Source organism: Notolabrus celidotus, chromosome 21, assembly GCF_009762535.1.
Source record: "Notolabrus celidotus isolate fNotCel1 chromosome 21, fNotCel1.pri, whole genome shotgun sequence".
Taxonomy (NCBI): Eukaryota; Metazoa; Chordata; class Actinopteri; order Labriformes; family Labridae; genus Notolabrus; species Notolabrus celidotus.
The window spans coordinates 14,857,057-14,924,164 of NC_048292.1; the positions used below are offsets into that span (position 1 = coordinate 14,857,057).

The 67,108-nt window shown below is 40.1% G+C and overlaps 1 protein-coding gene across 1 annotated transcript; it reads right to left on the bottom strand.

Moving 5' to 3' along the window:
- Nucleotides 1-24,131: 24,131 nt before the first annotated feature.
- Nucleotides 24,132-47,154, bottom strand: mtpn (myotrophin). The gene is made up of 4 exons (XM_034673770.1): nt 46,754-47,154; nt 40,340-40,453; nt 38,356-38,439; nt 24,132-25,143 (listed from the first exon to the last, which is right to left on the bottom strand). Exons 1-4 carry the CDS (start codon nt 46,823-46,825, stop codon nt 25,054-25,056), a joined length of 360 nt encoding a protein of 119 aa, XP_034529661.1. The 5' UTR covers nt 46,826-47,154; the 3' UTR covers nt 24,132-25,053.
- Nucleotides 47,155-67,108: the final 19,954 nt, after the last annotated feature.

Sequence of the window (67,108 nt, forward strand, 5' to 3'; positions counted from 1 at the left end):
GCTCCTGGAAACTGTCTGTACCTCTAAAACAAACCAGTTTGAGGAGAAGACACTTGGTTTGAAATAGTTTAGAAACTTTGTTTAGAAAAACAGAACAAGAAACAATCAACCCCGACATAACACAAATATTTCACCCTCCTTGTGAGCACTCAGCCATGTTAGTCGTGAGCATTTTCATTAGAAAGTCGATTTGTTTATTGGCAGTTTTTGACAAGATATGATATTTGTTTGATTATGGAAATGCGCAGAAAGGCAATCTAGGGTGTAGTACAGCTCAGGAAATGAAAAGGAAAGCAGTGAGGCACGAATAAACGAAATGTTGTGTCAATGAAGTCTGTCGTGAGGTTTAATCAACCTTGCGTCGAGAAAGCGACTTTCTTGAGTTGTCAGTATCAAACACTGATTTCTGAACATCACGGAGGAGTGTCCAAACTTGTGCCGAATACAAACATTAGACTTGTTTTTGCCACAGGATCTAAGAGAGCAAATATATGCTCAATTTAAGATTGTTTTGTTGACTTCAAATTAAACTTTCCCTAATAAATTTCCCCGAGATCAACTTTGAAGACACATGGACTATCACAGATATTTTTCAGCCATCCCATGACTTCATCTGAAGAAATAGTCAAAAAGTAACGCTGAAAGAAGTCAGAGAAAAAGTTCAGTAAAAGATGCCCTGCTGCTTAACTCCAATAAAAAAAGTTAGCTCACTTCAAGATGTGCTTAGAAACACGGCGACCAATGACCTGCGCTGGGAGTTAATGGAATTCATCTGAGGTGAACGTGGTCATCTTAACAGAATACAAAGGATTAATTGAGAATGATGAAATGTCAAACAGAAACAGGAACATATACGTAATGGGATGAAAGGGCTCACTGCCTATGTAAAGTCTGACCTAGACTCAATTACCTCCCATCTCAGTTCACAGCTGCTTATGCTTCAGTTACTGTAGCTGCCAATAAACCATAAACCTGTCCTTTGTTTTAACCTTTATTTGTCCAGCCAAGGAACGCCCTGTTCACACACTCTTAAAGTTACACATTCACACAAAGAAACTCAAGAGTGATCCACTGAAGCATGTGAGGCAACTTTACAGTGACACTGACGTCCAATCTTTGAACCAATTACTCACTAATTATTCTGATAATTAGGTTCTATATTAGAGGTTGTTTCATGGCATTTGTACAACAGCGTATAAAGTTCCCAGCTAGAGGCGAAGAGTAATATTTTGAGATTAACTCAGAATAAATTAGAAATGTTGTGAGATTAGAAAGTTCAGAATTTATCTGAAAAAAAGACAAATTCCTGAAATTATAGTAGAAAATTTGTGATATTTTCAGTTTAGTTTTTTCCAAATATGCTACTTTTTTTTCCAAATTTTCTACTTTCTTCTAATACATTTTTCACCTTATAATCAATCTTATTTGCAACTTATTTCTTATAAATTTGCAACTTATTACTCATAAATTTGCAACTTTTTTTCTAAAATTAGCAATTTTTTTACTCTCAGATTTGTGAATTTCAATCATTCAATCAATCAATCAATCAATCAATCAATCAATCAATCAATCAATCAATCAATCAATCAATCAATCAATCAATCAATCAATCAATCAATCAATCAATCTTTATTCCTAAGTACCAAAGCACAACAAACTTTATCTCAAGACATTTTTACAAACGTAGCAAGTCTAGACCGGACTTTATGTTATATTATTAACAAGACAGGAGAAGATCCAGTCTGATCTAATCTTAATCCACTATGAGCAGAGCACTTTGCAGTATTTAGCAAGTTATAGAGCTCCTTTTAACAGGCAGCAACCTCGAGCAGAACCAGACTAATGATAGACAGGCATCTGCCTCGATGTGGGCAGACTTTTAACTCTTCTCTTCCCACTATGTTCCTTTTTCTTCTTTACAATGGCCCCAATACACTGTTATAACTTTTAATAACTTGAACAGGGAGATGTCAGTTATAAGGCAGAAGTTCAACAAAGTAGCTAACAGCCATTAAAAGCAAAAACAAATGTGTTGTATGTCTTATTACAAAAAAAGCATGATTAAGACCCTACAGCTAAGCTAACTGTTCCTTTAAACCTTGTTTAGGTATCGCAGTGTTCAGAGGCAAGGCAAGGCAGCTTTATTTGTATAGCGCATTTCATACACGAGGGCAACTCAATGTGCTTTACATTAAAACATTAAAAGCATTGGAAACATTCAGACAGGCATAAAAGAACACAATTAAAATGACAAATATAATAAAACAGAAAAGAAAAGGATAATTAGAAATATATCAAAAGTACATTTAAAATTTGCATTTAAATGGAGTTAAAATAATCTAAGATAGGAAGGCAACGACAAATAAAAATGTCTTAATCTTTGATTTAAAAGAGGTGAGAGTTGGAGCGGACCTACAGCTTTCAGGGAGTGTGTTCCAGATATGTGGAGCATAATGACTAAACGCTGCTGACTCTTGGGACTGAAAGCAGACCAGTACCTGATGACCTCAGAGGTCCAGATGGTTCATACAGTAGCAGCAGACCAGCAATGTATTTTGGGCCATAAACCATTCAGTGCTTTATAAACCATCAACAGGATTTTAAAGTCTATTCTCTGACAGACAGGAAGCCAGTGTAGAGATCTAAGAACTGGAGTGATGTGGTCTACTTTTTTGGTCCTTGTTAGGACTCGAGCAGCAGCATTCTGTATGAGCTTCAGCCGTCTGATGGACTTTTCAGGGAGACCTGTAAAGACACCGTTACAGTAGTCTAGTCTGCTAATGATAAATGCATAGACGAGTTTTTCTGCATCCTGCTGAGACATAAGTCCTTGTAAAGTCAGAGCATCAACAGCATCGGATTCATTCAACAGGATTCATCTTCTGGGGACAACAAATGTATTTGCCACATTTCACATCAATGTAACAGTTGAGATGCTACCATCAAGAGATCTGATGTAACGATATAAAGTCAGAGAATCACTAAAAAGTACTGAATTTATCAGGGTTCATCCTCTAGGAACAACAAATACCTGCACCAAACCTCACAGCAATACATTCAATAGTTGAGATGTAACTGAGAAACCAGAAATGTCCACCTCACAAATACCAGCCTCTTGGTGGTGACATATATAAAGTCAAATGAGGTAGGGTCCATCCTCTGAGGACCTTGAATATAATTTTTAAATTTCATGTCAAACCATCCAATAAATGTGGAAATATTTCAACACATGGCCCTGCAGCTTCAGCTCTCTACTTTTGCACCCTTGCTTTTACGTTTTCCATCTGAGTCATCAGCACCGTGCCACCTGTTCCCACTCCTGGTCCTACAGAGCTCTTCTGTCGGCACTTTACCCAGATTCCCTCTGTCCTCTGATAGTCTATGTCAAAGCACCAAATTGCTAAAATCTCACAAATTGCAGCGTGATTCAGGTCTGTCTTTCAAGTCTCTGAAGCAGGTCTGTGGACTGATACTGATTAGGGGTCTGCATGTAAAATGACTTCAATACAAGATGCCGATAAGTTTAGTTCTTAGTATGTGAACACCGAAGATTGCTTGCAATAAGCCTCTAGCTGAGCATTTACTTTTCAATTTATTCAAGCTAAAATTACCCGCTTGTTGGGAGCTGAAAGCAATTTAAACAAATACCCAGTAGAGATGAACATAATGACATATTGATTTGAAATTATATCTGCAGCTGTATCTGTCTTTTCTTGAAAATGTGCATAAATCATATGTCTTTCATATGAGAAAATCACACTGCTTATCGTTTTCAACAAGTAGTGTATTGTCACACAACTGTTAGCCCTCTCAGGAAATGCTATTTCTGCATTTTGTCATCTTAAATTCTATTTTAAAACAGACACCTCCTCCTACTTCTCTTTATGCAGACGCTTTTCTTTTCATAGCTTCCTCATGTTATCTCATCTGAAAGCACAGAGTGGTGATCAACCCTGACCCTAACCCCTTAACCCGAGAGATTGAAGTCACCATTTCTGCAGCAAGACGCAAGTGAAGAAGTGAAATGTATCTTTTTGACACCCGCTCCTCAAATTGAAAAGCAAATATTGGCATCTTCTGCCTCTTAAGGGGTCCTCAACAATCCATCTGTCCTGAGCTGCACGGTGGTTTCAGTGCAATTTGTTCACACTTGATCCTGGGGAACCGAAGCTGGAGAGGTGATTGTGAAGCTCAAGGGGCTTGTTGTTATGATAAATGTGGCACGTATAAGTCACAGTGTGAAGTGAAGTCTATGTGATGGTTTTATAGTCTTATACACACACTGCTGGTCTTAACACACGAGAGGGAAGGCTGACCGCGCATTAGCAGTAATAGCCTATTTACCATAATGACACCTGGTGATACATCATGTTCGCAGGAGTCTGCAATTATGCACAATACTGACACGCTCCCATCAATGTCATATGTCTATAATATACTCCATAATGGAGGTCAGGCGTGTAAGTAAGGTTGAATATGTTATTAAACTATCCTTCAAAAGGCTAATTTATTCGTGTTTCATTTCCTTAGACCCCCAGGATGATTTCCACACTATTAAAATGTGCCAAACAAAAGCAGAAAGATATAAAGCTACGCCTGCTGTTGAGTTTTTCCTTCCACTTGTAGAGATTACAGCCAGATGGCAGGGCCACAAGGAATAAATGTGAAGTTTGGTTTGGAAATATTAATCGTAAAAGAGAAGGATGGTTGGGAGAATGTTTTCTCGTGCCTTCTGTTGGAGTCAGTCTGGCTGGTAAGCAAGATTTAGTCCTTAATGGAGCCGTTGTGGAACTTTGGGTGTACCCAATTAGGGTAGCTGTCCAAGGTGCACCCTGCATTGCGCCCAATGCCAACCCCCTGCGACTCTGAATGGAATAAGCAGTACAGTGAATGAATGTATGGATATCATTACAGGGAATATTTCTGTGGTTCAATTATGACTAGCTTTTATAAGCTTTTAACATATTTCATCAGTCTTTAAAAAAACACAGTTAACTAATGAAATAAAAGATAAGCTCAGTATTTTAGTTCTCTTTGGTATAAGCTGGTTTTCTTTATTCCTTTATTTATTAGGATCCCCATTAGCTTCCACATTGTGGTTGCTAGTCTTCCTGGGGTCCACACAAAAAACAAAAACAGGAAAAACAATTATTTACAATCACACATTATCCATAAAACAAAAGATGCAATAGCAGCCAATTATAAAAATCAAGAATGAAAATGAAAAATAAACTAAGTATCTGAGCAAATAAACAACGAGTTGCATTAAACTACAAATAATGGAAACAAAAACAAAATTGTCACAAACACATGGCACCAAAAAAGAATAAAACAAAGACTTTCAAAACAGTGATTACATAACGTCTGAGGAATTCATCAGCATTTGTTTTAGTGACCTTTTAAAGAAAGTCTGTTTTGGATCATTCTCATGTTGGTGGGGAGTTGATTCCAGGCAGAGGAACCTCTAAAAACAACAGACTTCATCATACAGTTAGTTCTAGGACTTGGTGTTAGCAGATAACCAGTGCTCACATGACGTGTCTAATACCTATGATTAAAACCAGAACATTTTTGTTTTTTATTTTGGAGGTTCGTCATTGGGTGATTCCACGGAAAACCCTTCGGGCGATTGTACATCTTTACGTCATCAACGTGCCCATGTGATACAAAAAACATCATCATCCCATTCAACCAATGATGCTCCCTTAACCTAGGCGATCACACCGTGTAATCAAAAAGTCAGCATGCATTCTAAAATGTTAGCTGTTCGTTTTGGTGTTGCACCCTGGATTGCCTTCCTAGATTTTAAATAAAGTCATGGTGACAACATAATGGCTCCCTGGTTTTGTAGAGTAAATTAAGTACTGGAGACACAGGTAGGATGGTGGATGGATGAACAAAGTGCAACTAAGAGAGTCCAAAGAGGTTAATTTGGTCTGACACTGAATATTGTAGTTCAAGAGTTCTTTGAGTCTCATGATGATGCAATGACTTGTCTGTCAGCTGATCTATAGAGGTTTAGTCGATCTACTTGAAGTGGAAGGATGACCATGCCCCTGTTGTCTGACAGTCTTACACGGGACTTCCACCAGATCCGTGTCCGGTCCGTCTCCGCTCCGCTCTGTGCTCTTTTGTCCGTCAACATCCACCGGTTGCGTTTCTGGAAAGCAGCAGGACCGCCGGACAGCTGGAGTCATGTGACCAAGGTTTTCCCATGGCAATCACTGAATCAAGGATTCTCCTCCTCCTCTCCTCATCCATGTTATCTTTATCAGCCTCTGAAAACCTCTGACCTGTTGACTCCCGGCCTGCCTCCACTCTAAATTACATTTTTTTTGTCATAGTTAAGCTAAAAATGATGCAATGATAACACAGAGTGTTTTATTCTGAAAATTAACAGGGTTTTGATTTTATTTTGGTGCCTAACTTCCTGTCCCCCTCCATCCACTCTGTGGTGATTGATGCGTCGTGCTCCTGCATCTAGCAAAAATAGAAGTCTTGCGTATTTGATCCGTTGCGTTCCGACCTGCCGGATCAGAGACGCAGCTGGAATGCAACGGAGTGGATCCAGTGGGAGTTCACACATTGACTAGAATAGAAACCTATCAGATCTGGAGCCGTGACGGATCGTAGACGGACCGGACACGGACACGGATCTGGTGGAATTTGGCATTTAGGACAGCATCCCAGGTATGTGGCAGCATGGACCTGCTTCCTGATCTCTACTGCCTCCCTTAATGAAAAGAATGTGAGAAAGAAACATCTGATGCACACACATGTGCAATGAAGCAAAAAGGGGACAAAGAAAACTTAAAATCAGCCATCTTATATTGAACTATATATTGAACATATATACTGCAAAAGAGAAAATCACATCATGAACTCTGAAAGTACAATATACTCAGAATTTGGACTTTGAAAAAGCCCTAAAATAAAAAAAAGAACAGCTATTACAACCAACATGAAGGTAAAATTTCTCCATCACTTTGTAGTTTATATCATGCAGTCATGCCACTAACGTGCCATCTCTCAGTGCTGCCTCTGTGTTCTTTCAAACATCTACATAACACACACTGCAAGGACACTTTTTTTTTTTTTTGCCTTGAGCGCTGCGTTTAATTGCAAAGTAGTTCGACAGTTATTCCCAGAGAAAGTCAATTAATAAAACTTGATTATTCCAGCCAGGCCTGAACAATATTGCTGACAGAGAACACGCACATAGCTTAAGCTGCAGAATATGTGAAGAGAAGTAAACAAACCAGTTCAGAAATCCATTTCTGATTTGCATATTATCCATTAAAAAGTGATTAGCAGTTTTGTAATCCACCAGCCCATCACTAATAACACTCCTAAGTGATATTAACAATAGCACTATAAACTAATGTGATTAAAAATGAATTTTTTACATAGAATAAACAACAGCTCATACATTGATGATGAACTAAAACAATAGAGAGGTATTCCCAACCTACTTGACTGGCAACTCACCAAACTTGAGACAGCAGATGCATTATTGACTTTAAGCTGCCAAGCAAAACATAGCATTCGTACCCTGCAGAAAACCTCATTCCATCAACAGCTTGCAACAAAAGAAGCTTTGCATATCCAACTGTAGTTATTTTTCTATTGTTCCCAAACATCCAGAACTGTACGAGACTGCAAACACTCAGCTAGGGTGCAGAATTGATGGTCCTAAATTTATATTAAAAAGGAAAAGGTACTGAAAAGGTTAATTGAGTGCATGTTTTCTATTCTTCTCAGCAGATTGCAACTGAGTGACCCTACAACCCAGGAGGAGGCTCGACAAAAGGTCAAATTAAGACATACAGGTATTTGCATTGCTCTGACTTCGCAAAAAAGACAGCCACAGTTGTGCTTGACGTTATAATTTCAACCCAACATTTGGTAGCCTGCTATGCTATCCGTGATATGTGTGCATTGTGGTTCCCTCCAATTCCACGGGCAAGCAAAAGAAGACGAAGACAGATGCAAACAAGCGTAATCAGCCCCCCTGAGAGGCTTTCGCTGATGGGTTAAACTAGTGCCCCGGCTGCCAGCAGCCATTAGCCACTGCATCTAGTGCCAGCTCTGACAGAGCACAGGGATGCTTAGGACTCAGAGATAATTTGAAAAAGGCCCTATAATTGGCCGCGATCTGTCTGACAGCTTTGAGTGGAAGTCTCTAGGGTATCTATATCGATGAATCTTCCTGATTTGAGCCTGAAAATGCACTACCTTCAGCAATACGGGGGCCTGTTTCAGAAGTCTAATGGTCATTGCTGGAAGTTACTTTGTGCTCGAGTCCTTTAAAGAAAGGTATACTTTGTGAGAAGTTGGGGAATGATGGTGTGCAGAGACAATGCTTCCAAGCATAGTTGGGGCTAACCTCTACAGCTTCAAGAAGTTACTTTTCCTTTTATTTCTTGGATTGAACCCAGAAAATGGAGAATAGGGAGTTTACCAATCTGCATGCTTAACTATGCAAAGTTTGTTCTTTCACTTTGAGTCAATGTGCTGCTACCACTTTGACTCATTTTTCAAACATCTCCAAACCAAACGAATGCTTTGGAATTGTGTTCAAAAATGATCAAGTGAAAGAGTTCGCCAATCTAGCCAAGGCAGATGTCTTTCTAACACGAGTCTGGCTCTGCTCGAGGTTTCTGCCCGTTAAGGAAGTTTGTCCTTGCTACTGTAATTTCCTAAATGTAGCTCATTTAGATGCGATATGACCCATCTTACAGACATGACTGAGTCATGTCTGTAAGATGGGACTGGATCTTATCCGGTCTTGATGTTGGGTCTTTGTTAATATCATAACATAAATGGACTTGTACTTATATAGCACTTTTCTAGTCTTTCTGACCACTCAAAGCGCTTTTACACTGCTCGCCACATTCACCCATTCATACACATTCACTCACTGATGGTAGAGGCTGCTATGTAGTGAGGGACCATCAGTGTTAGCTGATCTCATTCGTACACATTCACGCACCTCTGAACAATAGAGGGAGCAATTCGGGGTTCAGTGCTTGCTCAAGGACACTTCGGCATGTGACTGCCAGAGCTGGGATCAAACCGCCAAACTTCCGATAGATAGATAGACGACAGACTGTCATTGCCAACAAAGGTTATGTTACAAAGTATTGAGTTGAACTTTTGTTATTGACCAAATACTTATTTTCCACCATAATTTACAAATAAATTCATTGAATGAAATTTAAATTCACTTGAATGACCATCAGTTGTTGAGTGAAGAGCTTTCTAGAGGAGTTGGTCACAGAACTTGTTTATGGTCATCCAATAACCCAAGAGCACAGCCACACTCCTCCTTCACTCTTACACTCGAGCGTAACAGGACCCTGTGCGAGTGACACCTCGGCTTGCCACACGATAAAAATGGTGTTCTTTATTTACGGAATAACCATGACAAACAACACTCCACTGACCGTTTAATGACTTCATCGATGCTGTGACGTACGGCCTGTCTGGAAGTGCCGGGCGGATTCACTCCTTCGTTTGTCTGCATAGAATAAATGGAAAAATTCTACACACACTTAGTGTTGTTGCGCACTAATCTTACTGAATTTTGGAAACATAACTCTCCTTTGTGGTGTCCATATGTTGATTTTTCACGAATAATCCAAAGCAGACGTTTTATTATGCTTGTTAGGGTTGGCCATTAAAAGACTCTGCAGCTGCTGAACGACTGTATTAAGGAGTGTATCAGTGTCTGAAGGACATTAATGTGCTGGTCTTAATGAGGCAGCACTCTGCCACGGAGGCCACAATGGTCCTTGATGATTAAGCTCCTGAAAGTTCTCTCTGTCATGTTGTTCTTGTCTCTAAGAGTGCTCTCTCTCAGCTGCTAAAAGCGACTCCGTTCTACAGCAGTGGCTTTCTTTTCCTCACAGTGAAGACCGCAAACTTCAGAAAGTCCCATTAAAGTAGGACAGTGTGTGTTTGTGTGTTAATTAAACACAACGGATAGCATAGCAGACCTCACTTGAATCTTCTAAGACATACGAGAGGACAGAGACTAACTGTCATCAAATGCCAAGAAGAGATATGATGATAATGCATGGCAGCTTTGTAGACGCCGACATTATTCAAAGGGAACGACACAAGTGAAGACATCAGGCCTGTCATGATGGACTTTGTCTTAGCCTCAAGTGCTACCTGTACTATTAGTCACTCAGTTCCCTCTATCACTCTGCCAGAGACAGACAAACAGCGCCTTGAGAAAATGAATGAATCAATAGGAAAAACAAAGATCTTTCACAGATTTCACTGCACCACAGGCTACAGAGCTACACACTCTATCAGAGCGCTCAGAGAGTGTGCTGTCCTCATTCATTTCGACTAAGAGGAATGGTAGAAAGAAGTCCTCTGTAAGTCTTTGTGGAAGGACAGGAGAGGCAAGAAAGTTTGAAATGCTGTAAAACAACTTAAGTATATTTTCTGCTAAAAAAGAGGGTTAAATAAAGAGGCCCACTAAGAGGCCCAACAGCAGTATAGTTTCATACTTTGTAGAAATGATCAGACAGCATCTTCAGACATTAATTATGAACCCTAAGAAAGTATGGGGCGTTTGTAAAGTTGTGCAAACTGAAAATAACAACAACAATTCTCTACATTTAGCTCCAAAACGTTATAACAATGTAGAGTGAATTTTTAAAAGTCGCTTTTTTAAAAATCACACTTAGAGGAATATTTGTGATCTTCTGCACATTTGATTTTGTGCTGAAAAATGTACTAAGTAAAAATGTTGTTAAATCCAGATGCTAAATGTTCAACGACAAATCTAAATGTTCAACGACAAATCTAAATGTTTAACGATAAATCTAAATGTTTAACGATAAATCTAAATGTTAAATATAAATATAAATGTTAAATATAAATGTTAAATGTTAAATATAAATGTTCAACGATAAATCTAAATGTTAAATCTAAATGTTAAATCTAAATCTAAATGTTAAATCTAAATCTAAATGTTAAATATAAATATAAATGTTAAATATAAATATAAATGTTAAATATAATTCTAAATGTTTAACGATAAATATAAATGTTAAATCTAAATCTAAATGTTAAATCTAAATGTTAAATATAAATGTTAAATATAAATGTTCAACGATAAATCTAAATGTTAAATCTAAATCTAAATGTTAAATCTAAATCTAAATGTTAAATATAAATATAAATGTTAAATCTAAATCTAAATGTTAAATATAATTCTAAATGTTTAACGATAAATCTAAATGTTAAATCTAAATCTAAATGTTAAATCTAAATGTTAAATGTTAAATATAAATGTTCAACGATGAATCTAAATGTTAAATATAAATATAAATGTTAAATATAAATATAAATGTTAAATATAAATATAAATCTAAATGTTAAATCTAAATCTAAATGTTAAATATAATTCTAAATGTTAAATATAAATGTTAAATGTTGCTCTGCGATCCTAAATATTTAGCTAATATGCAAATTCAAACTGCCACATATCAGCTAAATATTTAGGATCGCGGAGCAACATTTAACATTTAGACTTAACATTTAGATATATATTTAGCATTTGGATTCAACAATGATTTTAACTTAATATATTTTTCACAAGAAAACTAATTGTGAAACGATCACAAATATTCCTCTACATGTGATAAAAAAGTGACTTTTAAAAATTCACTCTACATTTTTATGTCGTTTTGGAGCTAAATGTGGAGAAATGTTGCTTTTATTTTCAGTGTGCACAATGTTACAAACGGCGCCCCATAGAAAAATACTTACAACAGTGGTCACTAACTTTTACGCTCCGGCCACAACGTTCCTTTTGACTTTTTGAAGATTCTGCACAAAGAATCTATTGAAGATTTTAGCTAATCTCTATAAACAAAAGGGTACTTGAACCAAGTGCCAAGTAGTCCCCACATCACAGACCCAGCCCATGTGAGCATATAGAGGAACATCAGCTATAGATTGATGGGTAAGTACATATCAATCCATACTGTTTCCACCATTATAGAATAAACCTTGCCTGAAATCAAATTAACAAACAAAGCATTTAATTGCGCTCTGCATCAACCTATTGATTGGAATATTAACCGGCGACATGAAACAGATTGCCCTTCTGCTGTTGAATTGATTACAGGATCTGAGTGGGTAGCACAAAGGTTGGAATGATGATTACCTGCACATTCTTTATGACTGCAGGGCATGAGCTTAATATGGAATCAGAGCATATAACTAAGGATTAGTTTGGTCAGGTATAAAGGCTCCGGGGGAGGTTTGTTTCATATCAACTACACATGTCTATCATGTTTATATTTAGACTCGGAATCCATATCAAATTAAAAATAAGTCACACTAAGACATATGAACTGTTCTGACAAGCAAAATAATGGAATTTTAAAAGTGATTAAAAATTTGATTGCATTTAATTTCCATGTCTTCATCTGTCTCACCTTTATGCACTATGACTGTCATTATAACATCATAATGAAACCAGCAACCTCCACTGTTAGAAAAAGGACGCCAATGCAGAAGTGCAAAAAAAAAAACTGCAGTTCCCAGAGTGTCCACCTGGGGCTGGTGCCAAAAATCAAGAGGACCAATTAGAACAGAGAGCATAACAGCTTCCCAAAAGTGGAGCCAACATTTACAGTGCCCGCTGGTGACTGGCTGCACTATGAGTCATATAAAACCTGCTTCCTGCATTATAACAGATGGGACATAGACCAAACTAGAAATTTAAAATACATGATAAATGTATGTTTCTTCACTTCACTTCCTGAGCTTTTGGAGACGGCCTCAAGTGGACACTGAAGGAACTGCAGGTCGAAACACTTCTGCACTGGCTTCATTTTTCAATATTGGAGGTTGCTGCTGGGGCTTCATTAGCCACATGGTTTCATTTTTTTCCCAATGAGTGGAGATAGAGGTGTGTCTTTCATTTTTATATACAGTCAGTGATTGGAACCCATATTACAGTGCCGACTTCTACAGCCAAAATAAACATGTTTACAACCTGGTACAAAAACAGTTGTGGTCTCTATTTTTTTTATTCCAAGAACTGTACTGTATTTATAGCTCATTAATTGTGTCTATATAAAGGCAAAGAGTAGCATATAATCAGGCATATATTGGGGACATGGCTAACTTTACTGTTAGGTGTGTACTCAGTACAATGTTAGTTGAAGAGGTGTCAAGTAACGAAGTACAAATAATTATTATACAGTAATTATTTTACAGACAACTTTTTGCTTCTACTCCTTACATTTTCACGCAATTATCTGTACTTTCTACTCCTTACATTTTAGAAATAGCCTCATTACTCCTATTTAATTCCGGCTTGTTTTAATTCCGGCTTGTCATTGTTCAAAAAAACAAAAACATATCCAGATAAATCGCGCCATGACTTTTTTGAACCATTACAATACTCATAGGCAACTAGTCATCAAATCTTCCATTCCATGAAACACGTTAATGCTCAGTAGTACATATATATGGTTTCGTTAATGTATTTGCATTGTACTAAATGCCTTCATTTTCAATGGGCATAAACATGGTTGAAACAGGTGCAACCCAAATATTTCAACATTAACATATTAATATAACATTATAGTCATTTTGGCCTTTAGAAACATGTTTTTTTGGGAGGGTTAGGGTTAGGGTTTATGGTTAGGGTTAGGGTTAGGGTTTATGGTTAGGGTTAGGGTTAGGGTTAGGGTTGGGTTAGGGTTAGGGTTAGGGTTGGGTTAGGGTTTATGGTTAGAGTTAGGGTTAGGGTTGGGTTAGGGTTTATGGTTAGGGTTAGGGTTGGGTTAGGGTTAGGGTTTAGGGTTAGGGTTGGGTTAGGGTTTATGGTTAGGGTTAGGGTTGGGTTAGGGTTTATGGTTAGGGTTAGGGTTGGGTTAGGGTTAGGGTTAGGGTTTATGGTTAGGGTTAGGGTTAGGGTTAGGGTTAGGGTTTATGGTTAGGGTTAGGGTTAGGGTTAGGGTTGGGTTAGGGTTAGGGTTTAGGGTTAGGGTTAGGGTTAGGGTTTATGGTTGGGTTAGGGTTAGGGTTAGGGTTGGGTTAGGGTTGGGTTAGGGTTTATGGTTAGAGTTAGGATTAGGGTTGGGTTAGGGTTTATGGTTAGGGTTAGGGTTAGGGTTTATGGTTAGGGTTAGGGTTAGGGTTGGGTTAGGGTTAGGGTTTATGGTTAGGGTTAGGGTTGGGTTAGGGTTTATGGTTATGGTTAGGGTTAGGGTTAGGGTTGGGTTAGGGTTAGGGTTAGGGTTTATGGTTAGGGTTAGGGTTTATGGTTGGGTTAGGGTTAGGGTTAGGGTTAGGTGGTAGTGCACTATAGGCCCCTGTGGCGCAGCCTAAGCTTTCGTCCTTAATGGCATTTTTTCCCTTACGTTACTTTTACTTTTATGCTTTAAGTTGTTTTGAAACCAGAACTTTTACACTTTTACTTTAGTAAAAAGCTTGAGTTGATACTTCTACAGAAGTCTTTTTAAACCCCAGCATCTATACTTTTTCTTGAGTAATGAATGTGAATACTTTTGACACCTCTGGTTAGTTGGAGTCAGTATTTCCAATCTGGCCAGTTGGACGCCTCTTTACAATCCAGTGGTTGACATCCCAAATACATTCATTTCATACAGTCTATGTATGGGAATAAAATAGCATCATGGTTTGCACCTGTTTATTAAATCTTAAATAATCTTAGAATTTAATTTGGGCAACAGAAATGTTTCAAAGTCACTGAAACAGAACGTCAGAGTGCAGCACAGTAGTCGTCCTCTGATAAATTACACAGGCTGTCTCTGAGTGCTCAGCAGCACACACCAACATGGCTGGCAGCCTCGCTACATTCCCTGTGCTTAGCCGTCATAACAGTAATAATGAATCCCCTTTAACATCCAATTAAAATGTTCCTAATAGCATTGTGGTTGCATCGATTTCCCCGCAAACAGCCGTTCGGCGGAGAACATTTGCACTGAGGCATCTAGAGGGATTTGGATGGGGCTCATCGCACATTGGCTCCGAGTACAAACAAAGAGGGATTGATAAGTAAATAGCCCGTCAGAGATTTATGCTTATACATGTGTTTATGAGCATGTCAGAGCACAACTGCCTGCTTTTAAATGTGTGCTGCTGCTGCCTTCTGTGGCTGCTCAATGGACTTTGGAGGAACTGATAATGATTCAGATTTCCAGCTCAGTGTACTCTCCATCTTTCTCCCTGTAGCTACAAAGACGAAGAAAAGACTGGTGGGGAGGAGGGAGAGGCCCAAACAACTTACTTGGTGCTGATGGAGCTGGTAGTGAAATTCAAAGTTCAGGAGTGATTTGTCTTAATCAGAAATTACAAAAACTAAACATGCATTTATACACACAAGTCTGGGAATAAATCAGTATACAGAAATCCATCTATTATTTTGAATGTACATACTTTTGACTGATATGACTGTGTGACGACAACATCAGAAGTGAGCATCCCGTTGAATAAGGATTATTTTGACTCATCTACCTCCAGTGTTGAAAGATGAGACCAGTGCTGAAGTGCAAAAAACTGCTGTTCCTTAAGTGTCCACTTGAGGCTGACCCCAAAAGCCAGTCTCCATTAGCCCCCATGCTAAAACGCCCATTTTGACAGCAACAAGCATGCTGAAAGCCCGAACAAAAAGTGTTTCAGTCAGGACAACTCTCACACTGCAAAAACTCAAAATCTTACCAAGTGAAATTGTCTAATTTTTTGTCAAAATGTCTTATCCCACTTTGATTTAAGTAAGTTTAATTAAGAAATAACATTTGAGCAAGATAGAGGGACTTGTTTTAAGACATCTTAAATATCTTGTTAAGTCAAACAATCATGAAATGATCTTGTTTTGAGTTGTAATTTAGAAGAAACAAGGTTTATTTTACATTTCATACATTTTTCAAGCTGAGATCTTATTTGTAGAAGACGGATAATCTTGATTTAAGACATACCCTATACTGGATTTAAGTAAATGCATTTTATTGGAGAATCTATCAGAAAACAGCTCCATTGATAAAAGAAAGAAAGAAAGAAAGAAAGGAAAGTTGTTTTTAAAGGGTGGGTTACAGTATTCAGGCACTGTTTCTTCTAAATCAGATAAAAAATATACATCCTCAAACTACATGCACACAATGAAACACCTACTTTTGAGCATAGCTGGCTTATCCTAAAAAACATCATGACTGAATATTAGTATATCAAGCTCACCATGAGAAGACATTATATCTCAAAATGCTCAAATTAAACTTTGTAATCTTATTTCAAGTACAAGATGTTTTTAAACCTAGAGAAGTGCTGCTATAATACAACTCAAATTAAGGTGAATATATCTCAAATGAAGAAGCTGACATGAAATAGTGCAAAAATCTTTTTTTTGAGTGAAAAAATACTAATTGTTATCATTCCTGGCTTATTCTGAGACACTAAGCTTTAAAATACTGGTGAAATATTGCTTAAAATAAGTTTTCCCTGCTAATTTTAAGATCATAGTTTTCTAAATATCACATCTTATTTTAAGAAATCTTACCAAGAAAAATTTCACTTGTTCTATTGGCAGATTTTTTTTGCTAATTTCAAGGTAAAAGTACCCTGAAATACGTTTTTCTTTCCTTGTTTTTGGAGGAGCATTTCTTCCAGTGCAATAAAAGAATCAATCATTTGCATGCAAGGAGTTAAATTTGGCAGTATGGCTGTGTTATGGGATCTCCTTGCCCTTCCATGTGCCTAAGTGAAATGCCAAAGCCTGAGGTGGAGAGAGCACCGCCATCTTTGGGCTTTAAACACTTCTTCAGAAAACTTTACTTACAGAGACTACGCACATGTTATATGCAGTCCAAGGCTCTCGCTGATTTAGTATGAGATCATCTCGTATGCGTCGCACGAATAACAACATGATCCATTTTAATGAGGTGGCTTGTAGCTCAACCTGTCCTTCCACCTCACTTAATTACATGACAGCTGGCTAATTTCCTTCCTGTTTTTAAAAAGAGAATTTGAACACACACATCTCCAGTGAGATGGCCATTCAGGCAGTCACATTAATGCACTTCATTCACAATGCAGTACAGTATAATACCCCCCGTGCAATCCAACACGCTAAGATATCAATACATTCAGGAGAAAGTCTGCTTTTCTCCCCCTCTGCTAATTTATTATTTAAACATCCCTCACTACAGCCCTGTGTCCTAAAGCTACACTATTAAATATAAAAACAAACTGTTGGCTCCTATAGCCTTGTAGCTTCACGGCCAATTTGTGCTCACTTACCACAGACTAGGAGCCATGGAGAGGCCATATCAAATCTTGAAGGATTGTGGGGGGCTTGCAGAGTCCATAATGCGCTGATGCTTATGTTCGGCAACTTCCCCTTAAAAAAAATCATGCTTTACATTGTAATAACTGGCTAATGGTTGACGACAGTTAAATCTGATTTATTGCCTTATTCTTTGAAATGCAAAGGGATTGTCAATCATTTTTATTGCTATAGAATGACTTTTAGAATAACGTGAATCTACATTATTTAAGGGATATTCCAGAGTGAGCACATGGGTTCTATGCAAAATAGAATCCCACCAGGTTTAGACATGACGCAATGTAAAGCAAAAGGGTCTTATCTTCTTTAATAGATGCAGAAAATAACAGCAGTAACTTCCATGTTGGCACTTTTCACCGGACCAGTCCTGTAACTCCACCGAAGCCTATACTGTGTTGCAATTTGTGTCTGCTTTGTTAACATCTCTTTCAGCCAACAACCAAAGTCTTAAGTTTTGTTTTCTCTAAATAAGTTGAGAGTAATGTTAAAAACATCCTCTGTTTTGACACATTGTCAACAGGAAGAGGTGACATCATGAACTAAATGCATAAATGTACCGGATTACTTTTCTAAGGGTTGATTTGATATGTGTGACAAGTGTTACCTGGTCACAATTACTTACTGTTGTTATGGGTTTTGACCAATCAGAGTCAAGAATCAAGGTAAATGGGGCGCCCGTGGCCTAGCAGTCTAACGGCCAAATTCCACCAGATCCATGTCCGATCCGTCTCTGATCCGTCACGGCACTGGATCTGATAGGTTTCTATTCTAGTCAATCTGTTAAATCCCACTGGATCCGCTCCGTTGCTTTCCGGCTGCGTCTCTGATCAGGCAGGTCAAAACGCAACGGATCAGATACGCAGGACTTCTATTTTTGCATCAATCAGCACAGAGCAGATGGAGCGGGACAGGAAGTCAGGCACCAAAACAAAATTAAAACATCTGGTTAATTTAACTTAACAATGACAACAAAATGTCATTTTGAGCAGAGGCAGGCCTAGAGTCATCAAGTCAGAGGTTTTCAGAGGCTGATAAAGACAACATGGATGAGGAGAGGAGGAGGAGAATCCTTAATTACTGTGGGAAAACTTCAGTCACATGACTCCAGCTGTCTGGTGGTCCTGCTCCGTGCTCCGTTCAAAAAATGCAACCGGTGGGTGTTGACGGACGAGAGAGCACAGAGCCGGACCGCAGCGGATTGGAGACGGACTGGACACGGATCTGGTGGAAGTCCTGTGTAAGTGTGCCCCATGTACAGAGGCTACAGTCCTTGTTGCAGAGGTCGCAGGTTCCAACCCCCAGCCTCATCCATTCGCTGCATGTATTCCCCCTCTCTCTCTGCTCCCCATGTTTCCTGTCTCTGTTTGGCTGTCCTATGAATAAAAGGCAAAAATGTCAAAAAAATAAAATAAATCAAGGAAATTTAGAAAAAGGACTTATTGTTATTGGTCAATATAATCGATGTGTGTAAATGAAATTCGCAAACATTGACTGAACTGTTGGGTTCACTGACCTTTAAAACAACATGAAGTATTGTTGCTTGAAGTAAAAAAATGAGCACCCCTTTTAATTTTTTCATCAAAGACATGACTTTGTTTTTTTTCTGCAGCAATTTTCAGTCCTATTCCCCCAAACTATACAACGCCAGCAGAATAAAAAGACAAAAAATAATCCTAATTCGAATGATCAATCTAAATTTGTCCAGCACATTTATAATTTCTTGGACTTCTCGTATTTAATTTGTGATTTCACGGTTGACAGCCCTTCAGGTCACATTACTGCTGAACTCCAGCTGTGGAAATAAGTTATAGATTTGTTGGAAATCAGTCATAAGCTCAACTAATGCACAAAACAAGGAGTCAATGATAGATTAGAGAGAGAGAGGGAGAGATACCCAAAAGGCAATCAGGAGTCCATATTAATTATGCTAATGACTTGGATTTGCTACTTCATTAACCACCATTTTGAGCTGGTTGATCACCAGGGTAGCAACTGTGAGGAAAAAAAAAACTGATGAGAAACAAAGAAAGATTGTGTGTTTGGGTGTGTGCATATATCTCTGTGCATGCATGCGTGTAGACACATGTGCTAATTACTGCATCTGGTAATTACTGTAGAGACACTTAGCAATCAATTAGGCTCTGTTCCCAGTCTCTGCGAGTAGATAGTACTGTATGTAACTGACTCTAATCAATGATTTTAATATTTTTGAAGCGTTACTTTTTGTTGGGGAGAAAAACTGCGGTTATACAGTGCTTTGGGTGGAGGTAATTTATTTGATTCAATAGATAACTTCCCGCAGTTTTCTTTGGAAAACAGCAGGTGGGAGCAGAGTTCAGTTCAAGTTCGACCTGTTAATACACTTGTCTTTTCCTGTCAGAAGACTGATGCTGATACAGTGCTGATCCAAATTTTAAGACCAGTTGAAAAATTGCAAGAATTTACATTTTGCACTGTTGGATCTTAAGAAGGTTCTAAGTAGAACTTCAAAATGCAAAAAGAAGAAATGGGAGGGAGACAAAAAAAAAAATTGAGTAAGCAATTTATTGCAAACAACAATATAAGTGAAATAGGCTGTTCATCAGCTAATCAAAAGACTATGACCACAGCCTTTAAAAGCCAAAATCTGCGCACAAATGTGGATTCAATGTAATTTTCTGTCAGATATTCACACTGTCATGACCTCCTGATGGCAAAGGCAAAAAAGCTTTCTCTCATTGAACGTGGTCGGATTGTTGAGCTGCATAAGCAAGGCCTCTCGCAACGTGCCATTACTGCTCAGGGGGGCGCCATCATGATCTGGGGTGCTTTTTCCTTCAATGGAACAATGGAGCTTCAGGTGGAGATGTCGCAAGGGGCATCCCTCATGACTGAGGACCTTCGTCTGTGTGGTGATGACTGGGTTTTTCAACAGGACAACGCTGCAGTTCAATGCCCAACTGACAAAGGACTTCTTCCAGAGGAATAACGTCACTCTTTTGGACCATCCTGCATTTTCCCCTGATCTAAATCCAATTGAGAACATTTGGGGATGGATGGCAAGGGAAGTTTACACAAATGGACATCATTTCCAGACAGTGGATGCCCTCCGTGAAGCCATCTTCACCACATGGAGCAACGTTCCCACTAGCCTCCTGGAAACACTCGCATCAAGCAAGCCAAAACAAATTTTTGAAGTGATCAACAAGAAGGGTTGAGCAACTCCTTACTGAGTCCTTTTTTGAAACTTTTATTTCAGTTCAATTGCTCTTTGTAATAAATTGCTCACTCAAATTTTTTTGTCTCACTCACATTTCTTCTCTTTGCATTTTGAAACTGTACTTAGAACCTTTTTAAGATCCAACAGTGCTAAATGTAAATTCTTGCAATTTTTCAACTGGTCTTAAAACTATGATCAGCACTGTATTAGTATGACATCTGAAATATTCTTACATTTATGTGTTTTTTGTTGATGTTTGAAGACATTTTTTTTTTTTTGAGACAGCAGCAATTTTCAATTTGACGTAGAGCTTTAGCTGCTTAATTTATATTTTGGAACAACATTTTTGACTCAAGCTAATAGCGATATAGGATCAATGAAGCACTAAAAGAAGTCAATACAGGCGAGTCATGTTACTTATGAAACAGTTACCATCATGTGTATGTAAAACTCAATCTTATTGCTTTTATGTCTGACCCACTCAAGTCAGGTCTTCAGTAAAACCTCAATAATTGGTGTTGTGATTTGGGCCGTGAAAGCTAACAAGCTAAGGAGTTAGCAAGCAGAAAATAGTAATTTGGAATAAAGACTATTAAACATACAGTCATAAAGTTGTGACTAAAACTATAACAGGAAAATAATAAAATCAAGGATTATTAGATTTCATGGAGAGGGACGTTTTCCCATTTGCGTAAATAGTCCCCATTACAACAATAAACCAGAACACACGCACACACAAACACACACACACACACACACACACACACACACACACACAGAGTCTTATTTTCTTAACCCTTAAACTATATTATTAAGGCATAGTTTATAAGGGCATTTCATCTCCTGTGATGTTTCAAAGGTTATACATCAGACATGAAATGGTCCACCACTATCCAAGATTAGTGCCTTCAGGAAAGCCCTGGAATTGCCCAGGGACCCTGAACAGCAGTCTAAAATGAAAAGCAATTCAAAGTCCAAATGAAAATGTATTGCCAGCGATTCATTTCAAATTTATTATCAGCAAGAATCACAGATTGTCTTCTGCCTGCGTCGAGATTATTTGCTGGCTCGACAAAGACAACGGGAAAAAATTGGGTCTTTTATATTCCAAGAATGTCACTGTCAGCCAAGAGCAGACATCAGTTTCTGTGGTTGTTCACTTTGAAAGCAATTTACATGAGCAGGAATCAGATGGGTTTGGGTGAGGGGGGTGGGGATGGGAGGCGGGAAGGGATTGGAAGACGAGACACAAGGCTGTCAAATTGTGGTGGAATCATTTTTATCAAGATGTTTGCCCACGTTGCAATAATTGATTTGTCTTTGTTCTCCGGCGCGAGTGTACAAACATGGCAAGTGGTCTAGAGAGCTGTGTCTGTCTGATTAACAAAGCACTGCAGCTCACTCAGACACTTCACTGACCTCTCTCACTGTCTCAGTCTCAGACTTCATTTGACAAGACCTGATGGAGCTCCACAAAACTGAGAGGCATGCCACCGCTCAGTTTTGGGCATCTAATGGTTATTGTCACTTTTTTTTGTAAGGTCTGTCGTTACTGACTTATATGGACAAGTTACGTTCAAGACTAAAAAACTGAACTTTGAACTCAAGTTGAAATCTGGGGGTTTCCAAAGGTCCCAAATGTGTCTCTGTAAAGCATTTAAATTCCACTATGTGTGAATGTTCCTTGATTAATAAACTTGCCTGGCCTGTCTAAACCAAGCGGGCAACCTCCAGTCTAAAAAATATGAGTCCAATGCGGTAGTGCTAAAAACTGCAGTTCATTGAGGATCCGCTTGAGGCTGGCTCCAAAAGTACCGGATACCACATACACACCAATTCAAAAAAGCCGATCTTTACAGCAGAAATAAACATGTTTACAGCCTGGTTCAAAAAACGAGTGTAGTCTGGATAGCTCATTTCTCGATCGGCACACACTGTACGGGGGGTGAATTTTTCATAATGAAGTAATTTCGAAGATATTGAGATTACGAGTCTCCAATGAGAGGCACAGCTGTCTTGACTGACAGGTGGGAACACTGTAGCTGTTGGCTAGGAGGCTAAAAGCCTACCTCTTTACGTCACACTAGTTAGGTTGAGTTCAGCATTTCCAATATGGCTCCCACCGATGATTGTCCTCAAAACAGAGCTTCAGAAACGTGTGACGACACGGATACTACTATGGACAGAATTTAGGTCCTTCATCAACTTTTTCAAGGTATAGAATAATGGTAATTCATAGCTAATTAAAACAGACAAAAAGCAGAGTTGCGCTAACTGCATTCATATCAAACGTGATGCTAAATTCTTCAGAGGGCTCCTGTACTCCTGCTAAGTCCCTGAAAATGATTTAATGTGGCTTCTTTCAGCTGGTCTGCAGAAAATTTGCCTACCTTTATGAGCATGTGTCTGTGTTTCCTGTGCCGTTATGAATTAACCTACTGCTACTGATGCTTTTTACAATTAACTGTTCACTAACCCTAAAGTTAGGTGTCATGTGGCAAAAAGAAAGGCAGAAAAGTAATTACATTTTCTATTTTCAAGGTTTTATTGCAAGGTTTGCTGCTGTTTTTAGGGCCTGAGCACTGACACGCAGTGGCGGTGAGGCCCTATTGTATCCCTAAGGATCGCTATGATTTTTCCGCCCCCTAAAAACCACACTTTGCCCACAATTCAGTCATGGCATAAAATGTATGAATTCATAGCTTTCGTGCCAATACCTGCTCCATAGCGCCCCCTAATGACTTAAAAGGCCAGCCCCTCATGCTACTTTCACCTACATGCATGACATTTTTTTTTTGCATATCTACCATCCCAAGACCTACAAAAAAGTCCACAGGCATCATGGTATACCTCCCACGCCCACAAAATGTTGTGGACTGCACGAGTATGCTCACAGTTTCAGCCTCGGCCACATAAAGTGCAGATAAGCAACACCTGCTGCACATCAGGCGATGCTTGTGCAAGGGCCCGCTAATATCCGCTTTTACACATTTCTTACTTTAATGTGTAAAATGTTCTATTTTTAGATAATTAAAAAAAAAAAAAAAAAAAAAACATTCTGGAAGACATTTCACCCCCCCCCCCCCATTTGTGTATTAAGACTCCCCAAGGGGTCTGGACTTCCACTTTGGGAACCCCTGCGCTAAATGATACAAAAAAACGTATGTAGCATTCATTTGACCTATCAATTTTGAGGTAGTTCCAAAAAAAGAGAAGTTGACATGATCACTATTTTTACAGATATTTTTATTTCTGTTTTTACAGACTTTTTGTCACAACAAAGTCAGCAAGAGCGTCTTTTTTTGTCAATTACATTGTTCATTTTAAAGCAACCAAGAGGACCAGCAACCATGTCATAGCAAAAAAAAAAAAAGCAGAGGCAATTTTGACATGCAGCAAAAAACAGGCAGGGCTTCCAACAGCATCCAAGGCAAGGGGAATGCTAACAGCCCCCAGCATTGATTTCCAACTCTGACCCCCCATTTCCCCGTCACACTGACCCCCCAGAGCCCATCAATTACAAAACACACACAGAAGGGAAGCAACAAAAAGGGATTCTTAAAATCTCACTCCAGGGATGACAAATGAACGCATTTTTAAAATTCTTTATTCTTTCGTGTGATGTTAACATTGCTTCAAAAATGGATTCAGTAACAGATTTTTTAAAATTGCAACATTCAAGTCTTCCTAGTTAGCCAGCATGGTGATTGGTCTACAGAGTATTTGTAATGCTTTACCAAGGTAACATTTTCAAAAAACACTTGATATGTAGGTGATATGCCAAGTAGAAAATTAAATCCTAACCTCTGGACCCCTCTCAACACACTTCCACCAAAATTTCATGATTGGATTGGAAAGACAGTTTGGTCTGTTAGAAGAAAAAAAAAAATCAAGGTACGAGGAAGAGGCCACACGTAATGAAAGGTGTATATAATGAAACTTCACAACCTTTCTCCTCAACTATCTAGCATAGTACAGTGCAATTACTGTTCATGTGATTGAGCCCTGGCAGAACAATACTTATAATAATGGATTTGTAAAAAAAATGTCAACACACTACTATCTACTGTCATTGTTTCTTTACAGTTTAAAGAGGAGACGGCAAACGTCAAATGTGTAAATAAGTGCGAGCTTTGCATTTCATTACAGAGTGATTTTTCTAGTCTGAGCTGTGGTCTAGGATCCAGGTGCGAGAACACTCCCTCGGTGTTTGGTCCCTAAGGGAGATATAACTGACAAGTCTGTTGAATGGCTACAGACGAGAGGCCAAGAGGAAGGGGGGGAGGGGGGAATCCTATCCCAAAACTTGGGAAAGAAAAGAAAATACAAACAGGGCAAAGGAAAATCACCAGACAGACAACATGACCTCCAACAAACAGACAAAAGCAGTGTTAAGACAGAGGTTGATTGAGTTAAAAAGGGGGGGGCAAGTCCATCTCCTGTCAGGGGACCACTGCATCCATCTGTCCGTCCGTTCACCCACCTGTCCGGCCACCTCCCACACCGCTGTCTCTCACTTGAGCAGAGCCTTTATGGCATCGCTCTCAGCTGCGGCTTCAAAGGCACTGGCGCCATCCGGTGCTCTTAGGTCTTTGTCAGCTCCCTGCGGAGGAGAGGGGGGGGGGGAGACATGAATATTAAATATGATTAGAGGGTGCGTTAAGTCTGTTTCGCAGCGTGATGCCAGCTCCACTTCATCGAGTGAGGGTGAAGGTGAGGAGCAGCGACCTGGATCTATAGCCTCTCTCTTCAAATAAAGCGTCCAATCCCCACTTTGCAGCTAAATGGAGCCGGGCGTGCACAGAGAGGGTGATTGGAATCTTGAAGTTTAGTTCAGAGGGCGAAAGTTCAAGTTCAGACGAAAGTGCTGGCGTGGTGCTTTTTTCATTCTGCTTATTTATGTGCTCCAGATGAACGCAGACACAACAGAGGAGCAGCTGTGCATATTGATGGACGTTTCATGAAGTGAATAGATGCTAAGATTGGATAAGGATGTACAACAGTGATCGACATTTGGTATCAGTACAATCATGCCGATTCATGATCCTCCTGTCTGATACGTCAGTTTTTTTTGGGGTCCCAAAAATGGCCTTTTTTATATAGCTACAGACCCTTAGCTAGCTTAGTATCAGCGTTTTTTTTGACCAGAGGAACTTTACCTGGGAACTATGTGCCTTTCAACCGACAGACCCAGGGCAAAAAAGTAGTTCAGGGGTAGATAATCTCCCCCCTAAAAAGCCCCTGCTAGGGGGGTAGTACTTTTCAAAAGGTCCCGGGGCTTTGGGGGGCGGGGCCTGCAATGCTGAACGTGTCTGAATGGTAGATAAACCGCAGTGTTTTTATTACGCCTGTCGTCCACAAAAACATCACACATCTCTGATTCACTTGATTTCTCTTTCTTTCATTTGTTTTTATTTGTTCTATCTGTTTTGTAAAAAAAGAAGCTGCGATTCACTTGATTTAGAAGCTTGTAACAGTAGTCTTCTCTCAGCCCAGCACAAATACGACTCTCCCGGTGTTACGGTTTTAAAAGTGACCCTATAAACTGGAGACCTTCAGCTGAACATGTCATTGTTTGTGGAGTTTACACAGCTGTTGAAACACAGAGGGAGTTTTAAGATTCAATAGCCTCATCAGATAAGTATTTAATGATCGTCTAAAAACATTTATGAGGGACGCATCCGGCTGAAAGTCGGCAGTTAACAGGGTCGCTGTTTAAACCAAAACACCGGCCGATCTCTGCCCGGCCTTAAAAAGGATTTTAAAGCCGTGTTGAAACATCTTTGCTACTCGCGCTTATCTCCTCTCTCGTGTTGATCCAGTGAATCCATCTGTGGTGAAATATAGCACCATCTAAAACAGCACAAGCTGAGTCTCTTCCATGCTAACAGGCTAAATGTTGTGATACCTGCAGGTCCGTCTTCTTCTGTGGTGTCATCTGTGATGAATGGCATTCGTCTTTGTCATACTGCCCTCTACTGGTCTGGTGATGTAGTGCATTTTATTTCCTCCATACGTCACTGGCCTGATTTGCACAATCTACCTGAGGCTTCGGCCCCGCGGTTGAAACGCAGACAACAATGGGGCGCACGGGAACCTTTTGGTTCAGGGTAGAGTAGTTCTGGGGGCTAAAAGACCCCGGAACTCTTGGTCGAAATGCACCTTATGCTACAAAAACATTAATGACAAAACTTCTGTCACTTACTTTTCTCCAACCCTGAAACTAATAACTCGCCTGTCAGCCTGTCTTTATTCCAGACAGGACATGCAAAACAAAGCCCCAGACACCGAGGCACAAATCAATTTGAGCTTAGAGGGATAAAAGAATGAATGTGACAAAGATAGGAGTGGACGCAAGCCTGTGGATTACTCAAGACTAAAAACAAACACAGCAAAGCAAGACAGTTAGACGGACAGCTTGTTGAATGCATATATAGTGACAACAGCTTTAATGGGCAACAGAGGAGTGGGGGAAAGTATAGAGAGACTGTTCTTTGTTTGGCCTGCCAACTTTAGCCTCTTAGCAAAGGGCTTACAAAACCCAGGCAGAAAGAGTCTATTGTTGCGTGGAGAAGCAGGGCATCAAAAACAATGTGCCCTACTTCGAGTGCCCAGCAGTGTGAGGAGGTTTGTCTGGGTGCAGATTCCGTGCCACAGGAGCAGCGGAGCACGTCCAGAGCGAGAGATTTACCAGAGCTGAGCTGGTAACCTGTCAGATCTGCATCTCTAATTGGTAAAAAGATGGAAAACTACAACTTCATGTTTCAGGGAAGAGTGCACCTGTCAACACTTTGGTTGTGTAACATCTGAACTGGTGACCCAAGATCCATCAGAGGAAGTAAAAGTGATTTTAAAAGAAGGGGCATGTTTTATAGGATCATACAGGTGCATTTCAACAAGTAAGAATACTGAGGAAGAGCTCTTTTTGACTTGTAATTCAACTTCAACTTTCAATTTAACTCCTATATATTCTATATTTCACCTTTAAATCTTGAGTTTTGGGGTCAGGTCAGGTGCTTGGCGATAAAACGAAAATTATCGTGATGTAATGTTCATCAATATAAATTAGGGCTGGGCGATAATTCGTATCAATAATTATGGTGATATAATTTTTCTTGATATAAATATAAAAAATGTACGATTAAAAATTTAATATTAATAAACATGTAATTACACCCCCCAGCCACTTAAAACGGAGGGGGCGCTAATAAGATTTAAACGCTAGACAGAAGATTAGACAACATTAGACAGGAGAAGAATACATAATAGAACAGCCAATCATGTCGCAGGGTGAGATGTAGGCGGGGCTCAAAGACGTTCTGAGCGGATTGAGCGGGAAAAAAATCTGCCTTCAAAATGATATGAAAGAATGATTTGATATTTATCGTGAAAATGATCGATATGTCAGCAGGGGGCTTTGATATCTCCTGATAAGACGGCTATGTTGACTTTGGACTAAAATGAATATAGGGAGATGAAGTCAAGGGCTTCCTTGCTGAATGCTCCATTAAAGGTGCAGTTTGTAGAAATGGGAATATTTAGCTAAATCTAGCAGTTAGATTCCAGATTGAAACGCTCTCTTGCTCAACCCCACCGCAGTGAAACAATGGTTTTGAGGACAAGAAGCTCACTGGACGTTTTTTAATCATCAAAAACTACTTTCAATACAAATTCTTAAGAACACAACAACAACTTTTCTCTTTTCTCTTCTTCAACTCGACTTCCAGCCAGTGCATTATTAGGCACGGCCACTCTCTAAATAAAAAAATGCAGTTGTTACTAGTTTGTCCTTTCCGTTTTACCGCAGGAACATGGCAGGACAAGATGGCAGCCTCCATGGAAGGGGAACTGCTTCTATGTAGATATATTAAACTAATTCTAAGTTTAATATCTTTATATTCAGGTGATAATACACTATGTTATACACAAGAGTATAATGTTCCATTGTTACAAAATGTGTTGGTTAATTACTGCACACTTCACCTTTGAATGAAGTAGACTGAAAGCTGCTACCAGCCCCCAGTTAGCCAACTTTAAAAGACTAGCCTGTCCCTGTCTAAAGGTGACACCATCTGACTTCAAGCATCTCTAAATAACACAACTCATTTCCCTTTTTCTTGCTTGTATGATCCATAAATAGTTACTAAGAATTGCCACTTGACAAGAGGCTTTATGAGAGGAACTATTTCTTGCTGGAGAGCTGTTAATTCTGAGCCTGCTGTAAAACAGGTCAAGTATTCTCTGAGATGTAGGACAGGTTGGGTTCGTGGGTGAAAAACAGAATCCTTCAACTCAGTTATTTCTTTCTTCATACTGCTGAACCAGAAGAAAAAAAATGAGATCAAGGATTTGTTACGTCCCTTTACATTTTCAAAGAACTTTGGACTCAATCATATCAAGTACCTTGCAACCAATCATTCTGCTCTCCACTCTTGTGCAGTCAGGGGACAAATTGGGGGAGGACAGGAAGTAGGGAGGCAGCTTTATTTCCCCCCTCCCTTGTTTCTTCAGCTCCGGGGAAGTCATTAGTAGCTTGTTCAGGACCAAACCCAGTAACTGACTCTACAGACCTAATTTAGATGACAGGAAACAGCATCCCAACGTGCCAACAACACTGTTCTTATCTTGCTACAAGGCATCTTAGCTGACTAACAATTATCTCTTCAAGTATGCCTCTACATTTGAAGTGGAGGGATATTCTAATGACCATTTGTTTCTCAACATGACACCTGTTTCTTATTCTTAAGGGTTTGCCAAAGACTGGAGCACTAATGACTTCACTGGTACAGTTACAATAATAGTTCTGGCCTATATAGTTAAGATCTCTTAGGACGCTCGCCATACCATCCCCATTGGCTTCATGGCATAGCCATGGCACGACTCTATTAATAGCTTTCCCGAGCTTGAATAATGACCCATCATGAACACCATATGGTGTAGTTCAAGAGAAGCGAGACACAGCCTAATGGTTACGGATACAGACTCATGGGATGGCACTGGATAAACTCATCTGGGGCTATGGGGCAACGAGGCAGCACTGGACTGTAATGTGATGTAACCAGCATGCCAAAGCGGGAATCATGTGTTCATTACACAACAAGCGTCAGGAACTGATCGGTCTTCTTTGCATGTTTTGTCAAATATTGGGTCAAAGACTGATTACAATTTTTGAAAATGCAATGCTTACTTAAGACATTTGATCTATTGGTAGCAGTCAAATATTAACGATTTGGTAAGAGGAAAACTAAATCTATTCAGTCTGGCTTTTGTGTAGTGTTCCATAATTGTATTTTAATGTTTTATATTGATTTTAATTACTTTTATTGTATTATTTATTTTAACTACATGTTTTTTTTAGTATTTGCCTACTCAATTGTATTCATATTTTTAGTGACTGTACTTGTCTTCAAATTTTAACCTTACCCTTTATTTGTTTTTATTTTAACATTTTATATTCTTTGTTATTTTGATGATTTAACTCCATTTTAATTACATATATTTTAATTCTGTTGGTGTTCATTATTCTCTTCTCCAAAATCCATGTTTGTTTTGAAATATGTAGTATGTTTTGCCTTGTTTTTTCAATGACTGTAAAGCACTCTGAATTGTATCTGATTTGTCTGCTATATAAAAATACCTTCATTTATTGAACCAGTGGGACAACAACATTTGATTAATTCAATATAAGTCCAATACTAGCAACAAAAGCTAGAAAAGTTGAAAATAAAGGAAGTTATTCAAAGATAAGTAAAAAGATGAGATGTAGATTAAGAATTGCTAATTGGCAGGATTTACGTTTGTATCACGTGATATTGGCAGATTGAGATATAATCGGCCAAAATGTCTGGTGAGAGAAATATTGGAGATTATTACGATGTTGGTCGGAATATAAGACTTTTTTTATTCTATTTTTTTCTTGAAACAAGTGAAAATACTACTTCAATAGCATTGTTTGCGGCCTACAGTTTGTAAATGCAAATAATGCTATTGAAGTAACGGAACGACGAAGCAGCAGAGTAAAAAACAGTAAGACCTGAATGCTGTCAGGCTGTCAAGTCTGCTCAACAAAAACAGCAAGAAAACACTTCTCTATTGATTTTAAATGAATGAGAGGACATAAAGCCCGGCTTCAACTTCTATCAAGGGCTATGGAGTGCATTTTATGCCAGAGCGTAAAATGAGAAAGTGAGTCAGCAGTGCCTTTGTACAACATCAATCGCAATTAAAGTCACAAGATATCAGCTCCATTTTTACTGGTTTTTTTTGTGTGTTTTCTTCAATTGTAATTTCAATTTCTGTTTAAACAATCAGGAAAATTAGCTGCTTTGGAACTTCCCTAGTCTACCATAACTTTTTGGTAGGTGACCTTCAACAGTGTGGTTTTTTAAAGAAGTTTCGAACAATTATAATCACTTTTTTGAAGGTTCAAATTCATTAGATGTCTACTTTCTTGCTTCAATGATGTAAAATGTACAGTTGTGCTCATAAGTTTACATACCCTGGCAGAATTCATGATTCATTGGGTAGTTTCTGTTGTCATTATGATATAAAAAGAGTAAACACAGTTGTTGACAATAAATTGCTTCACCAAGCCACTAACCATGAGTGAAACGTTTTTCTCTTATCATTCACATTCTCTGAAAAATGGCCCAAAAAATCACAAATTCTGCCAGGGTATGTAAACTTATGAGCACAACTGTACATATTCTGTATATTTCTAGTGGTCATAGCTTGATTACTATCCTGAAGGTTCTGTGTTTAAAAGCTTATAGTGTGACCTGTTCCTAGATTTAAGTGGGGGGTTTGTTAAATCAATGATGTTGGTAAAAAGACCATTAACATAATATCTATCCGGCAGTTTTCAGACTTACTTGTGGCATACTTTGAGAATAGATGGAAAATCTCTAGTTGGTGTTAAGGTCACATTCACAGTAATAAAGGGAACCTGAGGGGGTAAAGTTTAGAACCTGACTTGACATTAAAATTCGGCAGTTCTTCCAACTCAATGGTCACGTACACAGTTCCTCATAGAATAAAAGGACGTGTGTATTCATGTGTGTGTGCCACCATGTGCCCTTTTATTGTTGACTTGAAATTAACTAGCCGGTCTCTGCTGAGTCTAGTCAGCACTCTCAGCCAGGATCTTACAGCTGGATCACCCATACGGGCTGAAACGGTCCTTCATAATTCATTTCCAACAACAGCACAGCATGCAGTCCCAGGGCAAGAGTCAGCTCCCATGATGCATTCGGGGACCGGAGCTATTTTATCTGCAAACACAAGAATGCCTGACGGACGAATAGTCACAATACAATATTCTCATCTGGATCCTTTTATCCACTGCAGTGTGGCGACTGTGGAGCTACAGGTGCTGCCAGACAGAGTGGATATGCGGCTGCACAGTCAGCGGTGTGGCTTTGGGACGATCCATTCATGGCGTGTTAAGACGCGGGGTGAGGTTTTTTCACAGCCGCACAGGGTGGATGTATTGAGAGCCGGCCCCTGTGGTGACTGACGACCTTTCGGCTGCATCTAGGCGTTAATCCTTGATGGTGCTTACGGAGGATAAGTGCGGAGCCATGAGAGGAGCGAACCCGTGGGTTCCCTCATATCTTCGCCTTCCACTGTAATCCCTGTTCAGATGAGCTATGGCTGCCTGCCTTGTCTCGTACGATACCACAGACAAAGGCTTTTTTTAAAGGTCTACCCAGGGGCCTTTAATATCCAATGCAGAGGTGGTGCTTGCAGAGCTGCCTATTTCAGATGCAGAAGAGCTCGTGGCTTTGAGGAGGAAGTACTGCGGCTGTGGTTTTGTGACTGGTGGCAGGGGAAATAAAGGGAGATGGCTGCAGTCAATAATGAAGACTTAATAAAGGGATAGTATGCGAGCTTGAAATCTAATTTCTAGTTCTTTTTGGCAGATGTGTTATTAAGTACACCTTCCCATACAAAGTTAACTTCCTCCTCATTTCAAGTAGACATACTGTATCTTCATTTGAAGGCAGAGATAAAAACCAAAATGAGACCCTCACCCAAACTAAGAAATCCTTGTTTGTACCATCTCGTTATCGAATTTGAATGTTACTGAAAGTTAAAGCTTGTTTAAGGGGTGTTATGCTTTTTTCAGTCTGTATACTGTCCTTTTAGTAACTCTATTGTAGTGTTACATCATTTACTGCTCAAAAAAGTCCCTATTTTTCTCACACTGGTGTTTTAGAGAGCCCTAATTTCAGCCTCTGTTTTGGCTGCTGTCCCTTTTACCCCTTTTTGACCGAGGCAGTTCCAGGGCCGGTTCGGAGCCGGCGCTCAATTGAGAACTGGTTTTTCGTGTTTCGTCTGTAAGTGAACAGGCTCCCAGCCGGGAAAACCAGTTCCAGAGCGGCTCCAACTCTTTGCTGGTCTAGAACCGCTTATGTCAGGGGTGAGGGCCGGGGGGCAGTGTTGCCATGAATCTACACAAACCACACATGTTTCTGCCATTGTCCTGCAGCGAAAAAATAAAAGAGACTAATGGATTCCAAGGCAAAGCCCTGGTCAGCCGAGGAGACAAGCTGCCATTGTCCGCCATCGTTGTTGTTGTGAGGGAAAGTTCACACTGCTAGAGCTACTGGGAAAAGCGGTCATATAAATCTGACGTCACAACGTGCCTTTTCCACGGGCTTGAGCAGGTGGAAAAACAAACGGGTACTGTGTTGATTCACTAGTTCAACCAGCTCCAAACCAGCGCGAGCACCAGCCAGGAAATACAATCCGGTTCACGTTGGTCGAAAAGAGGTATTTAAGGCCCCTCCCGCTCCACAAACCCCCTTCACTCTGATTGGCTAGCCCTCTGAAGGCCTGTTGGGGGCGGAGCTTTAGGCAAACTGTTTCCTTACCAAGTGGCAACCTCCGGTCTCAAACTATGAAGCCCATGCAGAAGTGTTATAAACTGCAATACATCGAGAATCCGCTTGAGGCTGGCTGCAGAAACACCGGAAACCACATAGACATGAATGGGAAAAAGACGAAGAAGAAGCTAATCTCTCCATCGGCACAAACTGTACAGGGGGTGAATTTTTTCTAACGTGACGGTTCACAAGATATTAAGATTCCAAGTTTTTGCCCAAATAAAGACATGACTAGGAGGCTCAAACTCCGTCCCTTTACGTCACACTCTGCCTGGTTGAGTTCCGCATTTCCAATATGGCTGCCCCCGTCGATTGGCTTCAAAACAGCGCTCAGGAACAGATGGGTGACGTTACGGATACTACGTCAATATTTTATACAGTCTATGTTCCTCACATATTGCCAGGGGCTGTGCTGTTCTACTGTCCCCGTAGGAATAAGGCTCTGCAAGTTAGGAGATCCTTACGCAATGACCTCATCATTTCAGCAAGTCTCGTTAAGATCCCATTAAGGTCTCGTGAAGATCTTGCGGTATTTGAAGAACACGTCAACATATACATATCTAGCGAAAATTTTCACACGTTTAGTATGGACTTCCAACTTTGTTACTTTATATTTATGTCTGAAATATATGACACCACAATATTAATATATATATAAATTAATATTTAAGTCTATAAGGTTAAGAGCTTGTCTATTATTTTTTTTTGTCCTTGATCTCACGACACAAAAGCTTCCGGCAACCAAACAACACTTTGGTGTAAAATAGAAGTTACAGTTATGTGCCTGTCATGCCTGCCAAAAATGACGTCTGAGAGAGGGGGAACTTACAGAATATTAAACTGCCATCTTCTTCCTGTTGGCATCAGCTGCTTCTTTCCGTGTATCTCCGAGCCAACAGATCTGACGGCCAGCTGACAGCAGTAGCCAGCTGCCGGCCAGCTGCTGGCCAATTGCTTACGAGACTCTGTTGGCTTCTGGATGCGAGGGCCGAGGCGTGCTGTTGTGTTGATGAAAGTGGCGGATTAATACAGCTGATGCCAACAGGAATAAGTAAACAGTGGAGTACTGTGTTAAGTGTCTCTCTAACTGAAAAACCGGTGTTTCCCGTACGTCGATTACAGCTTCCTCTTTTCAAATGTCTACTTCAAAGTGATGTTCAAACTGTAAACTAACTGGAAAGTCTGCTTGAATAGAACATATGTGATGAAAAAAAGATGTCCCTAATGATTAGTGTGACTTAGCTCGTCAATGCCTCCTCCCCTCCTCTCGTTGCTTTTGTTGAGTCAAGATGCTGCCATCGTCAAACGACTCTGTATGTAGGGGAGCTATCACTTAGCCTGCCTCATTTAGCTTGGCTGGGGACAGACAGCTGCTCACTCACTGTCAGCTCCTGAATGTATCCCTCTTTATCTCACATACATACAGATTGTGTATTGGTTTGCAGGAGACTTGGACTGTTGGGGATCCCGGATCTAAAAGAGTCTCTTAAAGAGTTAAGGCTGGTTTATACTTCTGCATCTCCCCTACGCAGCAGGGGCTGATGCGGACATGAGCCCCACATACTTGTGCGCTGATGGGTCCGTGTCATGCAGCAATTCTCCACCGAAACCCTTGAGGGCAGTGCGGTCTCTCTGATAGCTGGTCGCCTGCTTCCGGCCCCGCTACGATCTCTGTTTACTTTTCCAACGAGATTCAGAGCGTGTTATGTTAATCTACAGCTGATACATGTTGCTGTTTATCATACAGACATGATTACATGAAGAATAGAGAGGAGGAGATGAAATACACAGCCGATGTGCGGCCGATGTCCGGGATCCCGGAAGTGCTGTGAATGCAGGAAAGACAAAGCCGCCGAGCGGACCAATCACAGGGCTTGCGGTCCGAGTCGATTCTACTTGTAGTTACATTTTGGAGGAGGTGCACGTCAGTTACGTGCGTAGGCCTCGGCGTAGGAACGGGAGCTACGCGGACCCCAGCGTAGGGTACGCCGTAGATTCAACGCAGAAGTATAAATCAGCCTTTAGGTGTCTTTCCTGTACTTGTTGAAGTTGTTCCATGTAGATGGCATAATTGACATTCTTTGACTTAGTACAGCTATGGATTTTGAACTACAAGCTTTTCTTCTACTCAAATTTTAGCAACAGAGATAGTAGTAAGTAGAAGTAGTAACTCTAAAATCGCTGCAGCGTGGCATGTGTGTTTACATTTTACAGCTAATGTTTTCTTTTTATTTGGCTAGTTAATGCAGTTAGCATTCTTCCTCTCCTGTTACTTAATGTGGCTAGCAAGCAGCTTTAACCCTCCTATTATCCTTGGGGTCAATTGGACCCCATTCATTGTTTAATGTCTCTAAATTAAGGACTAACATCATTTTTTTGGCTTCATATTTCATGAATTTTCCAAATTGAATGAGGACAACTGGGAAAACATAAAATGAAAATGTTGATATGTTATAATTTCCTGTAAAAAAAAAAAATTACGCATCGGTATTCCTTGGGGTCAATTTGACCCCAGGCTGTATTAGCTGTTTTATATAACATAAGAAATATCAACATTTTACACATTTGTTTTGGTTGTTTTGGATGATATTGGAGGTCACTATAACCAAGGACACTTCCTCATGTGACTGCAGGAGCTGGGATTGAACCGCCAACCTTTACTATATGACATAATATTTCCAGCCACCATGTCTCTAAAGACATTCAGTGATGTGTCCTGTGTCATACGATTTGATAACATAGAAACAAGGCAGGGCCAACGAGAGCATGACAAACTCGCAGCAGTTTGATGTTCTGTTTTAAAAATAAAGTCTTTCTAAATGCTTTAAATTGTGTTTATGGTTTAAGTATATTTTATTTAAAGGCTATTTAGGTAGTCAACAAAGAAACAAAGCACCTGACACATAAACCTGGGTAACAATCAGTTTCTGGAGGAATAAATTGCTGGGGTCAAATTGACCCCAAGGGTAAAAGATGTTAGGAAATTTGAGGGTGACAGGAGGGTTGAGACGGTCTATAGCCACCGTCTGGTTGGAATACCTTATGACAACCAGACACCGGCGTTAACAATGAAAAACTTTACTTTTAAAATAAGAAACTATTTGCAGTAACTCTTGGGTTTTTACTAAGCAAACGGATATCAGAACATTCGTAAATCGTGTCCCATCCCTAGCTTAGCCAACACTAACTTTAATTGTTTTGAGGTGTAGACCCATAGCCCACAAACTAGCCCAGACTCACACCACCCACCACTTCCTCTTCTTTAAAAATGAGAAGAATGTTCGACCGAACCATCATTCATTGAATTTACTTACTCCAGGGGTTCCCAATGTGTGGGTCGGGACCTCCTGGGGGGGTCGCAAGACACTAATGAGATGTCTTCCATTTTTTTTGTTTGTTTTTAGTAATGTAAAATTAAATATTTTACCCATTATTTAAAAAAAAAATGACAAAGTTAAATTTGAAATAAAACCTTGCAAATAAAAAAAATAATTTTGCCTTTCTTTGTTGCCAGATGGCTCCTTATGTTAGGGTTAGTTAACAGTTAATTAACAAACGCATATGAAAATGGAGCCACATGGTTAATTTTCTGCAGACCAGTTAAATGCAGTCTGAAGCAACATTCGAGGGACAGTGGGGGTCGTGAGTCTTTGGCACCTTTATTTTGGGGGTCGTGTGCTGGATGGTTAGAGGACCCCTGATTAACTGTAAGTATAGATTGTGCGTTTTTCTTTAAATGCATGATTATAACCTTATAAAAGTGGTGGTGCTAGACTGGCCAGCCTCTCTGTGTATCTAGGGCAGCAAAGTTGTGGCTTGCTTGAGGGACGTTTTCAGGGTTGAAAAACTGTAACACAGTAAGATACCTCTCTGCATTTCATTCTGGTGTATTTGCCGCACCGCTGTAAAAGATGCAGGTCATATTTAGTTGATGGAAAAAGGTATTAAAAGTGTGTCTTATGGGGCGCAGGTGTAGCTCAGTTGGTAGAGCAAGCGCTCCATGTACAGAGGCTACAGTCCTCATCACATAGATGTGCGGTCCTGACAGTATCTCTCTCTCTCCACATCTTACGGGGTATAAACTCACATTAAATCAGGAAGCTGGGGGTGCACTCTCTTGTTTTAGTCTAACAATACTCCAGAAGGAGTCAGTCTTTGTCTTCCAGAGACAAAGACTGAAGAGACTCTGGAAGACAAGTTACCATTGTGGCCCATATTGGTGTGACATTCATTAATCACATGGGCATACATTCCTCTGCAGTCTGGCATACTTGTCCAGAGGTGAAACACCCCCAGCAGTCAAGATGAGATCTGTCAGATACTCGTATATGACTGGTGTGCATCTACATCAGGAGAGACGTGCGAGAAAAGGCACGCCGAAGCTTTCCAAAAATACGCTCCACCACTAACAAATGAGGCTTTCTATTTAAATATGATGGAGTTGAAAAACTCTGTATTCTCCTGCTGCATGACATGGGTAAGATTGGGCATTCATTATAGAATGCTTGTTATTCACTTACATTCCTACCAGCTGTGCCTGGCGCGGTGTCGTCTGCCTCCTCTCAGCTGTGACTGTGTGTGCAGACGTCCGCATCTATCTGTCTGACTGAGGAAGCATTTAGGATGCTTCTGGAGCAAAAACAACTGTGAGAGGACAGGGGGGGCGAAGGATGGCGAGATGTATACACACATTGAGGAAAGGCCTGGGCACCTTTTGAATGAACAACAGCACAGACACAAAACAAGTGAAGAGCTGCAATACCGTGTGATGCTGTATGAACATTCCAGCACGGCCTCCACGTGGATGCGTTAAAGGGTCTTTTGTCCGGCGAGTTACCTCATCAGCACAGTCTCACACTGCAACATGCACTAGTGGGTGAAGGACAAGAGGCCACTTCTGCGTGCAGATGTAGATGCAGAGTACTAACCTTTTCTAGCAGGACCTTGACGCAGGCGACGTTACTCTCGTAACAGGCGCAGATCAGCGGAGTGAACCCGTGCTTGTCTGTGGCCTGTGAGGGGAGTCAGGGAAGCATGGTTAGTTGATGAGAGGATCAGAAACGTATTTACCTTTCTCATGTCCTCCCCACATTTTATAATAAAGCAAACTTCTCTTTAACAACACTTTTTATCCTCATGATCCAATACCCAAGCCACTTACTTAGAGAAATTGAACAATGGGCAAACATTTGGGGGATTAGGGACCAGCCAAGGACTTGTTGGTGGTCAAACTTTTAACACTTGAGCATGAAGCCCAGATCAGAAGATCCTATGACATAATGTCAGCGTGAGCAAATTCAAGCAAGGGGTAAGATGAACCTTGCTAACGTGATGCAACATCTTCAAATAGAAACCAGCAATCTACGCCTTGTCATCTGTTCTGTTCATTATCTATCCAGCTCAGTTTTGACAGAGATACGGATCAATCTAGTACAACAACATCAGAGGAGACCGTCGAGGCTCAGGGGGGCGAGTCAGGCTTAATGTGCGGTCTGGAAAGCTGAGACGTTGGTTGAATGAGAGAGTGGACAATGGATGAAACAGCACATCATGAACCTGATTTAACAGCCATGGTGCTTCAGTTTAAACAGTGACATTAATGCCTAATGTAGGGGTCAAAGGAAACATGGAGGACATACGAAATTAAAGGAATGATCTGTGTTTTCTGGAATATTGTGGAGTAACTGGGCCGAAATGTGAAAGCAAAATAACCTGTAGTTAGGGCTGGGCGATAATTCCATGACGCTATTTTTTTTTTTTCAGTGGTAGCTCCTAAATTGTGGAATGAGCTCCCCACCCAAGTTAAAATTTTACTATTATTTATTTCTACTGTTTGTATTTGTTGTGCAGCACTTTGGTAACCTTGTTGTTTTTAAAATGTGCAATATAAAGAAAATGGATTGGATTGGATAATTATTGTGATATACTTTTTTTCTCAATATAAATATTACAAATGTTCGATAAAAAAATTATATAAATAAACATGTAATTACACAACCCATCCACTGGAAAGGAGGGGGGCGCTAACATCACTCCAACTGTAACCCTTAAGGCTGATTTGATCTGCGTCAAATCGACAACGTACCCTACGCCGGATGTCCGTGTAGTTCCCGTACCTTTGCAGAGGCCTACGCAAGTACCTGACATGAACCTCCTCCAAAATGTAACTACGCCTAGAATCATCGGCTATCAGGGAGACCACACTGCCCCTGCTGTGTACGCAGAAGTATAAATCAGCCTTTACTAATCTTGAAGGGGAGTGCACTATTCAAAACAATACTCTATAAACTGATACACAGTATGCAATTTGATATATCTTTGTTGTAAATTTAAATCAAGTTATGCAAATTACCTCAATCTGAGAAAATAAAAATCGATAATCTAAAACGGCCTTTAAATTCAAATGAAATAATGATTTGATATTTATGGTGATAATTATAGGTATAAACCGATATACAACTTTTTATTATGATAACATCTTTTTTAATATTGCCCAGCTTTACCTGTAGTTTATCTGATCAGCGCATACAAATAGTGGTGTGCTAAAATTGTAAAACCATGGGGCCCTGGTGGCCTAGCGGTTCAAGCGCCCCACATTCGGAGGCTACAGTCCTTGGAGAGGTCGCATTTGCTGCATGTCCTCCCCCTCTCTCTGCTCCCCACATTCCCTGTCTCTCTTCAGCTGTCCCATCAATAAATGCAAAAAAGCCCAAAAAATATAACTTAAAAAAAAATTGTAAAACCATGAATCTGGACATCCATCAAGCAGGTTACAGTGCAACATCAAGACTGTAACAATAGACCTGCTCTATGACAATAAGCCCACACATGCACTGTTATCACTGTGGTCATTTAAAGCCTCGACAGTATACAAATGAATGCAAAGAGACAGCGATATGTTGTAGCTCTTACGTTGATATCTGCTCCCTTAGAGAGGAGGTACAACGCCACGTCCGACTGGTTGTAGTCTGCGGCGTAGTGCAGGGGCTTCCTCCCTCCGTCCAGGGTCCGGTTCACATCTTCAGCCTGGAAGAGGAGGAGGAGACAACACATCAACAGGGCAGGAGTTAATAAACACAGAGCTATCGCAAATCTAGAGACGGAAATGGGAGGAGTGGGGGGTCGTGAAAGTGGAAACTTGTAATGTCACTATGACTCAGTGACTGAAACTTTGCAGCCAAGAATATCAAACACACAGGCCACTTTTTATTTCGTTACCTTGCCACAAAAACCAAAGGCACACACACACACACACATACACACTCATGTCTGCGCTGAATTTCCCTCAAGTTAAACACCTACACAGAGAAATAAAAAAAACACAACTGAGGCTTTTCTAAGTACTGGTCTGAATACATATTGAGACAAAAAACATTTATTCACTTCAAAAACTGGCAGCCAACACTGGATATTAGAATAGTGCTCTGTCACATATAAAGTTGAATCTTCGTACTTTAAACCCCCGTATGAAAACATCTGATGTAGCGATGATGGGGTCAGTTTATCCACTTCCCCTGAGGCAACTAGAGCAAATACAAAAAGCCTGAGATGCAAATCTATGGAGGGAAATCATCACAACTGCAGCACCTTTCACACATGTAGAGTTCACACGTGCACCTCACAGCAGGACATCATCTCTATTAGACGCACTCTCACATCTCTAAATAGTCTGTTTGACGTAGGGGCGGAGGGGTGGCTGGGTAAAGGTGTGAAGGAGGAGGACTTAAACATTTTTTAAATCAAGCTCAAGACCTGCCTTTTTAGTCTTGTTTTCAACTGAGTTTTATCTCTATAACTAGAGCTGGGCGATATTGAAAAATATGTAATAAAGATAACATTTTTACTAAAGAAAATTGATTAAAGAAACCAGATGGTTTGTTAGCTTGTATCTGGGATTTAGTAGTCGAGTAAATAGCCAAGCTGTCTTCTCCTTTCTTGACCAGCATGTTTACACTCTGCTTTGAGCTGGTAGGTTTCACGGTTTCTTCAGTGTCGCTGTCGCTCGCTTCAGCTGTTTTCATTCCACTCAAAACGTCTTTAAGCCCCGCCTACCTCTCACCCTGCAACATGATTGGCTGTTCCATGCTGAATTCTTCTTCTCTCTAATGTTGTGTGGAACTAGCGTCTAAGACAGGGATGTCAAACATGCGGCCCGTGGGCCAAAACCGGCCCGCCAGAGGTTCCAATCCGGCCCGTGGAAAAAATTACAGAGAAGACATTAACTGCAATTTTTCAATAAATGAAACTACTATTTCAAATTTGTCCTCTGGGGGTCGCATAAAATCATAGTGCTGACGGAGCGCACCTTAACGGCGTTTTTTTTCAGGGACTTTTTTTTAAGAGCACTAAAAAATGATCCACTAACTTCTAACACTAGCTCTACACCCCTGCATACAACACTGTGCAGCAAGCAAACTGTTCATGCTGGAGCTGAGTGGTCCAAAATAATCAACTTTACCTTCTTCATTATTATAATCTCTGTTCTTTTGCAGAAAACATTACACTCTGTGTCAGGTGAATGGGTAACCTGTGTGTTTGATGTGTTTGCAGCAGGTTTAAGGGCTTAAAGAGTCAAATATTTGGCCCACTATGAGACTCATCATGGTGAAAAATACTGTTTTTGTAAAAAGTTCCTTAAATGTGACGATTTCAGAATGCACTTGTACTCTTTTGCACTAAAGCAAAGGGAAACATTTAGAGTTGTTGTTATTTATAGGTTATTATGTTATGATTTTACTGGCCCGGCCCACTTCAGATCAACTACGGCTGTATGTGGCCCCTGAACTGAAATGAGTTTGACGCCCCTGATCTAAGACATACTAGTGCCCCCACCCTTTCCAATGGTTGGGGGTTGTAATTGCAGGTTTAAATATATTAACGTTTTATTGTACATTTGTTATATTTATATTGAGAAAATATTTATCACGATAATTATCGTTACCGTTTTATCGCCCAGCCCTACTTATAGAAGTTTACTTCAACTTACTTTATTTATATATTTTTTAGTTAAAATTGTGGTCACTTTTTTATGTAAAGCATCCTAGTTTATTTTACTGGATTAATATTTTAGTGTTTTAATATCTTAGTAACTTATTTTATTTTGGTGAGGTTAATTACCTGTGTTGTTTAAACATCTTATTTGATCTCCAGTGTTTACTCATTAAGATATCATAGCACGTTTTCTGAGTTCGCTCAGCAACTTCTTTTTTATTTTCATTAATTGATTTATTTCATTTTTTGCATATTTCATGTTCCTAAGCTTAGGATTGTGGGATGGGTTTTGGGTCGGGCTGGGGTTCTTGGCCGAAAACTGAAAACGCTTTTTGCATCTTTTTTCATCACAAAATTCTGTTTCGGCCGTGTTGTTTCGGTGATAAAAGTATTTCGCCGAAAACTGAAAATGCACTTTTGGGCCATTTTCGGTGGCCGAATTTTTGAAACATCCCTACAAATGAAGTCTGATTAATTGATTGATTGATTGATTGACAGGATGACAGACTCAGCAGTTTGCGGAACTTTCCAGGGGGGGTTGTGCATGTGTGAAAGGGGTTTAGGAGATGCTATTTATTCTTCAGTGTGTAGAGCAGAGATTATATCTAATCTGTAATTCTGGTGTTTGTAACATGACACTCCAAAAAGACCCCACCCTTCCTTGTCTGGATTTCTACATTCACATTCAAACTTGCCTCTTTTCAGAGTGTGAAACTATCACTTGAATTGAATCCCTCCATCCTGATTCCTACAGCAGACTTTGGAACCTGTGCCAGCAGGAGAAGCGAAAGGCGCAGCTTCTATAATTTATCATGGCTGGATTCCAGTAATATGTGCAAGCTCAAGAGAAGTTCACTTTCCTGTTGCTTTCTTGCGCCTTCATTCCACCCTTTTTTTCCCCCCAGAGGACATTACTCTGTGCACTGGCAGGTTGGCCCATGCGTTGCAGTAGTAGGAAGTGGGCGTGTACTACCAGTGTACATTATGTGCATGGAAAAACCTGCACACTGAGTGACTTTATAGCTACTTCTGCTGTGTGATAGGCTGTTTCATCTAATGGTATCCAAAGTCTAACATCAACATGGACAACATTATCACAATCATTTATCATATTAGGTTTATAGTAGAGTCTTATCCATACTTCAGATACAGCCAATGGAAAGTTACAGGGAAGAGGACCTTAAAGCCTCTGGAAACATGAAAAGAATATTTGAAATTAATATAAAATATCAAATTTTCAGTTTGACACTCCCAATGGTTGGGGGTGTAATTACATACTGTTATATTTACATTGAGAAAATTATATCACAATAATTTTCGTTGGCGTTAATCGCCTAGCCCTATTCTTAACTAATCATGTTTTATCTTTTATTTACTAATTCTTAACTATTTCCCTTTGTGGTTTATTTATATACATTGTGTTGCAATGGGTGTGCATTATTCTCTACTTCTATATCAACTTCTGCTTTATGTTTAGGGTTGCAAAATTCCGGGAATTTTCAAAGTTGGAAACTTTCCATGGGAATTAACGGGAATTTATGGGGAATATACAAGGAATTTACTAAATTGAAAGTTGGCTCTTCATAGGGAACTTAAATATAGTTGGGAAAAATATATTGTAGCATAATCCTGACTAAAACAACAAGTTTTCATGCAAGAAGATGCTTTTTTATTTGCATGTTGAATGGGACATTTTTGGAGGGAGAGCGGCTGTTTTCATTTGATATTTTGAATTGGACTTTGTTGGTATTGCATTTTTGTTCATTTTGGAACGGGTTGGGTCGAGGGGATGAGTAATATTTAACTCAACATTCATGTTTTTGTTCTTCAATGAAAGAATTGGACGTCATTAAAATATTTAACACTTGATAAAGTTTTACTTACTGATAAATCTGTGTTAATTGTTTTATTTTGGATGGATGTCTGCTTATAACAAAATAAATATTTCTTTATGCTTGGATATGATACCTCTCCAGTAAATTACCCTCAATTCCTAGTTAATTCCCATGGAAAGTTTCCAATTTGGAATATTTCCAAAATTCCCAGCTTAACTTCCCATGGAATCTAACCAGAAATGTTCCACCCCTTTGCAACGCTATTTATGTTTAGTCATGATATTAGATTTTTATTTGGATTATTTTTCTGAATCACTTTGAATTGCATTTGATTTGTATGAAAGGTGCTATATCAATAAAGCTTGATTGACATATTGATGTATAATCAATGTGGACCTTCCTTTCTACCCATTGTAGACGTGAAGCCAACAACACCACATTCAAAGGTGCTGACATATTGCTCTGGTAGTCAAAGCATGCACAGAAGTGACCTGGCTGGTAGAGCAGCAGGACTGATGTCACAGTCTTTCTGCTAAACAAAACAGACACGTTTGACAGACTGCTACAATCTCAAAGATCCTTCAGACCAGTCCAGTCCACAGCAGGGCAGATTCTCCTTTTCTAAGCATATGCTTATGGCTATGGACAGTTCAATGACTCGTGTTACCCCGAGAGTCTCTGTCTGAGGGCACGCGCCCTGGTCCACAGGACGCGTGTTGGGAGCGTAGCGCCAGCTCAGAGCAGCCAGGATCATCTGGGTGCAGTATAGAGAGAACCACGTACAAACAACAGGACACAGAGCCTTTCTGTGGTTGAATTTCTGCTCATTGGAGGGTGCTCCATTACTTCCTTGCTTTAATCATCGCTGAGTATGCTGCATAACTGTAAAGTTTCATTTTTGCAGGTTTAGATGAGTTTATTATGAGTAATTCGGCTCTATTTTGTTGTCCTGTTACCTTCTGACACAGTTATCATCTTAAAGTCCTGTTGTAGTCGACATGGGTCACCGATATGTGGCTGTTTGTAGCTTTCATCCATAATCGATGGGAATTTCTGATCTAAACAAACTTTAAAAAGTAGGGAGTCCGTATATGATGATTTATTTTAAAATTGGCGGATGTTGCATGTGATCCTCTTGCCTGACTTCCTGTCCAGGTCGTTCTTTTCTGTGCATATTGACGCATGCTGGGTGCAGGCTCCGTCCTAAATAGACTTGAACCATATCTCTGGTGGAGCGGTGTGGGGGCACGCTCCCGAGACACAGCTTTAACACAACGCGATGCATCCTGTGGACCCTGGGCTTTAGTGTTTGTGACATTTTGTGTCGTCGTTCCCCCTCTGCTCTGCTAATCCGGCACATTGTGCTGCATGAGCCACATCTGTCAACAGAGCTGTCAATGGATCATCTTCTTAAAATCATAAACTTCTTCAAAGATACCTTGGATAGTTATCAGGGTGAAACGGACTTACTGTAATGACAGAAACACATTTGACATGTTTTATAGTTCTATACTTTGACCACTGCTCTATTTGTTTACATCAGGGTGGCAGCGTTTGTGACCTATACTGCAGCCAGTCAGAAAGAGAAGCTTTTCACTTTTTGTCTTCACAGGCAGGGAGCACTTGTGGCATTCATCTCTGATCAGTTCTAAAAGAAAACCTCAATATGGTGCTGTCCTTACAACCTAGGTATGAACACAAACTTCTAGTTCTTTCTACACGAGCAGGGGAACTTCAAGCTACGTTGTGAAATCAGTATGGCATAATAAGCACTTACACACATTTCTAACGTCTTCCTAGAAAGATTATGCTGGCTAGCTTCGGGGGGATTTGCTGTAACCGGGCCTCCAGCTCCTCCACTGAGACCCCCGCCCACCAATGTTAGCTGGAGGCCTGGCAGGTGTGGTTGTAAGCTCCCTAACTGGCAAAACTCGCCCCAAAGCAGGTCAACAGAATTCATATTACACAGATATAAGGACAAATTCACCAAACGAGCATGTATGTGAACAATACATGTTGCAATGCACATGACGTTAGCTGTGTACTCTCAGTGTCCCACCTAGCTAGCTTACCAACAGGTTGTTCCTTGAGGAAAGTGACGCTTGCTACTCTATTTAGACATAGACATAAGCTAAAACCAGACCCACCAGGGAAATCCTGACTGTGCTAAAGGGTAGAACAAAGACAAAACTCACTACCTGTTCTATGTGGAGTATGCTAGCACTGTATGACGGCAGCTAACATGGCGTTCAGACGTGTGTTAAGTCTCCAAAAATTGTGTTACACCACCCATTCTCTTGTTCACACAGCTGAGGCTCCGTGCATTAAAGCTGACACCAGGCTGCAGGTCAAAATGCCCCAATAACTGCCAACATTTCGCCATTTATTAAGTATTTCCCCAATTCCAGGGAGCGTTAGCTGCTAGCTACCCCGACTAGTACCCGTCTGTGTAAGCTATGCAGCCACTTGTTCAGTTACAGTACAATCACAGTTATCTTACCGTCACCATCTTGGCTTTGACCTCCTCCAGGTCCCCAGTCTTCAATGCCCATATCAAGTCAGTATCGGCCATCTTCCTGTGTTAGCTCAGGTGCTGCAGCTGCTGCTTCCCTGTTACTGCAGGGCGGGTTTGAAGTTAGATGCTAGTGCGTTAAAAGTTAGCGAGCTAACCGCAGAGCCGGAAAATCCTCCCTGTCGTGGCAGTAAGTACGCTCCCGGGTCTCCACTGGATACGTTGCTGTTTTAAAGATGTTTTCGTTGGATTTGGACTAAGACTAGGAGGCAGAAACAGCCCCAGAAGAAGTTCAGAGAGCCAAAGTAGCCGAGAGGGATCCGCCTTTCCAGAAGCCAGAAGTGTTTCCGCTCTTCTTCTTCTTCTACGGAGGCTTTTACTGCAGTTTGCATCAGGGATGTTGCATTACTGCCACCCTCAGGTTATTTTCTCCACCATACAGGCTCCATTCAGTTTAAAGCAGGGATGTCAAACTCATTTCAGTTCAGGGGCCACATACAGTCCTATTTGATCTCAAGTGGGCCAGACAAGAAAAATCATAACATAACCTATAAATAACAAAAACTCAAATTTTTCCCCTTTGTTTTAGTGCAAAGTAAAGTAAATTCTGAAAATGTTCACATTTAATGAACCATCTTTTTACAAGAACAGCTGTTGTATTTTTCGCCATAATGAGTCTCTAAGTGTGGCTAAATATGACATTCTTTAAGCCCTGAAACCTGCTGCGAACACACCAAGCATACAGGTTACCCATTCACCTGACAATGGCCAACTCCATTCGATCTGCAGAGTCCCTCTCTACTTTCAGAAGACAGCTCAAGACCCAGCTCTTTAGGAACCACTATGCACTTAGCTAGACTGTTCTCCATTGTTGTCCCCAGTGGCAGATCATGTCTTCCAGCTACAGTTGACTCACACTGTCCTGCTCTACTCTGGGAATCTGTGTTCAGCTCTGGAGTGACCCATCACTTGGTACTTTGGTCATTATTGTGGAGATGTTAATTGTTGATGATGATAATGGAAGGTCTTAAATGGTTTGGTTGCTTCATTGTAGATGTTCCTTATTTTATTAAAAAAAAGAAGAAAATAAATTCCTTACTTACTTTTGTGCATTGCCTTCACACTGCTTGGCAGAACCTGCATCCAAATTGACTTAAAGCACTTTGTTACTCTTACTGATCTTGTTTCCTCTTGTCTAGATCTTTGCTTGTGTTGTTCTTGTTCTCGTATGTACGTCGCTTTGGATAAAAGCATCTGCTAAATGACATTGTAACATTGTAACATTGTAACACTCAGAGTGTAATGTTTACAGCACAATAGCAGATAGATTATAATAATGAAGAAGGTAAAGTTGACTATTATGGACCCCCTAGCTTCAGCATGAACAAAAAATTATTACACCCCATAACTCAACATCCCTGCACTTGCTTTTAAGTTGCTTTTAAGTTGTTCACTCCTGTCATATTTTTGTAATGTATTGTTCTGTTTCTAAGTTTCTCTGTATGTCCTCTCTGTTTTTTGTTTTGTTTTTATTTATTGTCATGCCACCTGTGTTGCCTTTTCGCCCAGGTCATTATTGTAAATGAGAATTGGTTCTCAATTGACTTACCTGGTTAAATAAAGGTTCAATAAATAAAATAAATGAACAGTTTGCTTAGTGGACAGTGTTGTATGTAGGGGTCCTTGCATATTTTACTCATTGTTGTAAATATTGTATATCGACAAAAGCATAAGTAGCAGCCGGTTAATTGATAACAGCACAGGAAACAGCCACAGGTGCATGTAGCTAGGCTAATTTTCTGCAGACCAGCTAAATGAATTATTAAGCAACATTTTATTACATCGAGGCACAATGGGGGTCGCAAGTTTTTGGCACCTATATTTTGGGGGTCACGACCTGAAAAGATTGGGAAACCCTGTCCTAGATACTTGTCAGGGATGAGATCCAAAATGTCCTAAAAAGTATTGTGAAGTACTGCAAACATACCATTGCAAAAAATTTATTCAGGTTTGGATACAGTGTCAGTCAGGGTACTTATGTCTTAAGAAATATGAAACAAATTCACACAGACAAGAAATGAAGATATTGTCACTTTAATTGTACAAATTTGTAAATTAGTTTTGTCAACAAATACCACAGTTTTTGGTTAAAATCGTAAGGCCTCATTTTAATTTTAATTTCAGTTCATAAAAAAGAGAGAGCCTAGCTCCCATTATGTCACTAGTTTTCATTAATCATTTAGTCCAGTTGTCCTTTTAAACAGTCACTATCAATTTCCCTCCTTCAGCACTCTCTCCATATTTCCATATGATGTGCAGTTGTCCTCTACTTGCCCTATTTTCTGATTTTCCGTCTTACTTGCTTGCCTTTCATATGTAAATTTGACTGATATAAGCACATGCTCAAGTGTTTCAGCCTTACAATACTTAAAGACCCGTTGGATATTTTTATATAATGAAAGGTGAACTGCTGAAGTGAACAACTTACAGCCTGTTTCTATTTCTGTTCATTCCCTTTTCCTCCATAATATGCTTTCCTTGTCTCAGTTAGATAATTAAATTTCAATTCCTACAATTGTAGTATTGATTCCCTTTCTCGCTGATTTGTATGCTTTCTTTAAAAATGTATGTACTCTTATTATATTCATGATCTCCTCTAAATAACTGGCTCTCTGGATAAATCTGTATTCTGACTGCTGTGCTTAATCGTAAACAATTCAAGAGCTACACACAGGTGAAACATGTTATACCACTTTTTCATGTTACTTCTTCCTTTTCCAACTCGCCTGCTGTGTTTTTCTGTCGGATGGCTATCTCCACTTCCCCATAGCTGACCTAGTAATTGGCCCCAATCTGTTTTAGATGGAACCACACTGGCATTTCCTCTGCTTCAACATGGAGAGCAAACAGAATGAGTGATAGCGGAATCAAAAAATGGCTGATGCCACATTACAGTCTATGCCAGTAGTTTAGGTGAGTGTTATCTTTGCTACCATAGCCAGTCATCAATCATAGTAATCAACAGATGACAGAAGTAATCCCACATTACTACATAACTTCACCTTGAGTGAATACTTTCAATGGATAACCTGTTGCCGTCAATGCTGAATTAGCCATCATATTTGCAACTAACATATATATGGCTGCATGTGATAATGATCTTAAAGGTGACATATCATGCAAAATTGACTTTTTAATGGTTCTTTACCTGAAATATGTTTCCCTGGCATGTCTACAAACCCCCCGAGAATGAAAAAAATCCATTCTGCCCCTGTTTTGATTTCTACACCTTTCTGTAAATGTGTGTGAAACGAGCCGTTTCAGACTTCCGTGTTTTTGTTACGTAACAACAATATCCGGTCTGTCACGGAGTCAGAGCTCGGAGCTTGTTCAGCCCATAGACTGTATAAAATAATACTGAATCCCTCCCCCGTTTTTCATTACCTGCACAAATGTGTGCTAACAAGGAGCTTAGGAGGGAGGCATGCTAGTTGTAGGCTGTCTTAATAAACACAAAGGTTGGTTTTACTCCCCACGTCTGCAGATTTGAAGATCTAGTGGATTTTTATTTGTCATGGAAAAGTGCTAGCGCTAGTTAGCATAGCTACATAGCTACATGTCGTAGCTTAAGCTGTAGCTGTGTACCAAGACACACGTCGACATACTGACAAATAAAACAACAAGAAACACTAAATCTGTGACAAATCGTTAAGAAAGGTCCTGCTGCCTTTCTGGCAGAGGTCGGTTTTACTCCCCACGTCTGCAGATTTGAAGATCTAGTGGATGATTTTTATTTTTCATGGATAAGTGCTAGCGCTAGTTAGCATAGCCACATAGCTACATGTCATAGCTGTAGCTGTGTATCAAGACACACGTCGACATACTGACAAATAAAACAACAAGAAACACTAAATCTGTGACATATCCTTCAGAAAGCTCCTGCTACAGGCGCCTCTCCGTCAGGATCAGATTCAGAGGGTTGAAGTAGCATGGTCTGCTAGCAGCCGTGTATATTCAGCCAACATGTAAACATTAGATCAACGTGCTGGAGAGCCGAGGGCACATCCACTTCCAGAGGGGGCGTGGTCAGAGAGAAAACAGAGTGTTCTGAGGAGGACTGAAGAAGAGGGGTTTACAGGCAGACCAAAATCTGATTTCAAAGTGTTTTTTTGAGCATAAACTTTAAAGACATGTTTTGGGGACCTCTTAGACCAATATATATTGATGAAAAAAGCGTGATATGTCACCTTTAATAATCACCTTGTTAGCTGACATCAGCTTTGCTACAACTTTACTGGTCGAGGCAGATGGCTGTCTAACATGAGTCTGGTCCTGCTGGAGGTTTCTGCCTGTTTAAAGAAAGTTTGTCCTTGTCGCTGTAACTTGCTAAATGCTGCTTGCTAAGTGCAATGCTCCTGTCTGTAAGGTGGGACTGGATCTTATCCTGTCTTGAAGTTAGGTCTTGGGTCTAGACCTGCTTTGTTTGTAAAAGCATCTGATAACGTTTGTTGTGATTTGGCCCTATTTAAATAAAGATTGATTGATTGATTTAAATTACTTTCCTGTCATGGTGGAGATACCAAACAATCATATTAATTTCAAGCTGCATGATAGATAGGAAAGAGAAATGCGTACATTCGTTTCTGTACATTACTATGTTGTACATTGTCAATCAAAAGGCAAGATAAATTTGGGATGAAGTGTCTTGCTCAAGGAGACTTCAGCATGTAGACAGCAGGACCTAGAATTGAACCTTGAACCTTCGGATTAAGAGATGACTGGCCAACCGCTGAGCCACAGCCACCCCATCCACAGCCAATCCAAATGTATACATTTAGATCATGTTGGTGTTGTAGCAAGAGCACTGGCCTCACATATGGGAATGTAGACAACAAGATTGAAAAGTTGCCAATGGCCACGCCACATGGCAGTAAGTAGCAGCATGCCGCTAAGGCGGGCAGTGGTATGTTGCCGTAACTCATCCAATGTGCTGGGTGCTGCCCATAGTATGTCACTGCATCATGCCGTTGATCTCAAAAGACTAGCAGTTCACTCCAGGAATGCAAAATCAAGTCCCAACTCCAATCCTGCAAGACATTCAATTACATTTATCATTTATTTATATGTATGAACTACATATCTAACAAAGCCCTCTAATCTCAAAATGTATTGTTAATATAATCACAAATTGATGGACTAACTCATCTCGTCTCAATCATTTAATTTACTACAGCATAGACTCATTTATAATATCTTACTTATATGTGCATAACACTTCTTACTCTCCTCAACCAGCTTCATTATGTAGCCACCATCCCTCTATTTTCCAAGAGGTACATTAACCTCACATTAATCATATATTTCCATTATTTGACTGACGTGGGTCACAAAGAAATCAGTCAGTCATTTCTAGGTCTGCTTTGCTTGGTTTTCTTTTCCAGGTTTCCTTATTGTAAAGTTATTATCACCTTTACCCAGCTTTCCAGTTTCCTGTCACTCCTCCTCCAGTAGCAATAATTTCTCCAGACCTCCTACACTTTGATGTTTCACATGCTATGGACTTTTTTTTTTAATATTGCCAGGTGCAGTCTTTCTCATTCAGTGGCTTTTTATATTCCTCCCATGCAGAAATGGACATATAGTGCCCTGCCATTATTACCTTATCCTCATTAAGTCTTCATATTGTCATGTTTGTTCGCAAGAAGGTTTCTTGTTCAAGTCCCAAGCCGGGCAGGTGTATGTATGGTTGTTTTCAGGTACTCTGGCTTCCTCCAACAGTCCAAACACATGATTGTAATCTTGACTGGTGTCTGCCGGTGTTAGTGTCTGTGACTCGTTGTTTGTCTTTACATGTTAGCCTTGTGATGGACTGGTGACCTGTCCAGGGTGTACCATCTCTCTCGCCTCTGCCTCCATGTGCTGCTTCAGGATAAGCACTACATTGATATTGTCTGTTGTTCTTTAAGCAAATTACTGGAGCCATTTATCTTCTTCATCTTTATCATCATCCCCAAACTCTATCCCCTCACCCTTTCTATAGCGAGTACTTGCTTGTATCAGGTAACACTGTATTAATCATGATTGTAAATTAAGACTTCATGTGATTTCTCACTACTTTTTTGCACAATCTTGGAAAAATATTCTCCAAATGGCTTTCCTGGAAGCTAACATTAAAGAGAATTCTTCATGTTGCATTCAGGTGCTAATGTTAAAATGAAGTGATTAGCACTCCTGCCAACCAGTAGATTAGAGTTCAAATCCAGGCTGCGTCCCTTTCATGTGGAAAAAAAGCTACCTGGCGTCTCCTACTTGAATGTAATCCAACATTTTGATCTACCAGAATATATTAGAAAGCCAATTGACCTAAACTAATGATCTCTGCTTGATGAAGCATTGGCGAATTGGTTAACACTGCTGCCTCACAGTCAGCTATAGGTCAGAGTTCAAATCAAAGCTGGTGCTTTTCAGTGTAAAACTGTAGTGGTCCAGCTTTCTCCACACTGTAGTGTGGGCCATAATTTTGAACGACCAGGATTCTGGGAAAGGAGTCTGTTTACATGTTGATTAGATGTATTTTAATGGTGATCCAAATGGGGAAAATAAAAGATGTAAAAAATAAAAGAACTACCAGGAAGCCCTGTGGTGTAGCAGACAGGGTTGCAGCATGAAAGGGTAATGAAAGGATTCTGGGTTTGAATGTCAAACATGGGCTTCCAATGTGAGATGGGAATCGAACATTTTAGTTATAGCTTAATTTTTTTTAGGGTATTTTTGCCTTTATGAATAGGACAGCTGAAGAAAGACAGGAAATGTGGGGAGCAGAGAGAGGGGGAGGACATGCAGTAAATGGTCAAGGCTGGAATCGATCCTACAACCTCTGCGACGAGGACTATAGCCTCTGTATGTGGGGCGCTTGGACCGCTAGGCCACCAGCGCCCCATAGCTGAGCTTTTAAACTACAATATCAACATTTTTAAATCAAAAGACCTATGAAAGCAACTGTTACCAATTGACTCTGTGGTGTGGTGGACAGAGCTGCTGCCTTTCAATCTAATGGTTCCAGGTTAAAATCCCAGACACATACTTTCAGCAAGTATCTTGGGTTCAGTATGGTCAATAAAATCCAAACTGGAAACGAAACACTTTCCTCATGCTGTAGTTTGAACTGTGCTTTTGAAGTTTAACATCCAAATGGTGGAAATAAAAAGACCTATAGAAGTATGCTCTTTCAAGCGGTGCTGGGGTGTCGAGGATAGTCCTGCTACCTTTCAATCTGATAGTTTGGGGTTTGAATTCAAATATGGCCATCCAATGTGAGATGGGAATAAAGTACTTTACTCAAAGTGTGTTTGAGCTGGTGCGGTGGATATGACTGCTGCCTTTCCATGCAACAACCTGGGTTCAAATGCAACACATGGACTGTCCATGGGAGATGGAAACACTTTACTTTTAAAGTAGAATATCCAAATGGAAGAACTAAACGATCCATAGAAGTATGCTCTTTCAAGCAGCACTGCGGTGTTAAGGATAGGCCTGCTACCTTTCAAGCTGATGGTTCTGAGTTCAAATCCCACTAAGAGCTTCCAATGTGTGCTTTTAAACTACAACAGCAAATTCGTGGAATGAAAAGACAAAGCAAGCACTGGCAAGCAGCTCTGTGGTGTGATGGACAGGGCTGAGTTGAGCTGAATTTGACCTTTTCATCAGTTGGCCTGGGTTTAATTCCTGTGACAGCCTTTGATTTTCTACAATTTACCTGAACAAGACCCTGAATAAGTTCATCAGCTGCAGCTTGAAACCTGCACTCTGACCTTTAGACACAGATCAATGAAGTACCTGAGTCCATGTATATGTATGACATAGACTGATAGGGCCTCAATGAGCTACTGGTCCTTGTGACTGATGATGTCTTACCTGCCTGAGCATCATTATTTTGAAGGCACACCCACTGGCCAGAATCTGCACAGCTAGGACAGTCTTCATTGTCATACAGGACTGAAGGAACATATGCAATCAGTGGCAGATAAATGGAGCTGCCATAAGATGAAATGTCAAGAGGGAGGAGGAAGAAATCATCATTGCTTCACCTTGATCTGTGAAGGATCGAGGGCAGTGCAACAAGTTAAAAGCCTTATTTTTAAATGGCTTCTTGGGTCCCCTAAACATCATCCTCCAAAATGAAGCCGACTGTGTACATCCACTCTTTGGCCTCTTATTATGAAATATAGGTGATGACAAAAGGGGATGCACTATCATTAGGCTACACGCAATCAGCAGCCTCTTGGAGAAAACAGTCTGTGTAGAAGATGAAGGGCACAATAAAAGACATCATCTCCAGAAGATTCAATATGGCAGTATGATGAGAATAAAAATGCCACTAATGAGATTCAACTACATCTCCCTCCTCCTCCTCCTGCTGCTTGTATTTTCCCTTTTACTACATCCCTCCCCCAAGACACCTTTCACCCTTTCTCTGTCTAACACTTACACGCACACACACCAGCTAAAAAACAGGTATTAAAACGTTTATATGTGAAAGTAATAAACTGCCTCGCTGCTGTTTGTTGCCGATTTTACACCCAAATGGAAATTCGGACACACATGATTACTACCCAGGTTTCCCCTGCTTGTTATGCTAATGTGACATATATGACTGAGACGACTCCATGAATGGTTAATCCCATGGCTATGTGTAACTTAAATCAATTGCAGTCCAGCTAGTCATGCGTGTAATAATGATGTCTGCATACCAATGATCTTCCGACGCCCCAGTAGCGCTTTCATTAAGTATTCTCTAACAGTCTTTGGTGAGAATGCTTACAGCATAATGTATTTTTCATTATCTGTAGTCACTTTTGCAGCCTAAAGAGCACATATTAAAGCTACTGATGCAAAAGTATGCCTCTGTTATGTAAGAAGAGAGCACAATGGGGTATTTTTTAATATATGGATAGCAGGGAGAAAGTTTTTCCACCTGACAGGAATGTTAAAGTAATTCTGTCCACAAGCATGACAGCACAGCACCTTCCATTTTTCAGTCTATTAGCAGCACCCAGGCTGCAGAACCAAATGCTATATGCAAGTGTGTCCATTAAAAAGTCCAGAAGAGGCTCTGCAAAAAAAAAAGAAAAAAGAAACACACTCTACTCCCCGGTTATTTAAAGTATTTCTGAAGATAACACTCAAAGGACAGAGGAGATGTATTCCCCCATAACTACAAGTACATTACATAACACTAAATAACTGATATAATTAACAGATACAGCCTCTGCAGTAAGTCAATTAGATATTTTTATGGATCAAATACAATCTTTTTTATAAGAACTGACACAGTTTATTGTTCTGAATGTGAGATTATAATGGATGCTTTACAGCTTTTCAATCTGGCTTTTAACTTGGAGGAATGCTGCAGCCTAATCTTCATTCTTTTTTATTATGAATCTTTATGTTTGGTTTCATAGTTTTACTTTGATTATTGACTTCTAACTCTTTTTAATCGATTTATCATTGTACATTTTTGTCTTGCAAAATTATCTTTTGTTGCCGATTTTGATCCCTACATTTGTAATGTGTTGTGTTATTATTATTGATATTCTTTATGTTTCGCTACATGGAGCTCTTTGGGCCTCATGCTCCTTTAGCAAGCCAATTCTTTTTTAGCTTTAGTGCCTTTCAATAAGAGGATAGGAGAATAGATAGAGTAGGAAACTGCAGAGTGGTGGGTAACATGCAGCAAAGGTGAGTTAGAATTGAAAACATAATTTTGGATTATCAGTGAAATATAAGAACCACACTGCAGACTGTAGTTTCCTTTAACAGTGAAAAAGTCATGGTTATTCTCAGAAAAAAAGTCTGTTATTCTCAGATTCTCATGATGAAATATTTGTCTCCTCACTCCTGATTGAGGCATTTCTAGGGTTGCCAACTTTCCCGTATTAAACGGGACATCCCATATATTGGGCTAAATTGGTTTGTTTCATACGGGACCTCAATTGTCCCGTATATTGACTATTAACTCTTGTAAATACAGCAGACTGCACTCTACAGATCCTAGATCGGATAAAACAGCAGGGGCAGATCATGCGCCAATCACACCGCCTGTCATCCAATCACAGGCCCCCTCCTGCGCATCAGTTGTATTCAGCAAGTCCTGCAAAAAAGTGTGGAGAGGATTTTCTCTCTGATGGCCATTAAATGGTCACACTCAAGAAACAGATGCGTTACAGAGCTGATCAAAACTGAACTTCAAATATCTGTAAACTGTGACTTGTCATGTAAGGACTTCTCTCTGGCTGTGCAAAAGGACGAAAGACTGCTTGGGTCAGTCAAGAGCAGCAAAAAGTATCCATGGAAAAAGTACATTTAGTGAGTCATACTCCTCGTTTGCATTTCATTTTTCCTTTGCCTGTTTTTTGATGTAAAGAGCCAGATTGTGGTTTCTTTGAGGTTTATTCATATGAGGTTACATTATGATACAATAAGGATTAAAGGGAATATACACACTTTCTGCATTTCCAGTTGAATCAGAATCAGAATATACGCTGAATTCACACATCATGCTCACATCACCATGGCACCGTGCACCTGTCCCTTATTTAGTAGTGAGAAAGTTGGCAACCCTAGTCATTTCTAGCATGTTGGGATGAAGTTTTTGCTTTGCATTGAGGCAATCTGACTTCAAAGCTGTCACATGACAACATAGTAAACCTGTCTGCCAGCAGGAAAACAGATGCCTTCTGTTGTGCTTAGTAAGCTAGTCATTGTCTTTAAATCTTTGGCAGTAATGGTTGGCTAAAAATATGCTCAAGTTGGGGTGTGCAGCAATGTCTGGTTTAAGTTGTACAAAGTGCATACGAGTGGTTGTGTGTTCGCATCTATAATGTTGGACATCTGTTTTCATAGTTGTGTGTAATGAGCTGGCTGTGCTCAGAGGCTGATCTATGGGGGTGCCAGGGTGGAAAGCCCAGTTGAAATTTGATTCAACTCCAGGTGCCATCCCAAAATCCTAAAAAAAAAAACATATGGGATGTGTTGCTGCAAATAGCTTTCTTTAAATTTCAATGTGCGTGAGAATGATACATTATTGGTATCATGAAAGAGAATACACAGACCTTTCACACCTGTTTTTTCTTTAAGTAATGATACTTTACTTGAGAATTATGGGGCTTTTAACACTCACATATAGGCTTTCAACACTGTGACCTATACTGTGCTACATTAAAAGACACCTGTAATTGACAATTACGTCTTAGGTAAGTATTTAAAATGCAGAACACAAGCTCTTAAAATGTGGCGTGTTAAAGCTAAAGAGTATTTAGACCAGCTGCATGATTAAAAAACAGGAACAGACTGTGACCACATGAAATAAAGTCTCCATAGTTCCTACTGTTTAACATTTCTGCTCACACAGACAGCTCATTAACAAAATATAACACCAATGTAACAGAAAGTAACCTCAGATTATCTGTAACATACCCTGTTTTATGAAATCACCTAAAATGTGACGTCGTAAAGGTGGTGTTGTATCTTGACCGCCCGTGATGTGTAGATGCAGAAGGAATCTTCGTGACACTGGCTTGCTTGCATAGTAATACGTTTATTACAAGAAAACAATACCAGTATCGAACAAGCACCCGGAATGCTTGGGAGAACAGCTCTGCAAATCTGCTGACTCCCAGAATGCTGTTGACCAGCACCTTTTATAGGTCTTTGAGCCAATGACATAGCCTACTACCAAGCCCAAACTTATCTTGATCTCTAGTTATCTACTTTACCCTCCTGGGCTCTGCTAGCCTAATGGTTACAAACCTTGTCCATGCATGTCACTAAATTGGAAGGGGGTCTCAAACAAATTCCTTGAATGTCTGGGGCAACATAGGTTTCTCTTTGACTTGTTTTACGTCAGTTACTTATTTCCTATCAGATACTGCAGTGGCACAACAGACTGAACCAAACCTGATCAGATATCACGTATAAAAGTGTATCCACACTGTTAGCAAACAGTTGCTAATCAGTCACGTACTTGTCATTACCATTCCTGCATGGTATTCATTTGCATTTTTACCCAGCTTTCTTACTAATCGCCCAGCTTGGTTAAATGCTTGATCTTGATCGGACAAAACCCTAATCAACTGTTATTGATTCTGAATAGCAAAGGCAAAGCTGGGGACAACCTGATCACGCATGTCACACACATCAAATTGATACAAGAAAATTTGTCACTGTACGGTGACTCTGAAGTGCAAATCACAACGGCAAATCAGAAAACACAACGACAAATCAGAAAAAGGATAGACCAGTCCAATCAGCAACGAGTCATGTCCCCTGGGGGTACCTACTTCTTCTGGTTTGGTTAATGTCGTAGTGTTTTCTGATCTGCCATTCTGAGTTGCACTTCAGGGCCACCATATCACAGTGTTAACGACCGTCCAAACCGAGGGACTATTTTTTTTTTAGCAAATAATTTTATAATCAACAAAATTATCCTTAGATCCATACGTAGTGTCAACTTGTTTGTAGATTTTTTTTGGTAGGCAAGTAAGCCAGTGGTTATGTGAAATAGAATCCCGAAAGGTTGAACAAGACACTAACACAAAGCCTGCTGACTTTCATGGTTGACCTTCTCTCAAGAAAAGGTTAAGAAGGAAACTTCGAATTTTTGCCAACAGGCGAAAGAGATGAAATGTGCCGGAACTCCTTTCAGGGAACTGGATTGATATGATCAGTATGATCAGGTTGCCCCTGGCATTGCTTTTGATATGGTGAATTTGTCACCTTTATTTATGTTATTGGGAAATGTGCACTTGTATTAACGTAATTGCTGTGGGTTTGGAAACCCCAGAGGGGGGAATATATTGGAGCTTCAATATTATTGGGAGGTTTGGCATCAGATCTGTACAAGGCCACAAGCTGGGACATGCAGGCATTTTGCAGCTGTTATCCTTGTGTAACTGTATGGCGTCCCAGAAGTAGTGCTGGGTCACTCAGACCCAAGGTTGTGTAACATCATTGTGAAGTGTATAAATACTGAGTGTGATTTATCAGTAAACGAGACTCAGACCATCAGACCAGACTCTGTAGCTAACACTGCACTCCAAAAATTTTAGGCTGTTTCCTCCTAAATCAAATCCTACAAACCTTGTCATCTCTGCTCATTCTCCGCCTCGAGGTACTCCTTGGGACCATCCTCAGAGAGTTGATATGCATGCTGAAGGGTAATCCATACTTACTAAATTGTTTAATCCATCTATCTCAGTTGTACATGGCCTTGTCTTTGTCACGGCTAAATGTAACGTGATTAGTGAAGGCCTGCTGTGACTCTTGCAGACACCCAAGATATGCTGACTATACAGCCTCAGCACAATCCTCACTACACTCTGAGAGTTGCCTAAATGTCAGGTGTGTTTGCTAAGACAGCAATTACTAAGCCACCTGATTCGGTGAGATTGTCAGGTCGGTGCAGTCTATACCATGCTGGAAATTCTTTCTTTAATAGTCTTGAGCTGTCAAAAAAAAAAAAAAGAAGACATTCTTCATGTAGAAGACATTTCTTCTTTTAGAATTTCTAGTTCCCTTGGCAGCCATGTTTGATATGTTTACGTGGCTACAGATTCTTGCTGTTCAGATGAATTTTCCTTACAGTCTTTCAGTGGAAGTTTTCAGAAGCTCTGCTGATATATTAAAGGTGAAGAACCTCACATGTGGTATCACATGGAGCAGGGGTTTCCAAACTTTTCAGGCTGTGACGCCCAAAATATAGGTGTCAAAGACTCACGACCCCCACTGTCCCTCAAAGCAATCTAATGTGGCTTCTTTTAGCTGGTCTGGAGAAAATTAACCTACCTATATGAGCATGTGTCTGTGTTTCCTGTGCTGTTATGAATTAACCTACTGCTACTGATGCTTTTGAAAATTAACTGTTCACTAACTCTAAACTTAGGAGTCATCTGGCAACAAGAAAGGCACATTACATTTTCTATTTCAAGGTTTTATTTAAAATTTAGCTACTTTCTTTGTCGATATTTTTTAGTATAATGGGTAAAATGTACTATTTTTGGATTACTTTTGTCATTCAACTTTATTTATTGCATTTTTTAAGTATTTCTTAGTTCACCACAAGTTAAGGAAAGGCAAGGCAACTTTATTTATAGAGCACCATTCATACATAGAGCAATTCAAAGTGCTTTACAGAGTAAGAAACAAAAACCAGAACAGTAACAATCAACAAAAAGATACAGCAAACACTTTGAACATTTACATTTTATATGCGGCCAGTTATGTTTGATCTTCTCTCTGTACTTATGTAACTTAACGTACATAGTAAATAGTGTTGGGTCTTGCTATTTATTTAAATTAGGAGGGATTATTATAAATAATCAACCCCCTTCACTGCTCTGAAGTCCGTAACTTGCAGAGTCTTACTGTCCCGCCGGACACAGAATCACAACTAAGTTAGCAAATTATACATAAGTAATATAAAACCAACAATCTCTTCTTCCATGTGCAATACGTCTTTCTACCCATCTTCCCAGTTCTGTTCTGAACATTGTTTATACCTAGGCTACAAGTCTGTGCACATTTTTTACCGCATCATTGGTTTTGGAAATATTTGTAAATTTACTTATTTAGTTGTATATATATGTTGTAAGATATGCTTATTTTTACTTTTCGCATTTTAATTGCTAATAACTTTTTAATAATTGCTATTTTATAGCCTCTTGTTTGCTTTATACTGTTTTGCACTGTCTACTTTGCTGCGGTAACACTTAAATTTCCCTGTTGTGGGACGAATAAAGGATATCTTATCTTATCTTAACAAAGAGAAGAGAGAAAAAAGACATTAATACAAAAAAGTACAAAATAAATAATAATAATAATAATAAAGAAATAATAATAATTAACAGTACAAACAAAAATGAAGATAAACATAAGAAAACAAGGTAAATAAAAAACAATAATAATAATATTTTTAGATAAAAAAACCAAAAAAAAAACATTATGGAAGACATCTCACGACCCCCCATTTGTGTCTCGCAACCCCCCCAGGGGGTCCCGACCGACAGTTTGGGAACCCCTGATTGGGAGAATACGGTGGCCCTGAGAGCTCACAGCTCTGCAACTTAAGAAAACACATGCAAAAAGACTAAACACAAGCAAATTAAGAAAACATCTTCATAAATTTTACAACACATGCGCAGCCTTTAGAAAACATGCTGCAAAGACCACAACATAACGGAAGTGTTTCCAGAGGACACTGAAAAGTGATGCACACAGGATAATTACAAACAACAGGCTTACGATAGTTTAACAGCAGATCACTGCAATAGGCTGAATCACAATGATAAATAAATCAAAATCACTTACTTTTTTATTCCATTTTTCCAACACCACTGATGGTAAGAGAACCTTAATAGCGCTGTGACTCAAAATCTGCGTCAACAACAAGCGTGTCCTGACGTGTGCATCATGTATTGTGTTGTAGTCTTTGCAGCGCGTTTTTCTAAATGCTGTGCATGTGTTGTCAAATTGATGAAGATGTTTTCTTAATTTGCTTGTGTTTAGTCTTTTTGCATGTTTTCTTAAGTTGCAGTGCTGTGAGCTCTCAGGGCCACCGTAAGAATGGTCTTTTGAATACAGCTTACCTTGTTGGCATTTTAAAGTTAAAACGGTTCAAATATTTGTTAGTAATATAAAACAATGAGGGAAAAGCTTAAGCAGCTTCAGCTTGGCACGTCAACTTCTGGGAACTTGTTGCTAGGGGCTGGGTTGCATCACAGATTTAATGCAGAAGCACCATCACCGAGTTAGGAATGAAAGCAATTTCCTTAACTCCCAGTAACACGCCACCCATGATTGATTTAGACCTTCAACCTCTCAATCACAGCTGGCCTGTTGTACTCTGATATTGCACATGGAGCAAATTTGGTTTCTAAACTGAGAATGCATTATGAAAGAGAGGCAGAGCATCATCTGGTTTTCCCTGCCTCACTATTTGAAAACTTTTGATAAAGGCGGTGCAACCACAACTCTCTCTGATGAATTTATAGAGCGGGAATTCAAAGAAGTGAAAAAAAGCATTTGGGAAATGTAATAAAATCTGGTAACTGCACGAGAGTGTGTTGTGTTTTGAGTGCAGAGGAAACATTACTGGTAAATAATTTTCCATCCAGTAGATTCACAAGCTATGGAGTGTAATCTCAAGAGAAATTAAATCTCTGCTGAAGCCTGCAATGAGGAGATAAAGAAATATTACTTCATGAGGCGATGGACAGACATGTTTTAATGGTTTGAAGAGGCTTCCTGTTACATTGTTAGAACACCTCAAAATGGAAGGAAATCTTGAAAGGGAACATTTTCACATGATGATTTTCTGAAAGGGGATACAAACACAATCTGTAATTGAATCATCTCTGAGAGCACTGGAACCTTTTACAGACCTAGAGTCCTCCTGGTCTGACTTTCATCAAATGGACACCCTAAATAGCCGTCTCTCTCTAAATCCTTATTGGCAGCAGTGTGTTCTGATCTATCTGCAGCTCCCCGGTCTTTATTGAAGAGAACAGTCTATGTGGCCTCAGTGGGCAGACGTGCTGCTTCCTCTGACTCCACACGCTGCCTCCCTCTACAGGTCAGGCCATAAATACTGGCTCCCATAATGGGAGCGTGGGTAAGAGGAAACAAGCAAGGCACAGGGCAGGACCTGTCTTCGAGAAGATGTAAACCGCAGTCATACCTCTCTTACAGTCACTTTGAGCGTGGGTTTTCAGGTACCCGGGTGCAGTCGAAGAAATGTTCTCAGTAGCCACATAAGAGTACACAGATCTCTAAAAATTCAGAAGGACTCTGGGATGAAGTCACCACAGAGAGCGCAGGATCATCAGTGTAATGCTCGGGTGCTTACAACCCCTAATAAATGGAGTAGAAACAGCCATTGGTGTCCATTGTTCACCCGTATCACCTCCCATCATCTCGCCCTTACTTCCATCAGGCACTGCTCTTTCCCATCATCCATCACTCTGAGGTGTTGTCCAATGGAGGCTGCCCCTGATCACCCCTGACTAGCCCTGACTGGGGGCTTGTGCTTTCTGTTGTAGATGTGAGTCCTGATAGGATGTGACAACTTTATTAGGCACAAATCAGGCGGCCGTGGTTTCATTCTCTGCTGGTTGTGTGAGCGATGTGCGCCCCGAGCTGTGGTTTTTCGTAACGGGTGGGATCCTCTCTCTCTCTCTCTCTCTCTCTCTCTCTCTCTCTCTCTCTCTCTCTCTCTCTCTCTTATCTCTCTTTTTCTATTCAAAGCCTCTAGGCCATGCCCAGACATAATAAGCCCATTCTCCACCATCCACTACAGCTGCCTTAAGGGGACACACCGGAGCTTGGATTGTTTTGTCCTGTCACTGGTGAGGAGCATCAAGCCCATCACGTAAAATGACCACACATGTCAACTTTAACCATCGTTAGCTTCATGTCACATCCACATCCAGTCACATGACATAACTCAACCCATCCACACCAAACTGCACATAAAGAACAGCTGCAGAGGCTCGCCTATAAAACCACTTTTACTTCTAATAAATCCTTTTCACTGTCACGGATCACAAGGAATAAATTCGAAGGCACTGAAAACTTGATTGGCTTTAGCAGTAATAAAAGAGTACAAGGATAAATAATGATTTTCCATATCTCCGGTATACTCCATTCATGTCAGGTGAGATTATTTATATCAAGGCGACAGAGAAAAGAGAAATCCCCCAGTCAGTGTGTTAAGGCGGCGGGTTAAACAGAGGGATTCCTGAGGAGATTAACACAGACATGTTCCCAAAGCTCCTCAGTCAAGAGCAAAAATGGAAATCATCCAATTTCTCAGAGAGAAGTTTAGGCAAATTGAACGGCATTACAGACACACAGGGAAGACAAGATGGATTTGGTGCATAAACATTTTCTCTGCAATTCAGCTGCATTCACTCCGGCTTTGCTAACAGTTCATCCCTCAGGGGGAGATCAGACAGAAAGATGCAGGGACAGCAGGCATGGACAATTTCCATAAGTCCCTTCGTCTTTTCACAGATGTAGATTCATATGAAAGTGCGTCGTTCAAAACATGGAGAAGCGATAAGTCTTTTTTAGCAGTTACAGTGCCGGAAGGTTCTATTTTAAGGTTTTTATTTAAAAAAAAAAAGGCGTTAGCTAGGTTTGTCGAATCCAGCTTGAGTTTGAAAAGGAACAATAGAAGAGGTGAATTCAGCAACATATTTTAAAGTAGAGTCTCCAGCCAATCTTTAAAGAGAGATTTACCACCTACATGTTGGATGTGGAGAACAAAACTTATTCCTGGCCCACTGTTTGAGTAAAAGGATGGATATCTCCTGTTGTATGACCGTGGTTTGATCATAGACAGTATAATTAATGGACGTAGCATCCGTGACGTCACCCATGTGTTTCTGAAGCACTGTTTTGAAGCCTAACGTCGGCAGCAGCCATATTGGAAATGCGGAACTCAACCAGGCAGAGTGTGACATAAAGGGGCGGAGCCTCCTAGCCAACAACTATGTGTTCCCGTCCGGGAGTCAAGTCAGTCATGTCCTTATTTGGGCAAAAACTGTGTTAGAGAAATTAGCTACGTAGGGCCAAGTTGTTTGTTGAACCAGGCTGTAAACATGTTTATTAATGCTGCAAAGATCGTCTTTTTGAATTGGTGTCTATGTTGTTTCCGGTGTTTCTGCAGCCTGCCTCAAGTGGATGCTCTATGAACTGCAGTTTATAGCACTTCAGCATTGTCTTCATAGTCTAAGACCGGAGTTTGCAGCTTGGGTTTGACTAGAGAGAACTTATACTTACAAACCTCCACTTTAATTTAACTGCAAACCCACATGCTTTTACCCATCCTCTGTGCTTGCTCATTTTAATATGTACCATCTTTGTATGTCGGCATTTCCACCGTGGCTGAAATTGTGTGTGCAAAACTCAGCATATTCATTACCAAGTACTTCTCGAAGGAAGCTGTAAATGTCATAGAGCTCTTTGGTTTGGCTTAACAGCTATCCTATGTGAGATTATGCAACTGGTCCTGTCAGTGTGATCAACTGGGCTAGCTAGTAAGCTAAACAACAGCAGCATTCAGAGGTTGTTTGACACATATATAGACAAATCAGGATTAAAATTTGACTTGTGGTGCATTAGGCATGATTTTCTATTGGTTAGCCTTAGCAACAACGATTGACATATATGCAGATGAATCAGTCACAGTGAAGACACACATTCGGCGAAGAGCTTAACAAACCATGATTAAGAAGAATAATGATGATGTGATATTTTTGCCTTACTTGGACAGAATTTCAAATAGGTTTTGGGTTAGAATTTCCAAATTGGCTAATGCAAAATGTTTCATTTCTCATGTCTAATAGGCAGCAAAGTGAATATTAAGAAAAGTGATTTTTTTCCCCTTGTCCTCTGTTCCACGAATTACCCTCATTTGCTTGAATAAACACTCACTTCAGTCATTTGCAGACTGAGAGTGAATGATTCTGATTATCCTAATCTCCATATCTGTGATGTGCTTCTGCTCCTCTGGGAATATCTTGGTGTGAATGCTGTGCGTGCCGATTTGGAAAGGACGCAGTTACAGTTTCTGTTTTATTCTTCTGTTTGGATTGAAGGAGGCAGCTCCATCTGGACCACATTCAGGATCACAGAACCCGTTGTGTGCCTTTATCCAGAGATTGTTATGAAAATATCCACAAAATGGTACAAGTTTCAAACTTGAGCTTTGCCACATCATTCTGCTCTGTTGTCTTTTTTCAAAGTGGTCCACATCGGAGATTCCGTCTTCTGATTGGGCAATCATTCGCCGGTCCACAGAGAGATGCTGAAAATCAAAAATAGCACAGTCCATCTTATCCAAACACCTTTCTCACCATCTTTCCTGTCTCTGCCTAGATAATGAGATAGCCAGCACCTCATTAAATAACTGCAGTTATTAGATGTGTGGATAATTTTTGCCCTTGCATTGTAGATATTAACATCCGTGTGTCGTGTCTGCGTGGAGGAGGGGCTTGTATCCGACCTGCAGATCAAAGTTCCTGCTTACATAAGGACAAACAAGGTTTCAAAATGTGACTGGAGATATATTGTGTGTATGTATTGTGTGTGTTGGTTGAATACATGAATGTGTATGCATGGAGCAAAGGTGCAGCTGTATTACGATGCATACTGTGGAGGCGCACACAGGTTACACCCTGCAGCAGGGAGCAGCGGCAGACAGAGCTGAGGCTCCAAGAAGAGCCCACGCTGTAAATTAAATTAACAGGAGATGGGCTCATTAGCACTCGGCTGGTTTCTCAGGGA

Excerpts from the sequence above, each read along its gene's own strand:
- mtpn (XM_034673770.1), bottom strand. The coding sequence starts at position 46,825 with ATGGCCGATACTGACTTGATATGGGCATTGAAGACTGGGGACCTGGAG. Across the intron at positions 40,454-46,753 it reads TCAAAGCCAAGATGGTGACG|GCTGAAGATGTGAACCGGAC; the intron begins GTAAGATAACTG and ends CTCCTCTTCCAG. Across the intron at positions 25,144-38,355 it reads TCAAGGTCCTGCTAGAAAAG|GGAGCTGACAAAGACCTAAG; the intron begins GTTAGTACTCTG and ends TCTCCTCCGCAG.